A 72089-nucleotide genomic window follows, 5' to 3' on the forward strand; every position below is an offset into this window, starting at 1 on the left:
TACAGACGGCAAAGTATGTCTTTGCCGTCTGCTTTTTTTATTACAGACGGCAAATTTCATACTTTGCCGTCTGTAATAAAAAACGCAGATGGCAAAGACTTTGCTATCTGATATTTTATTTTATAGACGGCAAAGTATGAGATTAGCCGTCTGTAATAAAAAAATAGTCTTTGCCGTTTGTAATAAAAAATGCAGACGGCATTTTGTCGTTAGTCATTCTTTGCCGTCTATAGCTGACGATAAAACTGCTCTTTGCCGTTTGCCTCGACAAAAAACTGACGGCAAAGATGTCCACTGATGGCAAATTAGCTGTTTCCTGTAGTGTTGGTTGCCAATATGGCTTTTATTTCTTCCAGTCCGGCTGTGGCGGCATCCGTCCACTCGAAGTGTTCGGTGCACCGGAGGAGGCGATAAAGGGGTAATGCCTTTTCTCCCAGGCGGGAGATAAAGCGGCTTAGAGCCGCCACGCATCCAGTTAATTTTTGTATTTGTTTGAGGTCCTTTGGGATATCCAATTGTGACAGAGCTCAGATCTTGGCCGGATTTGCTTCAATTCCTCTGCTGGATACAATGAAGCCCAAGAGCTTTCCGGCTGGTACGCCGAAAACGCATTTTTCCGGGTTGAGCTTGATGTCATATGTTCGGAGGTTATCGAATGTGAGCCTCAAGTCGTCTACTAGAGATTCGACATGTTTGGTTTTGACGACCACGTCATCTACGTATGCCTCCACTGTTTTGCCGATCTGGTTTGCCAGACATGTCTGAATCATGCGCTGATATGTTGCGCCGGCGTTTTTGAGCCTGAAGGGCATTGTGTTGAAGCAGAAGGGGCTGTATGGTGTGATGAATGCCGTTGCGGCTTGGTCTGGTTCTGCCATCTTAATTTGATGGTAGCCGGAGTATGCGTCGAGGAAACACAATGAATCGTGTCCTGCGGTAGCGTCGATAATTTGATCGATGCGGGGGAGGGCGAAGGGAACCTTTGGGCAAGCCTTGTTGAGGTCCTTAAAATCGACGCACATGCGCCAGGATTTGTCCTTCTTTGGTACCATCACCAGGTTTGCTAGCCAGTCCGGATGTTTTATTTCTCTGATGAATCCGGCCTCCAATAACTTGGCTAGTTCCTCTCCCATGGCTTGTCTCTTAGGTTCGAAGAAACGCCGAAGAGCCTGCTTTGACTGGTTTGAATCCTTTTAGAATATTTAGGCTGTGCTCGGCCAACCTGTGTGGGATTCCTGGCATGTCTGATGGGTGGCAGGCAAAAATGTCCCAGTTCTCGCGTAGGAACTCTCGTAGTGCGGCGTCTACATCAGGGTTTAATTGTGCCCCGATGGAAGTTGTTTTTGTAGGGTCCGTTGGATGGACTTGGAATTTGACTATTTCGTCCGCTGGTTTAAAGGAGGTGGACTTGGATCTTTTATCGAGTATCACATCATCCCTGTTCACCGTGGAGCGCAGCGCAGTCAGTTCCTCAGCCGCTAGGGCTTCGGATAGTGCCTCGAGGGCTAGTGCGGCTGTCTTATTTTCAACGCGGAGTGCTATGTTCGGATCACTAGAAAGAGTGATGATTCCGTTGGGCCCGGGCATTTTAAGCTTCATGTACCCGTAATGGGGTATGGCTTGGAAGATTGTAAACGCCTCCCGCCCTAACAGAGCGTGGTATCTGCTACTGAACGGGGCCACTTGGAACGTAACTACTTCGGACCTATAATTATCCGACGTGCCGAACACCACATCTAGTGTGATTTTTCCTGTACAGCGTGCTTCCCGACTGGGGATTATTCCTCTAAAGGTTGTGCTGCTTCGCTGAATGCGGTTCCAGTCTATTTCTATTTTTTGAAGGGTTTCCTCATAAATGAGGTTCAATCCGCTGCCACCGTCCATGAGTACCTTGGTGAGTCGAAAGCCGTCCACTATTGGACTGAGGACCAATGCGGCTGGTGCTCGGGCTGTTCGGAATTTAGGTTCATCACTGGCATTAAAAGTAATAGCCGTGTCACTCCATGGGTTTATTGGTGCCATGTGGTAGACTTCGGCAAGGCTGCGGAGTGTTCGTTTTCGCATATTATTTGATGCGAAAGTCTCGAAGACTGTTAATACCGTACTGGTATCACTGGGATGGTGCTCTGTGGCTTCTGGAATTAGAAGATCTTCGCCACTTTTGGCCACCAGCCGGAGTATCCAACATGCTCTAAGGCTATGAGTTGGTATGGCGCCCTCTACTGTGAATTTTACAGGGTCCATTGAGCCATCCCTCCAGTACGGTTCCATGCCCTGTAGTGGGTTTTTGCCTTTTGGTGTTTAACCCGGGTGTCTGGTGATAATGCACCCTTTTATTTTGGACTGGGTTCGTATTCAGGGCCGGATTGTCCCAAAATTTATTTCGGTTTTCCAGGCCCTTTCCATTGCACAGTACTTTCGTACTATGGACGCCAAGTCGGCGAAGCGTGTAATTTCACGGCGACTTATGGCGTTGAGGATTCCCTTGTCTGTGCAATTATTGCAGAAGAATGAGATTGCGTCTTCCTCGCGGTAGTCCTTGATCCTGTTCATTACCAGGAGGAATCTCGCCCAATAATGGTGTACTGTTTCTTGGGGCTCTTGCCTAATTTGGGATAGATCACCCATGTTTGGGTGGGTGGGTGTAATTGAATCTGAAACCTCACCCAATCTGAGATTCAGGGGTCAGGGAGTTTCCGAACTCGGAAGTTTGGATTCTTGGATGTTGACCAATGGATCTGGCCCGTTGCCTGACTCTAGGTTCAGGGCTTGAGTGACGTCCTCCCCTCCACAGGTACCCGGCTTGGAGGGTTCGGGAATCCGGACATAGCTAGTCCTTAAGATAGGTGAAGGGTCGCCACATTGTTCCTCCACCACTGCAACGTGATGGGTGACCTAGGGAGAGTTAATCTCTCTCAGATCGGGTTTAGGCCCAATCTGATCGTAGTCTGTATCGACTCCCAGGGCGGCGATGCGATCCAAGAGCTCGTTTAGGGAAGAGAGCTCCATTGGATCTAACTGCTCGGCGAGTTCCGAGTTGACGTGAAGATTGCTTTTGATGACCCGAGAAGTCATCGTCGGCGCAGCGGCCGAACAGGCGGTCATAAGAAAAACACCTAGCCGGAGAGTTTGGCCGACAGCCAAAGCTCCCTTAGCAACAGTGTCGTCTTTAAAGACGGGACGAGGCATCCTTCCTGATGGCGACGACACAACGGAACTCTCAATGAAAGCAACAATGTCGATGTCAAAACCGGCGGATCTCGGGTAGGGGGTCCCGAACTGTGCGTCTAGGCGGATGGTAACAGGAGACAAGGGACACAATGTTTTTACCCAGGTTCGGGCCCTCTTGATGGAGGTAAAACCCTACTCCTGCTTGATTAATATTGATGATATGGGTAGTACAAGAGTAGATCTACCACGAGATCAGAGAGGCTAAACCCTAGAAGCTAGCCTATGGTATGATTGTTCTTATCCTATGGACTAAACCCTCCGGTTTATATAGACACCAGAGAGGGCTAGGGTTACACAGAGTCGGTTACAATGGGAGGAGATTTACATATCCGTATTGCCAAGCTTGCCTTCCACGCCAAGGAAAGTCCTATCCGGACACAGGACGAAGTCTTCAATCTTGTATCTTCATAGTCCATGAGTCCGGCCAAAGGTTATAGTCCGGCTATCCGGACACCCCCTAATCCAGGACTCCCTCAGGTGTCCACGGCTCCGATGTTGATCATTGATCGGAAGGGGTTCCGGGTCATGTCTATACTTCACCGAACCTATAGGGTCACACACTTAAGGGTCATCTATCTGCTGAATACTGGACAGTGAGTCTGAGAGAAAATCATCGAAAAAGTTTTGGACAACGGAAAAGTTCCGCAGAGAGAGGTCACCGGATGAGTTTCGGTGAAACCGAAATAGTTGTTTCGGGGTATGCCATTAAGTCAAAATGGTTTCGGCACATGCCTGATAATTCTTGGAGGGTGCCACAATCATTCTGGAAACTTTTTGGAATTTTCAGAAATAAAAAATGGAAATGTTCCGGAGCTGCAGGAACCGGTTCAGATGCTTTTCGCAGATGAAAATCACTAAACTAGAATTGTTCCAGAACGCGTTGAAAATTATTATGGTGGGTACTGGAGATGTTCTAAGCCCACATAAATATTTTCAGTTCGAACGGACGCTGAAAAATGTCGTCGTGAATAGTGAAAGTGCTTTTTGGGATATTTTATGGAAAGCCACCTTTTGGGGCTTTGCCCAAAAGATCTAGGGATGACATGGATGGATTGGGAGGCCCTCATGGGGGCCCCCAAGGGGTGTGGCCGGCCAAACTTGGGTCTCCACCTTGGAGCCCCTCTTGTTCCTTGGTTTCACTCTTATGCCCTTGAGGAAGGACTTCATTCATGTGCATTTTGGGTTTTTGTGTTAAACTACCCTACCCCTTGGGATTTCCTATAAATAGAGGTGGAGGGGCAGCTCTCCACACTCACTCTTTCTCACATACAAGTGCCATTGCAATGATCTGGCTTCTCTCTCCCTCCCCACGAAATAGTTTCATAAAGCCGAAAGGCTGTCTGGGTTCCGGTGGGAACTAGTTCTGGACGGCGAAGCCCTGCCGGATAGATGACACCGTATGTGTGCAACTCTGTAGAGAGGTCGTAGTTTTGATCTTAGTGCCCAAGGGGTTGTTCGAGAATTCCTCCCGAAGGGCTGTCCAAGTGACGGTCTGAGTTTTGCGAGTCCTCCCGAAGGGCTGTCCGAGTGACCGTCCGAGTTTCAAAGGTCCTCCCGAAGGGCTATCCGCAACACCGTCCGGGGGACTGTTCGACAGCCTCCTAGAGGGCTGTCTGAGGAGCAGATGATGGTATACATCCTCGCGGTTGGGAGGTTGTAAATCCTAGCTGCGGGATCTGCACCGCCGATCGTCATCGACTCTACTTCCCGCTGCGCTACGAGTCGGTAACGAAAAAGATCAAACCATTTATGCAGTCTCCATAGTGGTCCTGGGCTGGTGTGTAGGTCGGAAAATTTTTGTTTTCTGCTGCGTTACCCTACATTGCTCTCTCCGTCGGCGTCGATCTCTGGCACGCTCGTCTGGGTCATCCCAACCCCGTCACACTTCGTCATATTCATAGGAATTTTAGTTTCAGTTGTAATAAGATAGAGGATCACACCTGTCATGCATGTCGTGTCGGCAAACATGTTCGCCTCCCGTTTAATAACTTCACCACCATAGCTTCTTTTCCTTTTCAGTTGATTCATAGTGATGTGTGGACCTCTCCAGTTCCTAGTAACTTGGGCTATTTATATTATCTGGTTATCCTTGATGATTATTCTCACCAGCTGTGGATGTTTCCTTTACAACGAAAGTCGGATGCACTATCCACTTTCACGGCTTTTTACTCCTATGTTAGCACGCAGTTTGGGCGTCCCATCCTTGCCCTTCAGACTGACAATGGAAAAGAGTTCGACAACCTTGCTTTCCGCACTTTTCTGTCGCACCACGGTATAGTTTTTCGTCTCACATGCCCGTATACTTCATAGCAAAACGATCGAGCTGAACGCGTCCTTCGCACTCTAAACGACTGCGTTCGCACACTCCTGTTCCATGCTAATGTGCCGCCTTGTTTCTGGATAGACGCACTCGCTACTGCTTCACTTCTTCTTAACCTTCGCCCCTGCCACCCACGGTGGAACTATGCACCTCACCATCTTCTCTTCGGTACGCCACCATCTTATGATGGCTTGCGTATTTTCGGGTGCGTTTGCTATCCTAGCACTGCCGACTCCACTCCTCACAAATTCGCACCTTGTTCTGTCGCTTGCATCTTCATCGGCTAACCCTCCAACTCAAAGGGATATCGGTGCTATGATCCCATCTCCCACCATCTGTTCACTTCCCGGCATGTTTACTTTGATGAGCATGTGTTTCCGTTTCAGCAGGTAACCCCGGCTGTTCCTCCCGCCACTGGTGACGTGGGCTCCTCGACTCCTCTCCCAGGGCGCTCTCGCGCCACTCTTGGCCCGCCCCTGACTTTGAGGCGCGCCCCCAACGTTGGCGCCCGCGGCCCCCCTGGCGCCCCCGGCGCCCATGGCCAGTCCGGTCACCCGCGCTCGTACGGGCGTTTTTTTCCCGAGCTCGCGCTACGCCTCGGATGACTATGCCCTGGGGAGTCCACCTCTGAGCCGTCGCCGTTGCCGTCCTCCGTTCGAGCCACTCTTCGTGACCCGCTCTGGATGGCTGCGATGCAAGAGGAGTTTGACGCCCTGTTGTGCAATCGGATGTGGCAGCTTGTCCCCCGTCCCCGGCACGCCAACGTGATTACCGAGAAGTGGGTCTTTAAACACAAGTTCTGTCCTGATGGTACCCTTTATCGCTATAAAGCGTGTTGGGTCATCCGTGGCTTCCGAAAGCGTGCTGGCATCGACTTCACCCATACCTTCGCTCCGGTCGTCAAGCCCGGCACGATACGCACTGTTCTCCACCTTGCGGTCTCCCGTGCTTGGCCGGTGCACCAGATGGACGTCTCCGACGCCTTCCTCCATGGTCACCTCGAGGAGTAGGTCTTCTGCCAGCAGCCCACCAGGTTCGTTGGCCCGGCACTTCCCGACCATGCGTGCCTGCTTTCGCGGTCCTTGTACAGACTCAAGCAGTGTGACGCCCGGATAACTAAGCGACAGTAACCTTCTGCTAATGATGCCACGTCACTTGGATTACTGTTGCTAATCTCGCGTTAGTTTGAAACCAATTCAAATTCAAATTCAAAATCAAGCAAACAATAAAAGTTTTCAACTGTCAAATCTAAAATGTTCAAATTATAGCAAATAAATCATAGATGGTTATGGTGGTGAAACCACATTGTTATGAAATGTTTAAATACTCCAAATTAAATAGAACATCAGCCAAAACCAATAATTACATGCCTTTTATAAAGTATAAAATATTAAACTAATTCTTTTGGGTGCCCAAGATATAGTGGCATTAGAATAAGTAGTGATACTATTTTAGGAACTAAGATCATAATTATAAAAACTAACAGAGAGAGAAACTAAAAATAAAACAAAAAAGAAAAAATTAAGAAAAACAAAATGCAAAAAAAAAGATAAAAGGAACCCCCCCCCCCTTCACTGGGCTTCGGCCCAGCAAGCCGTCCCAGCCGCGCCAGCTCGTCGCCCGCGTCGCTACAGATGCGGCGGGGTGGATAAGAATGCCAGCGTCGACGCGTTGGATACTTTCGAGATATTTTTCCCCTCCCCCACGAGTTGTTCATCCTCTCCCGCCATGGACGCTTCTGCCGTCGTCGCCGCCATGCCGCACGCGTATAGAGCACCCCGCACCAAGCCACCGCGTCCGCCGGCTCCGCCGTTGACTGCTTCGTCATCCACATCAACCTATTGGAGCTGGGAGCCCCTACATCAAGCTCTGTGATGTCGTCTTCTTCCTCGGCCCCAACGAACTTCGTCATCGATTCCGGCAACATCGAGTCCTTCCTGAGCCCATCTTGCTCATCTACAGGCTCACTATGAGCCCTTCTTCCTTTCCCCTTTGCTTCCCCCTCGGATTCATGTCGAATCACCGCGTTCGCGAGCACCGAACTCCGCCGTCCGCCATGGCCGACGGGAGTCGAGCACCCCGTGCTCCTCTGCTCAAACCAGTGTTCGCGTGTGCTCTTGGCACTGTCAGGAGGCCGACGAGCCCATCCGCTCGCCTTGCCGCACCCTCTAGCCCCGGGTCCACCCTTGCCGTCACTCTGACCGTCGCCTCGCTCATCCCCTGCACATCGCCGCACGCATCCGTGCACGCCCCGACTGCCCCCTGCTCGCCGGCCCCTACCCGCGTTCGCGCGCCCCGCATCCGCTGTCGTGCGCCCGCCTCACCCCGCAGCTGTTGCTGCTCCTCCACCACCACGCTCGCCCACCTGCAGCACCACCGCTGTCGTCTCGCAAGCTCGCCGTCGCCGCATCCGGGGCTCTGCCCGACTACAGCTGCTCGCCGCCCCGCACCCCACCGCCTGACCGCGCGGCCGACGCCCTATCGTGCCTCCCCGCTCACGCCCCAGCCTGCTCCTCTACCGCGCTGCTCTGCTGCGCCGGGCCGCCCGCTCGCGCCCCACTCCCCCCCCGACGCTGCTGTTCCTCTCCTGCTTCGCCGCTCGCCCTCGCCGGCTCTGTCCGCCGCTGGCCGCGCTGCCGCCGCGCGCTCCTCCGCTGCCCATCGCGCACACCACCGTGGCCAGCAACCCCTCCTAGGCCGCTTCCGCCCTTCGCCGTGGCCTCTATCCAGAGGCCACCAGAAATAAACCGCCGGCCTAATTGGCCATTAAGGCCCTAACCCCCTCCTAAATATTCAATGACTACTGGGCTCCCTGGTAAATTAAATCTAGCTAAAGTAAATAAAACAGCAGGTTTAACAGATGTGCCAATGACACCTGGGCCCCACCGGCCACTTTGACCAGTCAACTCTGCTGACTGGGCAATCCTAGTCAGTGACAAGTGGGATCCCTTTGGGTCCCCTTTGACTTCGTTGACCAGCCAACTGGTCAACAGTTGACTGGGCTGACTCAGCCCTTGGACCCACATGTCATACACAGTGGGTGGCTACTGTTGTGTATTAAAAGTATTTACAGTTGTAATTCGAAATTAATAATTAATAATAAATTCTAGGAAATCATTTAAAACTTGAGAAAATCATATAAAATAATCCGTTACTCGGATGAAAATACTTTGTACATGAAAGTTGCTCAGAACGACGAGACGAATCCGGATACACAGCCCGTTCGTCCGCCACACATCCCTAGCATAGCAAACACGCAACTTTTTCCCCTCCGATTCGTCTGCCCGAAAACGCGAAACACCGGGGATACTTTCCCTGATGTTTCCCCCCTTCGCCGGTATCACCTCCTACCGCGTTAGGGCATACTTAGCATCGCGTATTGCCTCATTATGTTTTGTGATGCTTTTTTTGCATTATATTTATTGTTTCTCCCCCTTCTTCCCTCCGGTAGACTACGAGACTGACGTCGCTGCTGCCCTGATCGACTACGGTGTTGACGACCCCTCCTTCTTGCTAGAGCAACCAGGCAAGCCCCCCCCCCCTTGATCACCAGATATCGCCTATTCTCTTCTATACTGCTTGCATTAGAGTAGTGTAGCATGTTACTGCTTTCCGTTACCCTATCCTGATGCATAGCCTGTCCTTGTTACTACTATTGTTACCTTTACCTGCAATCCTACATGCTTAGTATAGGATGCTAGTTTTCCATCAGTGGCCCTACATTCTTGTCCATCTGCTGTGCTATACTATCAGGTCGTGATCACTTGGGAGGTGATCACGGGTATATACTATACTTTATACATGATACATGTGGTGACTAAAGTCGGGTCGGCTTGAGGAGTACCCGCGAGTGATTCACGGATTGGGGGCTGAAAGGACCTTTGTCCCGACAGCCCTCTGGGTGGATCTTTGTGGTGGAGCGACAGGGCAGGTTGAGACTACCTGGGTGAGAGGTGGGCTGGCCTTGTCGGCATTCGCGGTTACTTCAAAATAACACGCTTAACGAGATCTTGGTATTTGATCTGAGTCTGGCCATTTGGTCTATACGCACTAACCAACTACGTGGGAAAGTTATGGGCACTCGACGTCGTGGTATCAGCCGAAGCCTTCGTGACGTCAGCGACTAAGCGGCGCGTGCCAGGTTGGACCGCGTAATGTGACTTCCTTTGTAATGGAGGTTGCTAGGTCTGCTCTCCGACCGCGTACGCAACGTGCAGGTGTGCTATGGGCGATGGGCCCAGACCCCTGTGCGCTTAGGATTAGACCGGCATGCTGACCTCTCTGTTGTGCCTAGGTGGGGCTGCGACGTGTTGATCTTCTGTGGCCGGGCATGACCCCGAAAGGTGTGTCCGGCCAAATGGGATCAAGCGTGTTGGGTTATGTGGCGCACCCCTGCAGGGAAGTTAATCTATTCGAATAGCCGTGTCCCTCGGTAAAAGGACGACCCGGAGTTGTACCTTGACCTTATGACAACTAGAACCGGACACTTAATAAAACACACCCTTCCAAGTGCCAGATACAACCCGGTGATCGATCTCTAACAGGGCGACGAGGAGGGGATCGCCGGGTAGGATTATGCTATGCGATGCTACTTGGAGGACTTCAGTCTACTCTCTTCTATATGCTGCAAGACGGAGGCTGCCAGAAGCGTAGTCTTCGACAGGATTAGCTATCCCCCTCTTATTCTGGCATTCTGCAGTTCAGTCCGCTGATATGGCCCTTTACACATATATCCATGCATATGTAGTGTAGCTCCTTGCTTTCGAGTACTTTGGATGAGTACTCACGGTTTCCTTGTTCCCCCTTTTTCTCATTTCTCTACCCGATTGCTGCGATCAGACGATGGAGCCCAGGATCCAAACGCCACCTTTGACGATGACTCCTACTACTACGTGCAGCCCGCTGACGACGACCAGGAGTAGTTAGAAGGATCCCAGGCAGGAGGCCTGCGCCTCTTTCGATCTGTATACCAGTTTGTGCTAGCCATCTTATGGCAACTTGTTTAACTTATGTCTGTACTCAGATATTGTTGCTTCCGCTGACTCGTCTATGATCGAGCACTTGTATTCGAGCCCTCGAGGCCCCTGACTTGTATTATGATGCTTGTATGACTTATTTATGTTTTTAGAGTTGTGTTGTGATATCTTCCCGTGAGTCCCTGATATTGATCGTACACGTTTGCGTGCATGATTAGTGTACGATTGAATCGGGGGCGTCACAAGCAGGCTCCACGCACTTGGTACCAGCGCATCGCGGCGTTTCTTCACCAGCTTGGGTTCCGCTCTACCCGCTCGGACGCCTCGCTCTTCGTCTATCATCAGGGCTCTGACACGGCCTACTTGCTGCTCTATGTCGACGACATCATCCTGATGGCATGTACGGCTGGTCTCCTCAGTCAGCTCACGGCTCGTCTTCGCGCTGAGTTCGCCATCAAGGACTTGAGTCCTTTGCACTACTTCCTTGGTGTCGAGGTGGTGCGCCGTCCGGATGGCTTCTTCCTTCATCAGCGGAAGTATGCTCACGAGCTCCTGGAGCACGCCGGCATGCTTAAGTGTAAGCCCGCCGCTACGCCTGTTGATACGAAGGCCAAGCTTTCTGCCACGGATGGTTCTCCTGCTTTGGATGCTGCTTTCTATCGGTCTATCATTGGTGCTTCCAATACCTCACTCTGACTCGACCGGAGATCCAGTATGCCGTGCAGCAGGTGTGTCTTCATATGCATGCTCCTCGAGACGTTCACTGGGCTACTGTCAAGCGGATTCTCTGCTATATTTGTGGCACTATGGACCTTGGCATCACGCTTCACGCCTCCGCCGACACCGCCCTCATCGCCTACTCCGATGCAGACTGGGCGGGCTGCCCTAACACTCGTCGCTCCACCTCAGGCTATTGTGTCTACCATGGACCCTCACTTATCTCGTGGTCGTCCAAGCGGCAGCCTACGGTCTCTTGTTCCGGTGCTGATGCTGAGTATTGTGCGGTGGCCAACACCGTCGCCGAGTGTTCCTGGCTTCGCCAGCTACTTCAGGAGCTCTCCTGCCCCGTTGACCATGCCACGGTGGTCTACTGCGACAACGTCTCGGCGGTTTACCTCTCCGCTAACCCCGTGCATCATCGACGGACCAAGCATATTGAGTTGGATATTCATTTTGTTCGGGAACAGGTGGCCCTTGGTCATATTCGTGTTTTACACGTCCCTACTTCCCAACAATTTGCAGATATCATGACCAAGGGCTTGCCTATGGCGTCCGTTGAGGAGTTCCGATCCAGTCTTTGCGTCAGCCGCGGTGCCGCTTCGACTGCCGGGAGGGGTGGTGTTGAGTATATGTGTTATGTGCATATTGTGTACTGGTCCGGCCTCCTAATTATTTGTATAGTTGAGGTCTGTGGCCCACCGTTGTACATCATATATACGTGCCTATGAACGAGAGCAATACATCGTGCAATTCACATATTCTACATGAATAAACATCCCGGAAGGGCTAGTTTAATAAATCTAGAAAAATGTGAGCACCAACATCAAGTCCCGGATGAGTGGGGATATCACTATCCTCCTGTACCATCTAACCACATGTTGATTCGCCACTCTGTGTAACAACTCAAGGATTAATGATTGAGTCCCCTAAAAAAATTCACTATTCATCAAAAAAAAGTGCTGATACTGTTGGAAATATGCCCTAGAGGCAATAATAAAAGCATTATTATTATATTTCCTTGTTCATGATAATTGTCTTTATTCATGCTATAATTGTGTTATCCGGAAATCATAATACATGTGTGAAAAATAGACACCAACATGTCCCTAGTAAGCCTCTAGTTGACTAGCTCGTTGATCAACAGATAGTCATGGTTTCCTGACTATGGACATTGGATGTCATTGATAACGAGATCACATCATTAGGAGAATGATGTGATGGACAAGACCCAATCCTAAACATAGCATAAGATCGTATAGTTCGTTTGCTAGAGTTTTTCCAATGTCAAGTATCCTTTCCTTAGACCATGAGATCGTGTAACTCCCGGATACCGTAGGAGTGCTTTGGGTGTACCAAACGTCACAACGTAACTGTGTGACAATAAAGGTATACTACGGGTATCTCCGAAAGTGTCTGATGGGTTGACACGGATCAAGACTGGGATTTGTCACTCCGTATGACGGAGAGGTATCACTGGGCCCACTCGGTAATGCATCATCATTATGAGCTCAAAGTGACCAAGTGTCTGGTCACGGGATCATGCATTACGGTACGAGTAAAGTGACTTGCCGGTAACGAGATTGAACAAGGTATTGGGATACCGACGATCGAATCTCGGGCAAGTAACATACCGATTGACAAAGGGAGTTGTATACGGGGTTGCTTGAATCCTCGACATCGTGGTTCATCCGATGAGATCATCGAGGAGCATGTGGGAGCCAACATGGGTATCCAGATCCCGCTGTTGGTTATTGACCGGAGAGCAATCTCGGTCATGTCTACATGTCTCCCGAACCCGTAGGGTCTACACACTTAAGGTTCAGTGTCGCTAGGGTTGTAGGGATATGTATATGCAGTAACCCGAATGTTGTTCGGAGTCCCGGATGAGATCCAGGACGTCACGAGGAGTTCCGGAATGGTCCGGAGGTAAAGAATTATATATAGGAAGTGCTATTTCGGCCATCGGGACAAGTTTCGGGGTCACCGGTATTGTACCGGGACCACCGGAAGGGTCCCGGGGGTCCACCGGGTGGGGCCACCTATCCTGTAGGGCCCCATGGGCTGAAGTGGGAAGGGATCCTGCCCAAAGTGGGCTGGGGCGCCACCTCCCCTAGGGCCCATGCGCCTAGGGTGGGGAAACCCTAAAGGGGGGCGCCCCCTTGCTTGGGGGGCAAGCCCCCCACCCCTTGGCCGCCGCCCCCTAGGAGATTGCATCTCCTAGGACAGGCGCCCCCCCTAGGCCCCCCTATATATAGTGGGGGGATGGAGGACCTCTCACCTTTGCCTTTGGTGCCTCCCTCTCCTTCTCCAACACCTCCTCCTCCTCCATAGAGCTTGGCGAAGGCCTGCCGGAGTACTGCAGCTCCATCACCACCACGTCGTCGTGCTGCTGCTGGAGCCATCTTCCTCAACCTCTCCTCCCCCCTTGCTGGATCAAGAAGAAGGAGACGTCACGCTGACCGTACGTGTGTTGAACGCGGAGGTGCCGTCCGTTCGGCGCTAGGATCTCCGGTGATTTGGATCACGTCGAGTACGACTCCCTCATCCCCGTTCTTTGAACGCTTCCGCTCGCGATCTACAAAGGTATGTAGATGCATCCGATCACTCGTTGCTAGATGAACTCATAAATGGATCTTGGTGAAACCGTAGGAAAATTTTTGTTTTCTGCAACGTTCCCCAACAGTGGTATCAGAGCCAGGTTTATGCGTAGTTCTCTTTGCACGAGTAGAACACAATTTGTTGTGGGCGTAGATGTTGTCAAATTTCTTGCCGCTACTAGTCTTATCTTGCTTCAGCGGTATTGTGGGATGAAGCGGCCCAGACCAACCTTACACGTACGCTTACGTGAGACCGGTTCCACCGACTAACATGCACTAGTTGCATAAGGTGGCTGGCGGGTGTCTGTCTCTCCCACTTTAGTTGGAGCGGATTCGATGAAAAGGGTCCTTATGAAGGGTAAATAGAAGTTGACAAATCACGTTGTGGCTTTCACGTAGGTAAGAAAACGTTCTTGCTAGAACCCTATTGCAGCCACGTAAAACTTGCAACAACAATTAGAGGACGTCTAACTTGTTTTTGCAGCAAGTGTTCTGTGATGTGATATGGCCAAAGTTGTGATGAATGATGAATGATATATATATGTGATGTATGAGATCATGTTCTTGTAATAGGAATCACGACTTGCATGTCGATGAGTATGACAATCGGCAGGAGCCATAGGAGTTGTCTTTATTTTTTGTATGACCTGCGTGTCATTGAGAAACGCCATGTAAATTACTTTACTTTATTGCTAAACATGTTAGCCATAGTAGTAGAAGTAATAGTTGGCGAGCAACTTCATGGAGACACGATGATGGAGATCATGATGATGGAGATCATGGTGTCATGCCGGTGACAGGATGATCATGGAGCCCCAAGATGGAGATCAAAGGAGCTATGTGATATTGGCCATATCATGTCACTATTATTATTTGATTGCATGTGATGTTTATCATGTTTTGTACATCTTGTTTACTTAGAACGACGGTAGTAAATAAGATGATCCCTCATAATAATTTCAAGAAAGTGTTCCCCCTAACTGTGCACCGTTGCGACAGTTCGTTGTTTCGAAGCACCACGTGATGATCGGGTGTGATAGATTCCAACGTTCACATACAACGGGTGTAAGATAGATTTACACATGCAAACACTTAGTCTGACTTGACGAGCCTAGCATGTATAGACATGGCCTCGGAACACAGAAGACCGAAAGGTCGAGCATGAGTCGTATAGAAGATACGATCAACATGAAGATGTTCACCGATGTTGACTAGTTCGTCTCACATGATGATCGGACACGGCCTAGTTAACTCGGATCATGTTATACTTAGATGACTGGAGGGATGTCTATCTGAGTGGGAGTTCATTGAATAATTTGATTAGATGAACTTAATTATCATGAACTTAGTCTAAAATCTTTACAATATGTCTTGTAGGTCAAATGGCCAACGTTGTCCTCAACTTCAACGCGTTCCTTGAGAAAACCAAGCTGAAAGACGATGGCAACAACTATACGGACTGGGTCCGGAACCTGAGGATCATCCTCATAGCTGCCAAGAAAGATTATGTCCTACAAGCACCGCTAGGTGACACACCCGTCCCACAGAACCAAGACGTCATGAACGCTTGGCAGACACGTGCTGATGATTACTCCCTCGTCCAGTGCGGCATGCTTTACAGCTTAGAACCGGGGCTCCAAAAACGTTTTCAGAGACACGGAGCATATGAGATGTTCGAAGAGCTAAAAATGGTTTTCCAAGCTCATGCCCGGGTCGAGAGATATGAAGTCTCCGACAAGTTTTTCAGCTGTAAGATGGAGGAAAATAGTTCTGTCAGTGAGCACATACTCACAATGTCTGGGTTACATAACCGCTTGACTCAGCTGGGAGTTAATCTCCCGGATGACGCAGTCATTGACAGAATCCTTCAGTCGCTTCCACCAAGCTACAAGAGCTTTGTGATGAACTTCAATATGCAGGGGATGGAAAAGACCATTCCTGAATTATTTGCAATGCTGAAATCAGCAGAGGTAGAAGTCAAAAAGGAACATCAAGTGTTGATGGTGAATAAAACCACTAAGTTCAAGAAAGGCAAGGGTAAGAAGAACTTCAAGAAGGACGGCAAGGGAGTTGCCGCGCCCGGTAAGCAAGCTACCGGGAAGAAGCCAAAGAATGGACCCAAGCCCGAGACTGAGTGCTTTTATTGCAAGGGAAGTGGTCACTGGAAGCGGAACTGCCCCAAATACTTAGCGGACAAGAAGGCCAGCAAAACAAAAGGAGCTGCGGAATAAGCGGAGACTGGCGAAGGACGAGGTGACGATGCGCGTCGGGAATGGTTCCAGGGTCGATGTGATCGCCGTCGGCATGCTACCTCTGCATTTACCTACGGCATTAGTTTTAAACCTCAATAATTGTTATTTAGTGCCAGCTTTGAGCATGAACATTGTATCGGGGTCTTGTTTAATTCGAGATGGCTACTCATTTAAATCCGAGAATAATGGTTGTTCTATTTATATGAGAGATATGTTTTATGGTCATGCTCCGATGGTGAATGGTTTATTCTTAATGAATCTCGAGCGTAATGCTACACATGTTCATAGTGTGAATATCAAAAGATGTAAGGTTGATAATGATAGTCCCACATACTTGTGGCACTGCCACCTTGGTCACATAAGTTAGAGAATAATGGTTATTCTGTTTACATGAATGATACCTTTCATGGTCATGCACCCTATGCGAATGGTTCATTGAATCTCGGTCGTGGTGATACACATGTTCACGCCAAAAGATGTAGAGTTAATAATGATAGTACCACTTTCTCGTGGCACTGCCGCTTAAGTCATATTGGCGTAAGATGCATGAAGGAACTCTCCATGTCGATGGATGTTTGGAGTCACTTGATTTTGAATCACTTGACACATGCGAGCCATGCCTCATGGGCAGGATGACTAAGACCCCGTTTTCAGGTACAATGAAACGGGCAAGTGACTTGTTGGAAATCATGCATGCTGATGCGTGTGATCCAATGAGAATTGAAGAGTGCAGTGGATATCGCTATTTTCTCATCTTCACTGACGATTTGAGTAGATATAGGTATATCTACTTAATGAAGCACAAGTCTGAAACGTTTGAAAATTTCAAGCGATTTCAGAGTGAAGTTAAGAATCATCATAACAATAAGATCATGTTCCTACGATCTGATCAAAAGGGGATTTTCTGAGTTATGAGTTTGGCAATCACTTAAGACATTGTGGAATTGTTTCACAGTTGAAGCCACCTGGAACACCACAAGGTAATGGTGTATCCGGACGTCGTAATCGAACACTATGAGATATGGTGCGATCTATGATGTCTCTTACCAATCTACCGTTTTCATTTTGAGGTTATGCGTTAGAGACAGCTGCATTCACTTTAGATAGGACACCATCTAAGTCCGTTGAGACGACGTCGTATGAACATTGGTTTGGCAAGAAACCAAAGTTGTCGTTTCTTAATGTTTGGGGCTGCGATGCTTAAGGCTTCAGCCGGAGAAGCTCGAACCCAAAGCGGACAAACACATCTTCATAGGATACCCAAAGGTGACAGTAGGGTATACCTTCTATCTCAAATCTGAGGGCAAATTGTTTGTCACTAAGAACGGGTCCTTTCTCGAGAAGGAGTTTCTCTCAAAAGAATTGAGTGGGAGGAAGATAGAACTTGATGAGGTTGTCGAACCTTTACTTCAACCAGAGAGTGATGCAACATAGAAAGATGTTTTCTGTGGCGCCTACGTCTGTTGAAGAGGAAGTTAATGATAGTGATCATGAAGCTTCGGATCAAGTTGCTATCGAACCTCGTAGGTTGACAAGGATATGTACTACTCCTGAGTGGTACGGTAATCCTGTATTAGATATCATGTTGTTAGACAACAATGAACCTACAAGCTGTGGAGAAGCAATGGTGGGCCCGTATTCCGACAAATGGTTAGAAGCCATGAAATCCGAGATAGGATCCATATATCAGAACAAAGTATGGACTTTGGTGGACTTGCCCGATGATCGGCAAGCCATTGAGATAAATGGATCTTTAAGAAGAAGACGGACGTGGGCAGTAATGTTACCGTATATGAAGCTCGACTTGTGGTAAAGAGTCTTTTCACAAGTTCAAGGAGTTGACTACGATGAGAATTTCTCACCCGTAGCGATGCCTAAGTCCGTCGGAATCATGTTAGCATTAGCTGTATTTTTCGATTATGAAATCTTACATATGGATGTCAAAACAAGTTTTCTTACCAGTTTTCGTAAGAAAAGTTTTATGTGATACAATAAAAGGTTTTGTCGATCCTAAGGATGCTAAAAGGTATGCTTGCTCCAGCAATCCTTCTATGGACTAGAGCAAGCATCTCGGAGTCAGAATACATGCTTTGATGGAGTGATCAAAGCTTTTAGGTTTATACAATGTTTGCTAGAAACTTGTATTTACAAGAAAGTGAGTGGGAGCACTACAACATTTCTGATAAGTATATGTGGATGACATATTGTAAGATCCGAAATAATGTAGAATTTCTGGAAAGCATAAACGGTTGTTTGAAGAGTGTTTTTTAAAGGAAGACCTGGATAAAGCTGCTTACAAATTGGGCATCAAGATCTATAGAGATAGATCAAGATGCCTGATGATACTTTCAAAGAACGCACACCTTTACATGTTTCTGAAGGAGTTCAAAATAGATCAGTCAAAGAAGGGGTTCTTACCTGAGTTGTATGGTGTGAAGTTGAGTAAGACTCAAAGATTGACCACGGCAGAAGAAAGAGGAAGGACAAAGGTCGTCCCCTATGCTCTTGTCATAGGCCCTATACGGTATGCCATGCTGAGTACAGCACCTGATGTGTGCCTTGCCACATGTCTGGCAAGAGGGTACAAAGGTGATCTAGGACTGGATCACTAGATAGCGGTCAAAATTATCCTTAGAGGAATAAGGAAATGTTTCTCGGTTTTGGAGGTGATAAAGAGTTCGACGTAAGTGTTACGTCGATGCAAGCTTAACACCTATCTGGATAGCTCTGAGTAGAGATACCGGATACGTATAATGGAGCAACAATTTGGAATAGCTCCAAGTGGAACGTGGTAGAAGCATCTACGATATGACATAAAGTTTTGTGAAATACATAGGGATCTGAATATGGCAAGACCCGTTGACTACAACCTCTCTCACAAGCATAACATGATCAAACCCAGAATGCATTGAGTGTTAATCACATAGTGATGTGAACTAGGTTATTGACTCTAGTAAACTCTTTGGATGTTGGTCACATGGCGATGTGACCTGTGAGTGTTAATCACATGGCGATGTGAACTAGATTATTGACTCTAGTGCAAGTGGGAGACTGTTGGAAAGATGCCCTAGAGGCAATAATAAATTAGTTATTATTATATTATATTTCATTGTTCATGATAATTGTTTATTATCCATGCTAGAATTGTATTGATAGGAAACTCAGATACATGTGTGGATACATAGACAACACCATGTCCCTAGTAAGCCTCTAGTTGACTAGCTCGTTGATCAATAGATGGTTACGGTTTCCTAACCATGGACATTGGATGTCGTTGATAACGGGATCATATCATTAGGAGAATGATGTGATGGACAAGACCCAATCCTAAGCCTAGCACAAAGATCATGTAGTTCGTATCCTAAAGCTTTTCTAATGTCAAGTATCATTTCCTTAGACCATGAGATTGTGCAACTCCCGGATACCGTAGGAGTGCTTTGGGTGTGCCAAACGTCACAATGTAACTGGGTGGCTATAAAGGTACACTACAGGTATCTCCGAAAGTGTCTGTTGGGTTGGCACGAATCGAGACTGGGATTTGTCACTCCGTGTAAACGAAGAGGTATCTCTGGGCCCACTCGGTAGGACATCATCATAATGTGCACAATGTGACCAAGGAGTTGATCATGGGATGATGTGTTACGGAACGAGTAAAGAGACTTGCCGGTAACGAGATTGAACAAGGTATCGGGATACCGACGATCGAATCTCGGGCAAGTACAATACCGCTGGACAAAGGGAATTGTATACGGGATTGATTGAATCCTCGACATCGTGGTTCATCTGATGAGATCATCGTGGAACATGTGGGAGCCAACATGGGTATCCAAATCCCGCTGTTGGTTATTGGCCGGAGAGTTGTCTCGGTCATGTCTGCATGGTTCCCGAACCCGTAGGGTCTACACACTTAAGGTTCGGTGATGCTAGAGTTGTTATGGGAAATAGTATGTGGTTACCGAAGGTTGTTCGGAGTCCCGGATGAGATCCCGGACATGACGAGGAGCTCCGGAATGGTCCGGAGGTGAAGATCGGTATATTGGACGAAGGGTATTGGAGTCCGGAAGTGTTCCGGGGGTATCAGGCTATGGCCAGCATGACCGAAAGGTGTTTCGGGAGCCCCGGCAAGTGTGGGAGGGCCTCATGGGCCAAAGGGGAAGGGGCAAACCAGCCCACTAAGGGGTGGTGCGCCCCCCACACCCTTTCCCACGTTACTTGGGAGGCAAGCCTCCACCTGCTTGGCTTGGGGGGCAAGTCTCCCTAGGATTTTCCCTAGGGAGATCCAATCTGCCTAGCCGCCTCCCCCTAGGGGAAACCCTAGGGCGCCTCCCCCTCTCCCCTTTCCCCTATATATAGTGGAGGGGTGGGAGGGCAGCCATGACCTCTTCCCTGGCGCAGCCCTCCCTCCTCCAACTCTTCCTCCTCCTCCGTAGAGCTTGGCGAAGCCCTGCAGGAATACCACAAGCTCCACCACCACGCCGTCTTGATGCTGGAGTTCTCCCTCAACTTCTCCTCTCCCCTTGCTGGATCAAGAAGGAGGAGACGTCCCCGGGCTGTACGTGTGTTGAACGCGGAGGCGCCGTCCGTTCGGCGCTAGATCGGAATCAACCACGATCTGAATCACTGTGAGTACGACTCCTTCATCCGCGTTCTTGCAACGCTTCCGCTTAGCGATCTACAAGGGTATGTAGATGCACTCCCCTTCCCCTCGTTGCTAGATTACTCCATAGATTGATCTTGGTGATGCGTAGAAAATTTTAAATTTCTGCTACGATCCCCAACACCTTCTACCTCAGATCCGAAGGCAAGATCTTTGTTGCCAAGAATGGATCCTTTCTAGAGAAAGAGTTTCTCTCGAAAGAAGTAAGTGGGAGGAAAGTAGAACTTGATGAAGTACTACCGCTTGAACCGGAAAATGGCGCAACTCAAAGAAATGTTCCTGAGGTGCCTGCACCGACTAGAGAGGAAGTTAATGATGATGATCATGAAACTTCAGATCAAGTTGCTACTGAACTTCGTAGGTCCACAAGGACACGTTCCGCACCAGAGTGGTATGACAACCCTGTCTTGGAAATCATGTTGTTAGACAACGGTGAACCTTCGAACTATGAAGAAGCGATGGTGGGCCCAGATTCCAACAAATGGCTAGAAGCCATGAAATCCGAGATAGGATCCATTTATGAAAACAAAGTATGGACTTTGACTGACTTGCATGTTGAGCGGCGAGCCATAGAAAATAAATGGATCTTTAAGAAGAAGACAGACGCGGATGGTAATGTGACCATCTATAAAGCTCGGCTTGTCGCTAAGGGTTATCGACAAGTTCAAGGGGTTGACTACGATGAGACTTTCTCACCGGTAGCGAAGCTAAAGTCCGTCCGAATCATGTTAGCAATTGCCGCATTCTATGATTATGAGATATGGCAAATGGACGTCAAAACGGCATTCCTTAATGGTTTCCTTAAGGAAGAATTGTATATGATGCAGCCGGAAGGTTTTGTCGATCCTAGGAATGCTGACAAGGTGTGCAAGCTCCAACGCTCGATTTATGGGCTGGTGCAAGCATCTCGGAGTTGGAACATTCGCTTTGATGAGATGATCAAAGCGTTTGGGTTTACGCAGACTTATGGAGAAGCTTGCGTTTACAAGAAAGTGAGTGGGAGCTCTGTAGCATTTCTCATATTATATGTAGATGACATACTTTTGATGGGAAATGATATAGAACTCTTGGACATCATTAAGGCCTACTTGAATAAGAGTTTTTCAATGAAGGACCTTGGAGAAGCTGCATATATATTAGGCATCAAGATCTATAGAGATAGATCAAGACGCCTCATAGGTCTTTCACAAAGCACATACCTTGATAAGATATTGAAGAAATTCAATATGGATCAGTCTAAGAAGGGGTTCTTGCCTGTGTTACAAGGTGTGAAATTGAGCTCAGCTCAATGTCCGACCACGGCAGAAGATATAGAAGAGATGAGTGTCATCCCCTATGCCTCAGCCATAGGTTCTATTATGTATGCCATGCTGTGTACTAGACCTAATATAAACCTTGCCGTAAGTTTGGTAGGAAGGTACCAAAGTAATCCCGGCAAGGAACACTGGACAGCGGTCAAGAATATCCTGAAGTACCTGAAAAGGACTAAGGAAATGTTTCTCGTTTATGGAGGTGACGAAGAGCTCGTCGTAAAGGGTTACGTCGACGCTAGCTTCGACACAGATCTGGATGACTCAAAGTCACAAACCGGATACGTGTATATTTTGAATGGTGGGGCAGTAAGCTGGTGCAGTTGCAAGCAGAGCGTCGTGGCGGGATCTACATGTGAAGCGGAGTACATGGCAGCCTCGGAGGCAGCGCATGAAGCAATTTGAGTGAAGGAGTTCATCACCGACCTTGGAGTCATACCCAATGCGCCGGTGCCAATTGAACTCTTCTGTGACAATAGTGGAGCTATTGCACTTGCCAAGGAGCCCAGGTTTCACAAGAAGACCAGGCACATCAAGCGTGGCTTCAACTCCATTCGTGAAAATGTTCAAGATGGAGACATAGATATTTGTAAAGTACATACGGACCTGAATGTAGCAGATCCGTTGACTAAACCTCTCCCTAGAGCAAAACATGATCAACACCAGAATTCCATGGGTGTTCGATTCATCACAATGTAACTAGATTATTGACTCTAGTGCAAGTGGGAGACTGTTGGAAATATGCCCTAGAGGCAATAATAAAAGCATTATTATTATATTTCCTTGTTCATGATAATTGTCTTTATTCATGCTATAATTGTGTTATCCGGAAATCATAATACATGTGTGAATAATAGACACCAACATGTCCCTAGTAAGCCTCTAGTTGACTAGCTCGTTGATCAACAGATAGTCATGGTTTCCTGACTATGGACATTGGATGTCATTGATAACGAGATCACATCATTAGGAGAATGATGTGATGGACAAGACCCAATCCTAAACATAGCATAAGATCGTATAGTTCGTTTGCTAGAGTTTTTCCAATGTCAAGTATCCTTTCCTTAGACCATGAGATCGTGTAACTCCCGGATACCGTAGGAGTGCTTTGGGTGTACCAAATGTCACAACGTAACTGGGTGACAATAAAGGTATACTACGGGTATCTCCGAAAGTGTCTGTTGGGTTGACACGGATCAAGACTGGGATTTGTCACTCCGTATGATGGAGAGGTATCACTGGGCCCACTCGGTAATGCATCATCATTATGAGCTCAAAGTGACCAAGTGTCTGGTCACGGGATCATGCATTACAGTACGAGTAAAGTGACTTGCCGGTAACGAGATTGAACAAGGTATTGGAATACCGACGATCGAATCTCGGGCAAGTAACATACCGATTGACAAAGGGAATTGTATACGGGGTTGCTTGAATCCTCGACATCGTGGTTCATCCGATGAGATCATCGAGGAGCATGTGGGAGCCAACATGGGTATCCAGATCCCGCTGTTGGTTATTGACCGGAGAGCAATCTCGGTCATGTCTACATGTCTCCCGAACCCGTAGGGTCTACACACTTAAGGTTCAGTGTCGCTAGGGTTGTAGGGATATGTATATGCAGTAACCTGAATGTTGTTCGGAGTCCCGGATGAGATCCAGGACGTCACGAGGAGTTCCGGAATGGTCCGGAGGTAAAGAATTATATATAGGAAGTGCTATTTCGGCCATCAGGACAAGTTTCGGGGTCACCGGTATTGTACCGGGACCACCGGAAGGGTCCCGGGGGTCCACCGGGTGGGGCCACCTATCCTGTAGGGCCCCATGGGCTGAAGTGGGAAGGGATCCTGCCCAAAGTGGGCTGGGGCGCCACCTCCCCTAGGGCCCATGCGCCTAGGGTGGGGAAACCCTAAAGGGGGGGGGGCGCCCCCTTGCTTGGGGGGCAACCCCCCCACCCCTTGGCCGCTGCCCCCTAGGAGATTGCATCTCCTAGGGCCGCCGCCCCCCACTAGGCCCCCTTATATATAGTGGGGGGGAGGATGGAGGACCTCTCACCTTTGCCTTTGGTGCCTCCCTCTCCCTCTCCAACACCTCCTCCTCCTCCATGGAGCTTGGCGAAACCCTGCCGGAGTACTGCAGCTCCATCACCATCACGCCGTCGTGCTGCTGCTGGAGCCATCTTCCTCAACCTCTCCTCCCACCTTGCTGGATCAAGAAGAAGGAGACGTCACGCTGACCGTACGTGTGTTGAACGCGGAGGTGCCGTCCGTTCGGCGCTAGGATCTCCGGTGATTTGGATCACGTCGAGTACGACTCCCTCATCCCCGTTCTTTGAACGCTTCCGCTCGCGATCTACAAAGGTATGTAGATGCATCCGATCACTCGTTGCTAGATGAACTCATAGATAGATCTTGGTGAAACCGTAGGAAATTTTTTATTTTCTGCAACGTTCCCCAACAGATACTTCTGAATCTAATTTTTTTCTTGGCACTTCTTGCATGTGCGAAAAAACGAAAAACAAAATTATTTCAGCCATGTTTTTTTTTGACGGGTAATTATTTCAGCCATGTGGGCATGTGGCCTGGGCTGACGCGGCCTGGACTGACACGCAGCTCACGGTCGACGCAGGCCCATGTGAGCCCACAGAGCCAGCTGGTCGGCACCGCGAGAGAGACGGAAGACTCGGTCGCGGTCAGCCAGTCATTCTCCTCCTCGTCCACTCCACCCAAGTCTGAAAACAAGTGCACTCCCACTCCGCCGCCGTCGTCCACTGAATCGAGTGGCTCCTCCTTCCCCACTCCCCACTCTGCCGACTTATCTCCGGGCAGCGCCACCTGGAGCGGATCACACATTGGCGAGCGAGCAGGGGAGCGGAGCGCGCGCCGGTGCCCGGCGGCGACCTGCCGGAGAGGAGCACGCAGCTCGCGCGCCGGCGACGCCATCGTTCTTCCACTTCCGGAGGCGGAGGTACGAAATCACCAAGCCCCTATCTGCAGTCCCAAACCATAATTTAAGACGGCTTCTCTTGCAATGCAGAGCGTTGTGGTCTATAAGCCCCGATCCATAACCCACAAGCCCCTATCTGCAGTCCCAACCCATAATTCAGAGATTTTTTTTTTGCGGGGCTAAGATTCTTTTTTCTGCTTGAAGAGAAAACATTGAATTTTGCTCACGCTAAACAACATGTTGAATTGATAATTGTCCGGTGCCTGTCAAAATGAAGAGACACCAAGCGTGTTTTCACTTGGAGTATACCTCCTAAACTTCCAGCTTAATCCTGTTTTGACTTGGAATATACTTTCTGAACTCCCAGCTTAACCCTGTTTTGGACTTGGAGTAGACTTCCTCAACTTTCAGCTTTAATATCTGATATCTTGTGACATCTGAACTTTTAAATTAGAGCATTTTTTTCACCAATACGCAAGTTGCGTATCTTTTCATTGATAGAAGGAAAGTACAAGCAAGGGGTTACAACGCATACAAGGCCATGTGCACAAGAGGCATGGTAAGAAAGCGTGGGAGCAGACTAGATCAAAGGGGTTGCTCAGCCCCAAAAACTTATATATTTTTTTACTTCTTTGAGTATTTAGATCTCTTAATCAGAGCATTTAGTCTCTTAATTAATTAATTAATTGTCGAGCACACACTTCTTTAATGCTTACAAGATTTCAGTTTTGCAGCGTGATATCTACACATGGTCACCAGAGCTACGATGATGGTATTCCCTTCTCTGTGTATCTGATTACCAGCTCCTGACGGCCCGGTGCGGCAAACAGAGGAGCTTATTCTTCTAGCTCCACCGTTTCTGAATCCTGAGAATTCTTGCCAGCAATAGCATGCTGTCTTTGCAGTTCTGAGCAGGTTGGCGTTCCATCGCTTATCGATGATCCAGAGTTTATAACTTGGGGAGGTGGAGCTTCGATGTGTGCTGGTGTTTTCCAGTTCTCTACATTAATTATTTTTACTTTTTAGTTATTATGTTCCTGTTCTGACATAAGTTTTTTGTCTCCCTTGTTTTTAGAACCCTTCAGCTTCTACAAGTTCACTGGCTATCAGTTTTCTATCATCCATGGATCTGCCTTGTCATCGGTGGATGGCCATGGTTATCCTCCCCCTCCTGCTCCTCGTGCCTCTCACCGCTGCCCAAATGTGGCCATCCTGTGGCGAGAGCGGCGACTACAAATCAAATAGCACCTACGAAGCCAACCTCAAGCTCCTCTCAACCACCCTCCCGAAGAAAGCAGCGTCCAGCACCAACCTCTTCGCCACCGACACCGTTGGCAATGTTCCGAATGTCATCTTCGCCCTCGCACTCTGCCGCGGGGACTCCAACACCTCTGCCTGCGAGGGATGTTTGGTTACTGCCTTCCAGGACGGGCAGGAGCACTGCGCGAACTATAAGGACGCCGCTGTGTACTATGATAGCAATCCTTGCATGCTCAGGTTCTCCAACAAGAATTTTCTCTCCACCACCGTCAATGACCATATACTCATCATTGTTAGCATCGAGAGCTTGATGATGAACATCTCGACAAGAGCCGACTCCTTCAGGGTCTTGTTGTTCACGCTTCTGAACAACACGGCTCAAGCGGCCGCGAACAGCTTGAGGAGGTTCACCACCTCGCGCTTAGACGTCAACTCCTTCCCTACGCTCTACTGCCTTATGCAGTGCACGCCAGACCTGACCGCCGACGACTGCACCGCATGTTTGCAGCCTTACTTCCAGTATACAGTCAAGTACATGGATGGTAAGAAAGGTGGTCGATTACTGGGGACACGGTGTACCATGAGATACGAGATATTCCCATTCTTCCAAGGGGACCCCATGCTGCGTATTATCAACTTGGTATCTGAAGTTCCGGCGATCAACAACACCATTCCACGGATTACCGTGAACCCACCCCCACAGTCACAGTCACAGCCACAGTCGCCGGTTGCAGCACCACCACCTCCGGAGGCGCAAGCAGCCACCCAAGAACTTCATGGTATGTAAAATTCTCATCCTTGGCGGCAGATCCTTGGTTGGACATGGCACCCTGGCTTCAATTAGATTGATTAATTTAGGTAATATGCCACACATCTTGTGTGGAACAAAAAATTTATTGGAAAATTCTCGGAAAAAACTCTTCTTTTTAAAAAAAAGAGTGAACTCCCTCTGCCTTTCCGTCAAGTGATGCATGCAACTATTAAAAAGAACATAGACTGATCATTTTATATGCTACTAGAAGTAAACTAGAAAATTATAGTTGTATTCTACATCTATGTTTTTAAGGCGACGCTTCGCTTTAAGGCGCTGGGGGGCGCCTCGACGCCTAGGCGCCTAAAGCGGACGCCTAGGCGCCTAAAGCGGGCATATTTGCAAAGCGCTGGGGGGGGGGGGGGGGGCGCCTCGATGCCTAGGCGTCGCCTTACGGACGCCTTAAAAACATAGTTCTACATTAAATTATCTTTCATGGCAGTTGATTTAGTTTACGTAGTTGCAATGTCCACTTACAAGGAAAATCGATACTTAGATCTTTTCAGTATTATGATAATTAGCTTGTTACGTATGTGGTAGCATTTCTAGACAAGTAGACATGAGCTTAAGAATATATGAATAAAAAGAAATAAGTAGAAGAACTAAGTTAAGTCAATAACGAAGAAAAGGATATTTATTGATAAGGGGAAAGATGCTAGAGTCAGAATGGTTCAAAGGTCGAAGGGGTGCGACCCATGTTCAATTGATTAATTCTGGTTGAGTGAGATGATCCACAACCTACAACTGATTTGTCATTTCCTCTATCACTAAATAAATTAGTTTTTATACTTATATGAAAACTATATATGACTTTGTGTTTTTCTTAGGACGCAACTCACGCCAGAGGCCGCTCTGGATTATCGCTGTGGCAGCTCCATTACTGTCAATATTTCTGTGCGTTATCTGTTTTGTTGTATGGATGAGAAGGCGAAGAAAAGGTTTGTTGTTATCACTATTACAACATTCCTCTAAGAAAAACTACCACTTATTTATGTTGTCAGCCTTAACGTTCTATGTGTGTCCCCTTAATTTAGGAACGGAAATATTACATGATCAAGCTGCCATGAATAGGCCGGAAGAAGACGCATTGGTTTGGAGATTGGAAGAGAAGAGTTCAGAGTTCACTCTGTTTGACTTATCTGAGGTATTGCGTGCTACACACAACTTCTCCAAAGAAAACCTACTTGGGCAAGGTGGTTTTGGCCCTGTCTACAAGGTAAATGCATTGTCTTGAAAAGATTCAATCAAATGTTCATTCTGAAATATATATTAAATCACGGTTTCCTGAAAAACATCCTTATATACTTACAATAGCACTAATTACAGTAGTCCAATCTATAATGAATTGTGCTATGATTTTCCTAGTTTTGTAAACTACCTTGGAAAATAATATAAGTTCCAGTATCCACAATGGCAGTCATCATATCACTCATCCTGTACTAGCAACCTACAGTGAAAAATGCAAAGCTGCACGCTTTCCATTATATTATCGATGCCCTAGAATGAACTTTTTTTACATGCAATTGCTTGATCAACATATATTATATATAGCCTAAAATCCAGTTTTATAAATGTATCTCAACCAAATATGATTAGCATAAGAAACCTAACGTAGCCCTAAACTAGAAAGAAAAAAAATTAAGAAACTCTTGATAAAATGTTTATTTTGCACTATTCAGCAGTGGACTGAAACTCTGAAGGAAATAGATAATGCACTCAAATGGAATATTAAGGCCATGTATTGGATATTTTGATGTTGGCATGCTGTTTGCTGTATATAGCAAAATTCCTTTTCCCATGGATGGCATGTAATCCATTTTCTGTAATTTCAGTAAAATATAATGCCTCCAGTTTTGTACATACTTCCAGGGCCAGTTACCAAATGGAACAGAAATTGCAGTTAAAAGGCTTGCCTCACATTCAGGACAGGGTTTCACAGAATTCAAAAATGAAGTTGAACTTATTGCAAAACTACAACACAGTAATCTGGTCAAGCTCATGGGATGCTGCATTAAGGGAGAGGAAAAACTTTTGGTGTACGAATATTTGCCAAATAAGAGCTTGGACTTCTTCATCTTTGGTACGCACAATGTAGTTTAACCATATTTTGGACTGCGTTTCATCCGTACTATAAAATGCCCTCTCTCATGTGCAGATGTTAACCAAACAACTTTGGTTGATTGGAATAAAAGATGTGTGATAATCGAAGGGATAGCCCAAGGTCTACTATATCTCCACAAGCACTCCCGGTTGCGCATCATACACAGAGACCTTAAGGCCAGCAACATTCTCTTGGACCAGGACATGAATCCTAAAATTTCTGATTTTGGGCTAGCAAAAATTTTCAGCACCAATGATTCTCAGGGAAGCACAAAGAAGGTGGTGGGAACATAGTAAGTGTATGACACAATTAATTAGCTGATTCATCAACCTTTAAATTTTTTATATAATATTTTACTTGTGCCTCCAACTCATTTCAGTGGTTATATGGCTCCGGAGTATGCATCTGAAGGAATTTACTCTATCAAATCTGACGTGTTCAGTTTTGGTGTGTTGCTTCTCGAGATCCTTAGTGGAAAAAGGAATTCTGGTTTCCATCAGCATGAAGACTTTCTTAACCTCCTTGGATATGTGAGCATTTTGCGAACTCTCGCACACGTATATCCATTATTTTGTAGGCCGAAGTCACCTTTTTCATGTTGATAAATTCTCTGCAGTCATGGCATCTCTGGGAAGGAGGGAGATGTCTTGAGCTTCTAGAAGCATCGATTGTTGAGGAGATCCATGCAGCGGAGGCTAGTAGGTACATTAACATTGCGCTAATGTGCGTACAAGAGCGCGCAGACGATCGACCAACCATGTCGACTGTCGTCGCAATGTTAAACAGTGAGAATGTTAGTCTTCCAGGGCCTAAACATCCGGCATACTTCAACCTACGGGTATCCAAGGAAGATGAATCGGGTAGTGTTCCATACAGTAATAATGCCGACACCATCTGCAGTAATAATGACTTGACCATCACTGAGGAGCCAGATGGCAGATAGTTGATCACTTTGCTTCAGTTGTTGATGGAAGTACTAGCAATCAGACAGCAGGCAGGCGGACCAGGTCAAGTGAACTAGGGCAGACCAAGTAAGCCTATCATATTTTGGTTCTGAAGGATGGCGACCGGTGTATCTCTGTAGCGGTTGTTCGGTCCTCCGTTAATACTGTATTTAGCTTTTGTGCACCGCACCATCGTTTTACACCGATGGCGACCGGTGTATCTCTGTAGACTTGAAATCCAAAGGATTTCAATCTGACAACAGATGCATTAACTGAATCCTGCTGGGTAAAAGATGTGTTGCATCTGTATGCGCCTTCCATGTTTTCTTCCAAGTTATGAAAAGAAACATTTCTGTAGAGTTGTCATGATAAGACAAACATGAAGGAGATCTTTTTGGAATTTATCCTGCTAACGGTCCATAAGTTCATCAACTGTACTACTCATTGGTACTATGAATAGGAGTTCTTGATTTAAACTTTGAAGCAAAATTTACGTGGCAAGTTTGTACTTTGCATTAGTTAAGTAGTTATGTTTGTATTTTATATTATTTTGATCATATAATATAGAGTGTATACATATATATTTTGTATACTTACAACAGACCAAATATGATGACCTCGCAACCTGCTAGTTTTTCCAACAGCACATTGTATTTTTCTACTGCTTTTATCGTTTATAATAATGTGCTTGTCTTGATATGTGCAATTCTGAGGTATACCAAACAATAAGTTGAAATATATTAAAATAAAATGTATTGTAATTATTTAGGGTGCAATATAGCATCTCAACTGAGTACCAACATCGACCAAAACATCTATACGAGGATAGATACACTTTATAAACGTCTCAATGTCATCTGGACACGCTTGAGTTGCGCCTCTGAGTTTTTACACGGTGCATGAGGACGTGGCCGTAAGCACTTTACATAATTACTACACACATGTAGGGATGATATTAAGCGTCTTCAGCAGATAATGTAGCGATAACATCTAGAGTTTGGTGTGGATTAGTGTACAACTCAGATGTAACAACTGATACGAAGTTATCAACTATCTTCCATCTGGCTCTTCGGTGATGGTTACATCATTATTACTGCATGGAACAACAACACTAGCTGATTGGTGTACCTTAGATACTCTTACGTTGACGTATGCAGGAGGATTAGGCTCTGGAATAATAACACTCTCGCTGTTTAACATTGCAACAACATCTGACATGGTGGGTCGATCATCCGCACTCTCTTGTACGCACATCAGTGCAATGTTAATGTACCTTCTAGCCTCTGTTGTATGGACCTCCGTAACAATTGATACATCTAGAAGCTCAAGCCAACTTCCTCCTTCCCAGAGATGCCATGACTGCAAGAAGCAAATAAACTATTTTCATCACATACATGATAAAAGAAACTTCAGTCTAGAGAATAATACACTCGTATGCGAGAGTTTAGAAAATGCTCACATATCCAAGAAGGTTAAGAAAGTCTTCGCGTTGATGGAAACGAGAATTCCTTTTTCCACTGAGGATCTCAAGAAGCAACACACCAAAGCTGAACACGTCGGTTTTGATTGAGTAAATGCCTTCAGATGCATACTCCGGAGACATATAACCACTGAAATGAGTTAGAAGCACAAGACAATATTATATAACAAATTAAAGTGTGGTACATGACCTAAAAATTGTACTGTAGGCACTATATATGCTGTAATTTGTAAAACAAAGGTATGCTTACTATGTTCCCACTACCCTCTTTGTGCTTCCCTGAGTGTCATTGGAGCTGAAAATTTTTGCTAGACCAAAATCTGAAATTTTAGGATTCATGTCCTGGTCCAAGAGAATGTTGCTGGCCTTGAGATCTCTATGTATGATGCGCAATCGAGAGTGCTTGTGAAGATATAGAAGACCTTGGGCTATCCCTTCAATTATGACACGTCTTTTTTCCCAATCAACCAAAGTTGTTCTGTTTTCATCTACGCATTAGAAAGTGCATTTTAGAGTATGGATGAATCACAATCCAAAAATATGAATAAAAACTACAATGTGTGTACCAAATATAAAGAAGTCCAAGCTCTTATTTGGCAAATACTCATACACCAATAGTTTTTCCTCCCCCAGAATGCAACATCCCAAGAGCTTTACCAGATTATTGTGTTGTAGTTTTGCAATAAGTTCAACTTCATTCTTGAATTCTGTGAAACCCTGTCCTGAATGTGAGGCAAGCCTTTTAACAGCAATCTCCATTCCATCTGGTAATTGGCCCTGCAAGTATGTACAACAATAAACCGAGACAACATTCTTATGGAAATGACAGAAAGAGGATTAGCGGCCATCCATGTGAGGATATATATAGAGCATCACATATCCAATACACGTTCTTAATATTCTGTTTCATTGCATTACTTCTGTTTCCTTCTGAGATTTAGTCCACTGTCGAAATAGGATAAAATTATATAAACAAGTTTATCAGGATTTCCTTTTTTGGTTTCAGTACATTTATATATATATATTCGGCGTGCACACATGAATGTATTGGTTAGTAACCAGCCAACTCTTAGCTTTAAGCTGATCGTGATTTAATATATATTTTGGAATGAACATATGCTCGAATCTTTTCAAGGCAATGCATTTACCTTGTAGACAGGGCCAAAACCACCTTGCCCAAGTAGATTTTCTTTGGAAAAGTTGTGTGTAGCTTGTAATATCTCAGGAAAGTCAAAGAGTGTGAACTCTGAACTCCTCTCCTCCAATCTCCAAACCAGTGCATATTCTTCCGGCCTATTCGTGGCAGCTTGATTGTTTATGTTTACCTTTCCTAAATTGAGAGAAATATACAGTGTTAATTTGGGTCTCAAACCTGGCAAACTACATCAATAGGTGGTAGTTTTTTTTCTTTAGAGGAACGTTCTGGTGAATAAACCATCATGTCAACAAACCTTTTCTTCTCTTCCATACAATGAAACAGATAAAGCACATAAGTATTGACAGCAGTGTAGCCACCACAACAATAATCCACAGTGCCCTCTTGCGTGATTTGCGTCCTAAAAAGGTATAATTCATGTACAGTTGTCATATGTTAATAAAAACGAATTCATTTAGTGATGCAAGCAATGAAAAATAAGCTACACCAATCAAACATTGGTCTGCCCTATTTGACAAGGAAACTTCACCTATTTCAATGACCTTTGAACCGTTCTAACAGCTTTCTCCTTTTCTTTTTGTTTGAACTTCCTTTTCTTTTTCATTAACTTAACTTAGTTCTTCTACTTATTTATTTTTATCTATCTGTTCCTAGGCTCAGGTCTACTAGTCTAAGAGCATCTCCAACAGCAGAGCAAAAAATGACACCAAGACATAAAAAATGCAATTTTGGGCTTGCTGGCCCAAAAATGGTTCTTGGTAGTCCGGGGAACAAATTGTTTTTGGTAGCCACCTAAATTTTCCTACCCAGGACTATTATATGGGTCCTCCTTACCATCCTACCAAATAAACTCAAAAGCATGGCGCCGAGCTCAACCGCCGCTTGGTGAATTTTCGTCGCCGCCGCCGCGAACCTGCAATCCCCGACAAGTTCGCACCAATGCCGGTCGGTCCGACCAGATTTCAGCTGTCCCAAGCTCCCCACCGTCACCCCGAGCTCCCACCGCCGCCCCCAAGCACCGCGCCACCACCACCCCTGCCTTCCTCCCAAGCCCCACCGAAAAGCATCACCGCTCCGACGTCGCCATCCCGAGCTCCATCACCACCCCGAACTCCGGCCGCTGAGCCCGAATCCGGTCTTTGGCGCCGCCGGATCCACCTCCCGGCCCTCCGGCGTCTGATCTTTATGTTTCATTTTCTATAGAAAATTTGGGTATTCAGTTTTGGATATGTTGTAAAAACAGAAAAAAAAACATTGGCTACCTAAATCTTCTCTCTTCTCACAAAAAATGGATTTGGGGGGCCAAAATTTTGGTTTGACGTTGGAGATGCTCTAAAGGTGCTAGTACCACATATTTATAAAAAGCTAATGCTAATTTTCGTACTACTGAAAATATTCAAGTACCGGTTTTCCTTGTAAGTGGAGATTGCCACTATGTAGAATACAATTCTTAATTATTTCCAAGCTTCCTTCTGGTAGCATATAGTATATATCACTATAAGTCACTTCTGAGTAGAAGTTGCTTTTAAGGGCTGTATGTATCACTCCAAGTAAAGACCGAGGTAACTCCCTATTTTTTTAAAAAAAAATTCCTAGAAATTTCAAATATTTTTTCTGTTTATGTGAAGCCGTTGTGCGAATTTTACATACCGTTATGTTCTTGGACGGTCGCTTTTCCCTCCGGGGGTGGCGCCGCAGCTGGTGGCTGCGATTGTGGGTACACGGTAGCTGGTGTCGTAGTGTTGTTGATCGTCGGAACATGAGGGGCCAAGTTGATAATACGCAGCGTAGGGTCCCCTTGGAAGAAGGGGTACATCTCGTACCTCATGTAACACCGTGTCCCCAGAACTCGGCCACCTTGCTTACCGCCCAGGTACTCGAGCGTACTATTCAAGATATCCTGGAAGCAGGACTCGCAGTCGTGGGGAATCAGATCGGGCATGCACTGCATAAGACAGTACAACGTTGGGGAGGAACCAACATCTAAGCGCGAGGTAGTGAACCTCCTCAAGCTATTCGCGGCCAATTGAGCCGTGCTGTTGATAAGCGTGAACAATAATCGCTGGGTGATGTCGGCGTTTGTCATGAAGTTCTTAGTGTTCACGATGATGAGTGGATCATTGACGGTGGTGGTGGCGAGAAAATTCTTGTTGGAGAACTTGAGCATGCACGGATCGTAGTACACGGTGGCATTCTTTTTGTACGGGCAGAGCTGCCGGATGTCCTGAAACGCGGTGGTTACACAGCTCTCGCAGGCGGAGGCGTTAGAGTCCCCGCGGCAGAGCGTGAGGGCATAGACAATGTCCGGAACATTGCCCATGATGCTGGTTGCAAAGAGGGTGGTGCTGGACGCTGCTTTCTTCGGGAGGGTTGAAGAGAGGAGACTGAGGTTGGCTTCATAGGTGCTATTAGATTTATAGTCGTCGCTCTTGCTACAGGATGACCATTGAGCAGCGGCAAGTGGCACGAGGAGGAGGAGGAGAGGGAGGATAACCATGGTCATCCATGGGTGACAAGGCAGGTGCAGGGATGGTAGGAACTTCATCGCCATGAAACTTCTAAGAGAAACTGAGGACTCTAAAAAATTGAGACAACAAAATTATTTTAGAAAGGGAACATAATCAACTAACCAAAAACAATGTAGAGAACACGAAAACGCGGGGACATACCTTGAAGCTCCAGCTCCACAAGTTCTACTTAAGTCTGATAATGGCTGTGTACCTCAAGAGATGCAGAGGCCAGGGGTATTCCTTCTTTTCAAAAAAGAAAAAAAACTGAAGTCTGGATCATCAACAGGTGATGACACACCAACCTAAAAAACAGAGGGAAAATGTCCATCTTGTCACACCTGCAAAGACAGCACATGGTGGCCATATCCCGTGGTTTCTCTTTCTTAATGCTATTGCTGGCAAAAATTCACAGAATTTGAAACCTGTGGAGCTAGAAGAATATGCTCTTTTGTCTGCGGCATCGGGCCATCAAGATCACCACCAACCACTTGAGCAGCTCTAGTGATCAGGTTCTAAATATCATGCTGCAAAATTGTCGTGTAAGCATCAGAGAAGTGTGTGCTCGCCAATTAATAAGAGATCTAAGTGCTCTAAATTTCAAAGTTCAGATGTCATACGTAGCCATTCAGACATCAGGGATTAAGCTGGAAGTTTAGGAAGTCTACTCCAAGTCAAAACACGCTTGGATAGGTACCCGAAAATTCTCAACTCAATAAAGAATCTAGCCCCGCAAAAGAATTTTTTTAAGGGCTTACGCTTACCACTGGATTATGGATTGGGACTGTAGATAGTTCGTTGAGGCTTATGGATTATGGATCGGGGCCTATTCGACCACAGAGCTCTGCATTGCAAGAGAAGCTGTCTTAAACCATGAGAAAAAGGGGAGAGAAAAAAAGGTGATTTGGTACAGAGCTTACCACAGGAAGTGGAAGGACGATGGCATCGCCGGAACGTGACCTCCGCCCTCGTTCCCGGCACTTCGCCGCCGGCGCTCGCAAATGTATCCTCTGCAGTCTGCTCCAGGGGGCGCAGCCAGGAGATAAATCGTGAGCCTGGGAACGGAGGGAGGAGCAACTCGAATACTCGATTCAGTGGAGGATGTCGGCGGCAGTGGAGGACGAGGAGGGCAATGATTGGTTTACTGCGAGTCTCCGCCCGTCTCTCTCCCAGTGCCGACCAGCTAGCTCAGTAGGCTCACATGTGCGGTGCGGGTTCTCTTTCGTGTCAGCCTTGGCCGCGTCCGCCCTATCAATAGCCGCCGCAGCAGTGTAGTAGTACTCAGACCACATGGCTGAAAATGATTTTGGAGCTGTTTAGCTCCTAGCCATATCTTGCCACACTTTATCTTTGTTTTCTGACACATGCAAACTCCGTCTCGATTCTCTCAACATAGCTGATCCAAGCCCAAATAAAATCATCTGGTACTACTTTTAGGGGCTGTTTGGATTGCGTTTATTTTTATCATATATTGCCATGTTATTTTTGCCACACTTGTCTTACTTGAGTTGCTTAAATTGTTAGTCACATTTTGGCTTGCCTAAAAAAATCTTGCCACACTTTTCGACGGGTCAAATTTGCCCATTGTGGTTGTAAATGCCCTAAAGGCATTGAACTTTGAAATTCAATCAAATGATTTCAGGCTGGCTTTGCCCGTCATAGTACATTAAATAGTTAAAACTCAGCCAATATTATGGAGATCAAACAAAAGGGCTTTGTTGGCAGCGCTACGCGTCGTCCAGCTGAACTCGCATCGGAACGACCGCCTCCAGAGCTGTTGGACCCCGCATGCAATAGCTGTTTTGATTTGAGCGGCGTCAGTTGCGGTTTAGGGTTTGCAGCATAAGTCATGTTGCGCTTGGTTTACAACATGATCCATGTTGAACCCTCTTTGCAAACACCTGACAGGTTTGAACGGGTTTGCAAAATGAGTCATGCTGCGCTTAGGGGTTTGCAACATGACCCATGTTGAGATTGCTTTCCAAACACCTGCAACATTTGGGCAGTTTTGCAACATGAGCCATGTCGTGCTCGAGGTATGCAACATGACCCATGTTGTGCTCGCTTGTTGCAACAGTGATGGTGTTAGCGCAGGTCCTTTCTGTAACTGGCATCCGCTTCCATTCTTTGTAGTAGCGAGGCGCGTCGATGAGCGGCAACAGAACACCTAGCAAGCGCATGCGCCACAGCCTGGCTAGAAGTAACGTAGCAACATCACGACGACTAGGCAACAACATCACGGCGAGCGGCCATGCATTAGCACGGCACTCTCCTTTGGATCAGGCCCGCAACTGACCGGCAGTGATGGTTGTTGCGTGTGGGTAATTCATTGCATGGCGACAACAAGGAAAAAACATGGCGATATGAGAGAGATGAACGAGGGAGAGAAAGATAGGGAGAGTAGAGGAAGGGCATAAGATGCATCGAGGCGATTCTGGAGAAAGAAAGGGAGATTAGAGAAAGGCTTGTAACTTGCCCTCTCCCTCTAGAATGTTTGAGTAGTTGTATTAGTTCTTGAGGATTTGGATGAATCGTTGCATGATTAGCACTTGATTGAATAAGTGATCCGATCATTCTCGATATATCTGTTATGTTGATTGTCTCATGGTGTTGAGCGTTATCCCCTTGTGGACTAGAGGTAATTAATATTGGTGTGACGAGTGGTTGAGGAGTAGGTATAGTGACACGGCCTTACTCCCTTCGTCCACGATCATCGCAAGAGGGATTAGTGGAGAACCCTAGAACTTAATGTCGTGTCCACGGGGGGAACCCTTAATCATTGTTGTGGTAACCAGAGTGTGGGCACGCGGTGGTAGCACGAGTGTACTCAATAACCGGACTGGGGATGCGTACTTTATTGGCTCCGCCCACGCGAGATCATATCAAGTGGATTAGTGATACCAATGTAGAGCCACGTTTTTGCATGTGTTGTTAGTGTCATACTTGTGGTGATGACTCCGGATCCCTCGAGAACGTTTACTACTCAGACACTTTTGCTATAGTTTAGTCTCTTCAATTTTCTGTCTTTTATTTTTCCATTTGTAGTTTAGTTAAAACCTCCTTTTTATTTATCTTCCTAGCAACTGACCAAAGGAGAGTGTCTTCAAACTCCGGTTTGGGCGCGTACGTAGAAATGATAATGTAGTTGTGAAGTTTGTGATGCTTTCCTATTCGTTCCCTGTGGGTTCGACACTTTCCTTATCGCAAAAGTGCTACAACAGCCCTGTGCACTTGTAGGACATCATCAGTCCCGTCTAAATTTTGAACACAGATGTGTGACCATGCTGCAAAAATACGGGTCAAGCACACACCAGTTTGTTCATGTACCGGCCGTCGGCACTCGTGTATATACGTCCAGCCTCTCCAACACTTGCGCAAACTATGCAATGTACATTGAGAGGCAACGCCCTGCTGGCCAGGGTGGTGGTATGTTGTCACATACGCAGGAACGGAGCAATGTATCAAGAGGCAACAGAAGGTTGCAGGGGTGGGGTACGCAGCAATGGAGAACCTGGAACGTGGCACTATACATCGAGAGGCCATAGCTTCGGGATGGGGTATCGTGCTATGACTGAAATGGCTTTTGGTGCATCAAGAGGCAGCCGACTACGGCCACAATGGGTCCTATTCACCGAGAGACAACGACTTTGGGGTGGGGGTAACGCGCTATGGCCGCAACGGGATTCTGTGTTGGATTATGGATGGGTTTAGGCCCATATAAGACACTAATCCCTGTTTAATCTTGAGGTCCATGTATGAGATGGCAGGTGATGGGAAATTTAGTCTCACCTTGCTAGTTGAGTATAGTTGAGACCCTTTTATAAGGGCTGCTCTACTACTTGCCATTGAGAGCTTGGGAAGAGGAGTGGTACACGCGCGCTCCTCCTCCGCCGCCCGCCTCGTCACGATGCGCGCGCGCCGCGGGTTGCGGAAATGAGCCTCGGAATGAGCCCAGGCCCATCTACCTGACGGCCTATATAAGAAGGCACTGGCTAGTGGAGTGAACCCTAACTCAGTTCACTCACTCCCTCTCGTACAACCCTAGAGAGCTTACTGTTCATCCCTCGTTATGCTAGCCGCTATGAGATGCATACCTTTTATGCCATGCTTACTGTTTACTCGTGGATAAGTCTAATCGGAAAAGTGCTAATCCAAAAACCTTATTTTAGGCATTTTTCGATTCAAGGCTTTGCTGCTACTCTGAAACCAGAAGAGTTTACCGGGACGCATTTTAAGCATTGGCAGACTAGGACCACCTTGTGGCTCACAGCGATGAACGTGTTCTGGGTTGGTGGTGTGTTCCTCACAGAAACGATTGCTCCTGAACAGGAGAAGGCGTTTAGGAAGGCAACCAGAATCTTTCTGGGAGCAGTTCTGTGTGTGATTGGAGACAAGTTGGTTGACGCCTATATTCATATGGGCGTTGCCAAAAACTTGTGGGATGCGCTCGAAGTCAAATTCGGCGCAACTGATGCTGGTAGTGAGCTGTATGCCATGGAGCAATTCCATGATTACAGGATGGTTGATAACCGTAATGTATTGGACCAGGCTCATGAGATACAGTGCATTGCTAAGGAGCTGGAGCTCCTGAAGTGTGAGTTACCGAACAAGTTTGTCGCGGGTTGCATTATTGCAAAACTCCCTCCTAGTTGGAGGAACTTTGCTACTTCTCTCAAGCACTTGAGACATGAATTCTCTGTTGAGGATGTCATTGGTCATCTCAGTGTTGAGCAGAACTCGAGAGCAAAGGACTCACACGTGAAAGGGGCAGAGGATTCTTGTAGCGCCAATGTAGTGCAGAAGAACTTCCACAAGTTCAAGGGAAGGAACTCTGTCCAGCAGAATACTACCTTTAAGAAGAAGGGTAAGAAGAAAGACAAAAAAAGAGATGACTGCTTTATTTGTGGTTCAGATGAACATTGGCCGAACAAGTGCCCAAACAAGTATAAAAAGCCAGCACAGGACTCCAAGTCTGTGAATGTCACTCTGAGCAACAATGATGCGGCATCTGGGTATGGTAATTTGTTTACCATACTTTCAGTCTATCAGTCCACCGATTGGTGGATTGACACTGGGGACAATATTCATGTGTGTGCTGATGTGTCTTTGTTTTCTTCCTACCAGGTCGCACGAGATTGTTCCGTCCTGATGGGGAATGGCTCGCATGCTTCTGTTCATGGTGTTGGCACGGTAGATCTGAAGTTTACTTCGGGAAAGATCGTGCAACTGAAGAATGTGCAGTATGTCCCCGCCATGAAGAAGAATCTTGTTAGTGGCTCCCTTCTATGTAAAGAAGGGTTTAAGTTAGTATTTGAGTCTAACAAAGTAGTCGTATCTCGGTATGGACTATTTATTGGAAAAGGATATGATTGTGGTGGTTTGTTCCGCCTTTCCCTGGAGGATTTCTGTAATAAAGTCGTGAACCAACACTACTAGGGAAAACCTTATACATAGAATATTACCAGCAGCGCTCTTCAAAATACGACGCTAATGCTATTTAGCAACAACGCGTGCCGGAAAAACGCGCTGCTGAAAGAAAAATAGCAGTAGTGTGTCATCTCTAAACCGTGCTACTGCTCTAATTGCCATGACCTCGCCGTCCAGCTAGTTATAGCAGTAGCGCCTTACACCGTACCGCGCTACCGCTATTCTCCTTACCTGTAGCGCTTTTTCATACCCACGCTACTACTAACCCTACCTTATCACCACGCGGCCGACCCTCTCTCTCACTCACTCTCCCTGTCACTCACTCTCCCTCTCAGTCACTCTCGCCCGCGCCGATAACCATTGTCGTTCGTCGTCGCCGCCGCCGCCGTCCGTCCGCCACCGAGGTACTCCCTCCTTCCGTCCCTCCTCCTCCCACCGTGCCCTCCACCCTCCTCCTCCCACCGCGCCCTCCTCCCTCCGCCTGCGGCCTCCCCCTCCTCCCTCCTCCGCCGGCAGCCCTCCTCCCACCGCCCCTCCCTCCTCCTCCTCCGGCCGGCCCCTCCCCCTCCTCCTCCGGCCGCCCCTCCCCCTCCTCTCTCCTCCCTCCCTCCCTTGTCTCTGTTTTTGCAAATCGTAGGTAACTAGTTTATTTAGCAAGTGATTAATATAACTAGCTTATTTATATTAAGTGCTTAATGGACCTATTTTATTTAGTAAGTGCTTAATAGAACTAGTTTATTTAGTAAGTAGTTAATAAAACTAGTTTAATTAGTGTTAGGATTATATATAAGATATTTTCAGATTTTTTTTCATATTTTGAACCATTGAAATGCAATGACCATCGATAAGTGGCCTATGTTTTGCCGGAGTGTTGATTAATTTCCGTTCCGGCAAATTTCAGGCGCTCGATGTGTCCTTTTTTAGCAAAGGTCGTGCCGGATTTTTTGGGTTTTGCTGTCGAGTTATAATCTCTGAATTTTGAACACAGGAGATGTCTGATGACGATGGGATCCCGGAGTGCGGGTACTGCTATGATGACCGGGGTGTGTGCGACAGGTTTCCTCACCTGCAAAATGATAGGGTTTTCACCGTGAAGATGGAAGAGACCTTCGATGTTTGTACGGTATGCAACGACAAGAATTTCATCATAATTAATATCATCACTTGTGCTTCTTTTGTTCAACCTGTAATTTATGGATTTTTTCAATTCGATTAGTACATCCTGTGCCATGCTAGACCATATGTATTGGAGAAGCTTGGTTTTGGTTTAGATGACTTTGAGAATGTGGAGACGAGGAGGGCTCACTTAAGAACTAAACATGGTTACGAGTTTCTGGTTAAGTTCTACAATGCGGTCGATCGCTCCCATTTCGGTTGCTCTAATTGGGAAGCTCTCTGCAAGGCATATGGATTTGAGGAGGGAATGCAAATAAGATTTTATATTCGTCCCGAAGATTATGATGATGATGATAATATCGACATCTGGGTGGATGTGGATATGCCTCCAGTTTTGCCTAGATGTGAGTTTGTCAAACTATATTTGTTAAGTTCAGTAATTTATGTTGTTAATTTAAAAATATTTGGTGTTCGTTCATACTAAACTTATTTATTTATAATTTTCAGCTTATTTCTTATCTTCAAGAAATACTCGGAAGGTAGTAGACAACACATACTACAGCTATGACTCCAAGCTTAATTGTGAGGAGAAAGGTTATCTTGTCTCATTTATAGAAGATGTTGAGGCCTTCAAAACAGTCACTCTATCAGCCAAAATTATACTAGATACGTGCCACTAGTCCATACATTGCTTGATGATAACTTCATTGCCAAAAACTTGGTAAGATTTTGTTAATGATGGTAACTTCATTGCATACATTATTCTTAAGTAAACCATTGCTAACTATATATGTTACTATTTCGTTTTTGAATAGAGGCTCCCGAAGCAGGTTGTGCCTAACATGCTATTTACCGAAGGTGATATGCATATGGTTAGCTTACGACCAACTCCTTCGGAGGCTTACCATACTGCATACTCGATTTCTTCAAACGATGGAAGGCTCAAAATCAAAGAATGGAGCAAAGTGATGAATGCGCACACACAAATAATTGGAGACAAAATAAATGTGCACAAGCCACAAGTTGGAGATAGGTTTATGTCCATTATTCATTATGGTGAAGGACCGGTTTATCTATTTTATGGTATTTTAGCTAGGAGAGAGGAGTAGGTCCTAAGTATTAAGAACAATTAGTTAGTGTTGAGTATATATGACTACAATGTCTTAGACTTGATGGTGATGCTGAGTAGGAGTAGTGACTATGAGTACTATGATGATGATGATGAGGACGAGTAGTTGTTATTATAACTAGTGATGAAGTTGTTATATGATGTCCCATCATGGACGAAAATGATGATTATGAGGAGTTATATGACAATGATATATTATGATGATAAGTTGTTAATGATATTACGATGATGATGAGAAGTTATTATGTCATTGGGTGAAAGAACCGCCGATTAGTTTCAAATGGATGGATCCAAAGTGACCATTGGTTACTTTGGATCCATGCACTTGAAACTAATCCAAGGTTCTTTCACCTAGTGATTTAATAACTCATTACGATGTAAAAACAATCTCTAAATTGCTACTGTATGAAAAATTGTACACAGGTATATGAATACGACCTAAAATTCAAAAGAAATGGAATAGGGAATAATAGTAGTAGTGGTTGTTTTCGAAAGCGCTACTAATAATTAGTAGTAGCGATTGACTTGGAAAGCGCTACTACTAAGTAGATATAGCAGTAGCGAGTGCCAGTAGGCGCTACTGCTAAGCATTAGCTGTAGCGCCTTATCAGTAGCACGCTTACCCGGGCTACTTATAGGCCAAAAACCAGCGCTACTGCTAGGATTTTCCCTAGTAGTGCAAATTCATTCTAATGTGAACGAATCTGAGGTTTGGCATTCACGTCTTTGTCACATAAATTTTGGTTGTATGACGCGGCTAGCTAAGATGGATTTAATCTCGAGTTTCACTTTAGCCAAAGGCTCTAAGTGCCATGCGTGTGTGCAAGCTAAGCAACCTCGTAAGCCTCACAAGCTTGCGAAGGAGAGACACCTGGCACCTCTAGAGCTTATACATCCAGATCTCTGTGAGATGAATGGTGTGTTGACTAAAGGTGGAAAGAAATACTTCATGACTCTGATTGATGATTCCACTAGATTCTGCTATGTCTATTTGTTAAATACTAATGATGAGGCTCTATACTACTTTAAAGTCAATAAGGCTGAAGTTGAGAACCAACTTGAGAAGAAAATAAAACGAGTCCGGTCTGATCGTGGTGGAGAGTACTTTTCTAATGAGTTCGATTTATTTTGTGCGGAACATGGTATTATTCATGAGAGGACGCCTCCATACTCACCCCAGTCAAACGGGGTTGCCGAACGGAAAAACCGTACTCTAACTGATTTTGTTAACGCCATGTTAGATACATCGGGTTTATCCAAGGCATGGTGGGGGAGGCTGTATTGACATCTTGTCATGTCCTGAATAAAGTTCGCACAAAGGATAATGAAACTACTCCCTATGAGCAATGAGAAAAGAAAAGAACTACACTCTCTTACTTGCGCACTTGGGGCTGTTTGGCGAAAGTCAATGTGCCGATAATCAAAAAGCGCAAGTTGGGACCAAAGACCGTGGACTATGTTTCTCTTGGCTATGCCAAGCATAGCGTTGGCTATAGATTTCTAGTGGTGAAATCTGAGGTACCTGACCAGAAGGTCGGTACAATTATAGTCTAGGGATGCTACATTCTTTGAGGATATTTTCCCCATGAGAGATATGCAAAGCGTTTCTAGACTGGAATCTGATGAGACTCCTGAACCTGCTATTCTGATGGAATACTATGAACATAAAAGTGATGAGAGTTCCACGGAGGATGACGAGGAAGTTCCTGTTAGGGGCAAGAGACAGAGGACTGCAAAATCCTTTGGTGATGATTTCCTTGTGTACCTCGTGGATGATGATACTCCCAGTACCATTTCAGAAGCTTATGCATCTCCGGATGCTGACTACTGGAAGGATGCAGTCCGTAGTGAGATGGATTCCATCTTGGCTAATGGGACATGGGAGATCACTGATCGTCCCTATGGTTGTCAACCATTAGGATGTAAGTGGGTGTTCAAGAAGAAGCTTAGGCCTGATTGTACTGTTGAGAAGTACAAGGCTAGGCTTGTGGCCAAGGGTTATACCCAGAAAGAAGAAGAGGATTTCTTTGACACTTATTTACCTGTGGCTAGACTGACAACCATTCGAGTGTTACTCGATTTGGATGCCTCACATGGTCTTCTCGTTCATCAGATGGACGTTAAGATGGCTTTCCTTAATGGAGAGCTAGACGAGGAAATTTACATGCAACAGCCGGATGGCTTTGTAGTAAATGGTCAGGAAAGAAAGGTGTGTAAGCTAGTGAAATCTTTGTATGGCCTGAAACAAGCGCCTAAGCAATGGCATGAGAAGTTCAACACTACTCTGACATCTGCTGGCTTTGTTGTGAACGAAGCTGACAAATGTGTATACTATCGCTATGGTGGGGGCGAAGGAGTTATACTGTGTCTGTATGTCGATGACATACTGATATTTCGGACCCACCTCAAGGTCATTGAGGAGGTCAAGTCTTTTCTATCTCACAACTTTGAGATGAAGGACCCGGGTGTGGCTGATGTTATCCTGAACATCAAGCTACTGAGAAATTCTGAGGGTGGAATTACACTCTTGCAATCCCACTATGTTGAGAAGATTTTGAGCCGTTTTGCATATTCGGACTGCAAACCTTCTGCAACACCATATGATCCTAGCGTGCGGATTCGAAAGTTAGAAGGCACGGCTGTAGATCAAATGAGATATTCTCAAGTGGTTGGTTTACTGATGTACCTAGCATGTGCTACTCGTCCTGACATCTCATTTGCTGTGTGCAAACTGAGCCGGTTTGTTTCCAATCCGGGAGATGTGCATTGGCATGTTGTTGAACGAGTGATGCGTTATTTGCAAGGTACTGCGAACTATGGAATTAACTATGCTGGGTACCCGACGGTACTTGAGGGGTATAGTGATTCGAATTGGATATCTGATGCTGATGAGATGAAAGCCACAAGTGGACATGTCTTCACACTTGGTGGTGGTGCTGTTTCCTGGAAGTCTTGCAAGCAGACGATCTTAACCAGATCGACTATGGAAGCAGAACTCACAGCATTAGACACATCATGCGTCGAAGCAGAATGGCTTCGAGAGCTTTTGATGGATTTGCCGGTGGTTGATAAACCAGTGTCGGCTGTCCTTATGAACTGTGACAATCAAACAGTGATTGCCAAGGCTAAGAGTTCAAAGGACAACATGAAATCCACAAAGCACATAAGAAGAAGATTGAAATCTGTCAGAAAATCAAGAAACTCCGGAGTAATAGCGTTGGATTACATCCAGACGGCTAAAAATCTGGCAGACCCTTTTACGAAAGGGCTATCATGGATTGTGATAGAAAATGCATCGAGGGAGATGGGTATGAGACCCACGTAAGTTGCCATGGGGGTAACCCAACCTATGTGATCGGAGATCCCGTGAATTAGGACCTGGGAAAACAATCCAGCGGTCAACTCAGGAGAGTATCCTTAATTAAACCACTTCGCTGGAGATGCACAATACTCTCAATTCTGTAAGGCAGGCTGACTTTTGTCTTAATGTCTTCCAAAGCTTGTGTAGGCAAGATGCTAACCTACAGAGCATTCTTTGGAGGAACACACCTATGTGAGCCCGATTGCTGGTCACAGTCTATGAGATTGGGTAATCTCTATTAAGCTCATGAGAAGGTACGTAGTATGACTAATAAGCTCCACCCGTGGGGTTTAGCCTTCGGCAGCCATGTATCAGCTGACAACAGGCGAAACGTCTGCACGCCAAACTAACAATTCAAGGCATAGTCCATTGTTTAGTTGTGAAGAAGTCTAATCATGTTGCTCTAGGTGGAAGTTCAACCTAACAGTCTCCACTGAAAATTCTGGTATATCAAACATTGTTTGGAACAGTTGACAAACTTATGTGCCTCGAGATCTGGTGGGGGATTGTTGGATTATGGATGGGCTTAGGCCCATATAAGACACTAATCCTTGGTTAATCTTGAGGCCCATGTATGAGATGGCAGGTGGTGGAAAGTTTAGTCCCACCTTGCTAGTTGAGGAGAGTTGAGACCCCTTTATAAGGGCTGCTCTACCACTTGCCATTGGGAGCTTGGGAAGAGGAGTGGTACACGCGCGCTCCTCCTCCTCCGCCACCCGCCTTGCCTTGCCACACCACGCCTCACCTCGTCATGATGCGCGCGTGCCGCGGGTTGTGGGAATGAGCCGAGCCAAAGCTTATTTTTGCCGCTCAGGAATTGTTAATTAATTAACGAGTCGCTTACAGAAGCGCCATTGTCCGAGATGTTTGACCATGGGCTGTTCGCAGACTCGGTCGTGGGTCTGGCCCAGGCCCATCTACCTGACGGCCTATATAAGAAGGCACTGGCCAGTGGAGTGAACCCTAACTTAGTTCACTCACTCCCTCTCGTACAACCCTAGCCGGCAGCTACTGTTCCTCTCTCTGTGCTGCTTCCGGTGACCCCATCCCGATGACCGCGTGCACGGTTGGTCGGGAGAGCAGGTGCCTCCGGAACCCTGTCGTTCGAGATCCTGCCCGGGAGAACGGCAATAAGGTTTTTGGGGAGCGTCTCGACGCGACTGCTCCCGATCCATCCCCAACTTCGTCCACCTCTGCTTCCACTACTTCCCCTGCATCGACACCATGGCCGACGCCGCCGCCTCCAAGAAGAAGGCCACGAACGACGCTGAGGCTACTGATGCCGCCGCCGCGTTGGCCTGGCCAACCGGAGGGTATGCTCTGTTCATCCCTCGTTTACTCGTACTTATGCTAGCCGTATATGTGCTGCTCATAGATGGTTCGTTTCTATGTTCTGTATGTACTACTATGCTTAGGTATCGCTATGAGATGCATACCTTTTATGCCATGCTTATTGTTTACTCGTGGATAAGTCTAATCGGAAAAGTGCTAATATTTCCAACAATCCAAAAACCTTATTTTAGGCACTTTTCAATTCAATGCTTTGCTGCTACTTTGAAACCGAAAAAGTTTACCGGGACGCATTTTAAGCATTGGCAGACTAGGACCACCTTGTGGCTCACAGCGATGAACGTGTTCTGGGTTGGTGGTGTGTCCCTCACAGAAACGATTGCTCCTGAACAGGAGAAGGCGTTTAGGGAGGCAACCACAATCTTTCTGGGAGCAGATCTGAGTGTGATTGGAGACAAGTTGGTTGACGCCTATATTCATATGGGTGTTGCCAAAAACTTGTGGGATGCGCTCGAAGTCAAATTCGGTGCAACTGATGCTGGCAGTGAGCTGTATGCCAGGGAGCACTTCCATGATTACAGGATGGTTGATAATCGTTATGTATTGGACCAGGCTCATGAGGTACAGTGAATTGCTAAGGAGCTGGAGCTCCTGAAGTGTGAGTTATCGGACAAGTTTGTCGCGGGTTGCATTATTGCAAAATTCCCTCCTAGTTGGAGAAACTTTGCTACTTCTCTCAAGCACTTGAGACATGAATTCTCTGTTGAGGATGTTATTGGTCATCTCAGTGTTGAGCAGAATTCGAGAGCAAAGGACTCGCACGTGAAAGGGGCAGAGGGTTCTTCTAGCGCCAATGTGGTGCAGAAGAACTTCCACAAGTTCAAGGGAAAGAACTCTGTCCAGCAGAATACTACCTTTAAGAAGAAGGGTAAGAAGAAAGACAAAAGAGAGATGGCTGCTTTACTTGTGGTTCAGATGAACATTGGGCAAACAAGTGCCCAAACAAGTACAAGAAGCCAGCACAGGACTCCAAGTCTGTGAATGTCACTCTGAGCAACAATGATGCGGCATCTGGGTATGGTAATCTGTTTACCATACTTTCAGTTTGTCAGTCCACCGATTGGTGGATTGACACTGGGGCCAATATTCATGTGTGTGCTGATGTGTCTTTGTTTTCTTCCTACCAGGTCGCACGAGATTGTTCCGTCCTGATGGGGAATGGCTCGCATGCTTCTGTTCATGGTGTTGGCACGGTAGATCTGAAGTTTACTTCGGGAAAGATCGTGCAACTGAAGAACGTGCAGCATGTCCCCGCCATAAGAAGAATCTCGTTAGTGGCTCCCTTCTATGTAAAGAAGGGTTTAAGTTAGTATTTGAGTCTAACAAAGTAGTCGTATCTCGGTATGGACTATTTGTTGGAAAAGGATATGATTGTGGTGGTTTGTTCCGCCTTTCCCTGGAGGATTTCTGTAATAAAGTCGTGAACCAAATTCATTCTAATGTGAACGAATCTGAGGTTTGGCATTCACGTCTTTGTCACATAAATTTTGGTTGTATGACGCGGCTAGCTAAGATGGATTTAATCCCGAGTTTCACTTTAGCCAAAGGCTCTAAGTGCTATGCGTGTGTGCAAGCTAAGCAACCTCGCAAGCCTCACAAGCTTGCGAAGGAGAGACACCTGGCACCTCTAGAGCTCATACATTCAGATCTCTGTGAGATGAATGGTGTGTTGACTAAAGGTGGAAAAAAATACTTCATGACTCTGATTGATGATTCCACTAGATTCTGCTATGTGTATTTGTTAAATACTAATGATGAGGCTCTATACTACTTTAAAGTCTATAAGGCTGAAGTTGAGAACCAACTTGAGAAGAAAATAAAACGAGTCCGGTCTGATCGTGGTGGAGAGTACTTTTCTAATGAGTTCGATTTATTCTGTGCGGAACATGGTATTATTCATGAGAGGACGCCTCCCTACTCACCCCAGTCAAACGGGATTGCCGAACGGAAAAACCGTACTCTAACTGATTTCGTTAACACCATGTTAGATACATCGGGTTTATCCAAGGCATGGTGGGGGAGGCTGTATTGACATCTTGTCATGTCCTGAATAAAGTTCCCACAAAGGATAATGAGACTACTCCCTATGAGCAATGGAAAAAGAAAAGAACTACACTCTCTTACTTGCGCACTTGGGGCTATTTGGCGAAAGTCAATGTGCCGATAATCAAAAAGCGTAAGTTGGGACCAAAGACCGTGGATTGTGTTTCTCTTGGATATGCTAAGCATAGCGTTGGCTATAAATTTCTAGTGGTGAAATCTGAGGTACCTGACCAGAAGGTCGGTACAATTATAGAGTCTAGGGATGCTACATTCTTTGAGGATATTTTTCCCATGAGAGATATGTAAAGCGTTTCTAGACTGGAATCTGATGAGACTCCTGAACCTGCTATTCCGATGGAATACTATGAACATAAAAGTGATGAGAGTTCCACGGAGGATGACGAGGAAGTTCATGTTAGGAGCAAGAGACAGAGGACTGCAAAGTCCTTTGGTGATGATTTCCTCGTGTACCTCGTGGATGATGATACTCCCGATACCATTTCAGAAGCTTATGCATCTCCGGATGCTGACTACTGGAAGGATGCGATCCGTAGTGAGATGGATTCCATCTTGGCTAATGGGACATGGGAGATCACTGATCGTCCCTATGGTTGACAACCATTAGGATGTAAGTGGGTGTTCAAGAAGAAGCATAGGACCGATGGTACTGTTGAGAAGTACAAGGCTAGGCTTGTGGCCAAGGGTTATACCCAGAAAGAAGAAGAGGATTTCTTTGACACTTATTCACCTGTGGCTAGACTGACAACCATTCGAGTGTTACTCGCTTTGGTTTCCTCGCATGGTCTTCTCGTTCATCAGATGGACGTTAAGACGGCTTTCCTTAACAGAGAGCTAGACGAGGAAATTTACATGCAACAGGCGGATGTCTTTGTAGTAAATGGTCAGGAAAGAAAGGTGTGTAAGCTAGTGAAATCTTTGTATGGCCTGAAACAAGCGCCTAAGCAATGGCATGAGAAGTTCAACACTACTCTGACATCTGCTGGCTTTCTTGTGAACGAAGCTGACAAATGTGTGTACTATCACTATGGTGGGGGAGAAGGAGTTATACTGTGTCTGTATGTCGATGACATACTGATATTTGGGACCCACCTCAAGGTCATTGAGGAGGTCAAGTCTTTTCTATCTCACAACTTTGAGATGAAGGACCTGGGTGTGGCTGATGTTATCCTGAACATCAAGCTACTGAGAAATTCTGAGGGTGGAATTACACTCTTGCAATCCCACTATGTTGAGAAGATTTTGAGCCGTTTTGGATATTCGGACTGCAAACCTTCTGCAACACCATATGATCCTAGCATGCGGATTTGAAAGTTCGAATGCACGGCTGTAGATCAATTGAGATATTCTCAAGTTGTTGGTTCACTGATGTACCTAGCATGTGCTACTCGTCCTGACATCTCATTTGATGTGTGCAAACTGAGCCTGTTTGTTTCCAATCCGGGAGATGTGCATTGGCATGCTGTTGAGTGAGTGATGTGTTATTTGAAAGGTACTGCGAACTATGGAATTCATTATTCTGTGTACCCGACGGTACTTGAGGGGTATAGTGATTCGAATTGAATATCTGATGCTGATGAGATGAAAGCCACAAGTGGACATGTCTTCACACTTGGTGGTGGTGTTGTTTCCTGGAAGTCTTGCAAGCAGACGATCTTAACCAGATCGACTATGGAAGCAGAACTCACAACATTAGACACATCATGCGTCGAAGCAGAATGGCTTCGAGAGCTTTTGATGGATTTGCCGGTGGTTGATAAACCAGTGCCGGCTGTCCTTATGAACTGTGACAATCAAACAGTGATCGCCAAGGCTAAGAGTTCAAAGGACAACATGAAATCCACAAAGCACATAAGAAGAAGATTGAAATCTGTCAGAAAATCAAGACACTCCGGAGTAATAGTGTTGGATTACATCCAGACGGCTAAGAATCTGCCAGACCCTTTTATGAAAGGGCTATCACAGATTGTGATAGAAAATGCATCGAGGGAGATGCGTATGAGACCCACGTAAGTTGCCATGGGGGTAACCCAACCTATGTGATTGGAGATCCCGTGAATTAGGACCTGGGAAAACAATCCAGTGGTCAACTAAGGAGAGTATCCTTAATTAACCCACTCCGTTGGAGATGCACAATACTCTCAATTCTGTAAGGCAGGCTGACTTTTGTCTTAATGTGTTCCAAAGCTTGTGTAAGCAAGATGCTAACCTACAGAGCATTCTTTGGAGGAACACACCTATGTGAGCCCGACTGCAGGTCACAGTCTATGAGATTGGGTAATCTCTATTAAGCTCATGAGAAGGTACAGAGTATGACTAATAAGCTCCACCCGTGGGGTTTAGCCTTCGGCAGCCATGTATCAGCTGACAATAGGCAAAACTTCTGCACGCCAAACTAACAATTCAAGGTATAGTCCATTGCTTAGTTGTGAAGAAGTCTAATCCTGTTGCTCTAGGTGGAAGTTCAACTTAACAGTCTCCACTGAAAATTCTGGTATATCAAACATTGTTTGAAACAGTTGACAAACTTATGTGCCTCGAGATCTGGTGGGGGATTGTTGGATTGTGGATTGGCTTAGGCCCATATAAGACACTAATCCCTGGTTAATCCTGAGGCCCATGTATGAGATGACAGGTGGTGGGAAGTTTAGTCCCACCTTGCTAGTTGAGGAGTGTTGAGACCCCTTTATAAGGGTTGCTCTACCACTTGCCATTGGGAGCTTGGGAAGAGGAGTGGTACACGCGCGCTCCTCCTCCACCGCCGCTCGCCTCGCCTCGCCACGCCACGCCACGCCTCGCCTCGCCTCGTCACGACGCGCGCGCGCGCCGCGTGTTGCGGTAATGAGCCGAAGCTTATTTTTGTCGCTCAGGAATTGTTAATTAATTGTTAATTAATTAACGAGTCGCTTACGGAAACGCCACTGTCCGAGACGTTGGACCATGGGCTGTTCATAGACTCGGTCGTGGGCCTGGCCCAGGCCCATCTACCTGACGGCCTATATAAGAAGGCACTGGCCAGTAGAGTGAACCCTAGCTCAGTTCACTCACTCCCTCTCGTACAACCCTAGGCGTCAGCTACTGTTCCTCTCTCTATGCTGCTTTCGGCGATCCCATCCCAACGATCGCGTGCATGGTTGGTCGGGAGAGCAGGTGCCTCCGGAACCCTATCGTTCGAGATCCTACCCGGGAGAACGGCAATAAGGTTTTTGGGGAGCGTCTCGACGCGACTGCTCCCGATCCGTCCCCAACTTCGTCCGCCTCTGCTTCCACTACTTCCCCTACATCGACACCATGGCCGACGACTCCGCCTCCAAGAAGAAGGCCACAGACGACGCCGAGGTTGCTGCTGCCGCCGCCGCGTTGGCCTGACCAACCGGAGGGTATGATCTGTTCATCCCTCGTTTACTTGTACTTATGCTAGCCGTATATGTGCTGCACATAGATGGTTCGTTTCTATGTTCCGTACGTGCTAGTATGCTTAGGTATCGCTATGAGATGCATACCTTTTATGCCATGCTTACTGTTTACTCGTGGATAAGTCTAATCGGAAAAGTGCTAATATTTCCAACATTCTATGCATTGTGAGTTTGCCAGCAACGGCCGCAACAGGGCCTTGTGCATCGCAAGGCAACCGGCTGGGGTACCGGCACCACACAATGGTCATAATAGAATCGTATTCATCAAGCGTCAGTCGGGAGGGGCGGTACCACACTATGGCACTAGTAGAAAAAGGGTCAAATGTGAAGCACATTAGTGCTGGTTTGAATTTGAGCTGGCACTAATGTGACCATTAGTGCCGGTTCCAACGGCTAGGCGGGCGGGCATCATTAGTACCGGTTCGTGGGCAACCTTTAGTACCGGTTCATGCCACAAACCGATACTAATGAGGCTGTGTCAGGCTATGGTCAGGCTGGGGCCCCACGAAGACCTTTAGTACCGGTTCATGCCATGAACCGGTACTAGAGTTTCTTTGTAAGCTGATTTTTAGTCCCACCTCGCCAAAAGAGAGGCAATATGAGCGGTTTATAAGCCGTGAGTGCACAGACAATGACGAAGAGTTGCAATGCTCAACTGCATGTTGATTAGCTTCAAGCCTTGCGGAATAGCATAGATTGCACTAAGCTATGTGCAGTGCAGTCTACACTATTCCGAATGGCTTGAAGCAAATTAACCAGTATTGCACCTCTTTTTTATTTTTAATAACTTATTTGAACTCCGGACTTCTTTTGTGTTCAGTATGCAGCATTCAAAGCGACGTCATCAATTTCCAACATGTTCTGACATCATTTGTTATTTATTGGTCATTTACCTAATTGTTTAGAGAGCTAAATGACCGTGAAATTGAAAATCACTACAAAATGAATCCTGAAAATGTTGAAACTTGGCATGGTATCATCATATCACCCGCATAGCATGCGCGAAAGAGTAGAGAGGGTCACGGCAAAAACTGGACGCACTTCGTGTACAAACTGGACAAACTCTTTCGGAGTATCAGGGTTTCGGACGAGAACTCATCTGTTACACGGCCACTTCAATGTTTTTTAAACTTATTTGAACTCCGGACTTCTTTTGTGTTCAGTATGCAGCATTCAAAGCGACGTCATCAATTTCCAACATGTTCTGACATCATTTGTTGTTTTTCGGTCATTTACCTAATTGTTTAGAGAGCTAAATGACCGTGAAATTGAAAAATCACTACAAAATGAATCCTGAAAATGTTGAAACTTGGCATGGTATCATCATATCACCCGCATAGCATGCGCGAAAGAGTAGAGAGGGTCACGGCAAAAACTGGACGCACTTCGTGTACAAACTGGACAAACTCTTTCGGAGTATCAGGGTTTCGGACGAGAACTCATCTGTTACACGGCCACTTCAATGTTTTTTAAACTTATTTGAACTCCGGACTTCTTTTGTGTTCAGTATGCAGCATTCAAAGCGACGTCATCAATTTCCAACATGTTCTGACATCATTTGTTGTTTTTCGGTCATTTACCTAATTGTTTAGAGAGCTAAATGACCGTGAAATTGAAAATCACTACAAAATGAATCCTGAAAATGTTGAAACTTGGCATGGTATCATCATATCACCCGCATAGCATGCGCGAAAGAGTAGAGAGGGTCACGGCAAAAACTAGACGCACTTCGTGTACAAACTGGACAAACTCTTTCGGAGTATCAGGGTTTCGGACGAGAACTCATCTGTTACACGGCCACTTCAATGTTTTTTAAACTTATTTGAACTCCGGACTTCTTTTGTGTTCAGTATGCAGCATTCAAAGCGACGTCATCAATTTCCAACATGTTCTGACATCATTTGTTGTTTTTCGGTCATTTACCTAATTGTTTAGAGAGCTAAATGACCGTGAAATTGAAAATCACTACAAAATGAATCCTGAAAATGTTGAAACTTGGCATGGTATCATCATATCACCCGCATAGCATGCGCGAAAGAGTAGAGAGGGTCACGGCAAAAACTGGACGCACTTCGTGTACAAACTGGACAAACTCTTTCGTAGTATCAGGGTTTCGGACGAGAACTCATCTGTTACACGGCCACTTCAATGTTTTTTAAACTTATTTGAACTCCGGACTTTTTTGTGTTCAGTATGCAGCATTCAAAACGACGTCATCAATATCCAACATGTTCTGACATCATTTGTTGTTTTTCGGTCATTTACCTAATTGTTTAGAGAGCTAAATGACCGTGAAATTGAAAATCACTACAAAATGAATCCTGAAAATGTTGAAACTTGGCATGGTATCATCATATCACCCGCATAGCATGCGCGAAAGAGTAGAGAGGGTCACGGCAAAAACTGGACGCACTTCGTGTACAAACTGGACAAACTCTTTCGGAGTATCAGGGTTTCGGACGAGAACTCATCTGTTACACGGCCACTTCAATGTTTTTTAAACTTATTTGAACTCCGGACTTCTTTTGTGTTCAGTATGCAGCATTCAATTTCCAGAAGACAATAAATAGAAGAAAATAAATAATGCAGAAAATAAAAAACTATCAAAAAAATTACTCAAAAATAAATAGAAGAAAATAAATAATGCAGAAAAGAAAAAAATTATACAAAAAAATTACTCAAAAATAAATAGAAGAAAACAAATAATGCAGAAAAAAAACTATATAAAAAACTACTAAAAAATAAATAATGCAGGAAAGAAAAACTATATAAAAAGTTTGTTGGCGCGCTGCCCAATGGGCCTGCCAGACCTAGGGTGTGCAAATGCACGCCCAGAAGGGCCAGTAGGCTCACAGGGCAGCGTGCCCTAGTTAATTAGGCCCAGAAGCCTGCTATATAGAGAAGCTCGAAGGAGCAGCCGCGGCTGGGTTTATAAACCAGTGCGGCTGTCCTTCGCTCGGCGAGGTGGGACTAAACATTGTACACCGCCGGTGGCAGCGCACAACCTTTAGTACCGGTTGGTGGCTCCAACCGGTACTAAAGGGGGGTCTTTAGTACCGGTCCGTGGCACGAAACGGTACTAAAGGGGCCGTTTCCCGCCCCTTGGCCTGGCGAAAATTGGCCTTTAATACCGGTTGGTGGCTCCAACCGGCACTAAAGACCCCTCCTATATATATGGAACCTACGAAAAAATCAGTTTCGCCCACCAGTAGTTCTTCTCGATCCAAACTTCTTCGCCGCGCCCGTCGCCCCATCGCGTGCCGCCCTCGCCGCCCCCGCCTCCCATCGTCGCCGTCACCGCCGTCGCCCACGCCACCCGTCGTCGCCATCACCGCCGTCGCCCCCGCCACCCGTCGTCGCCGTCACCGCCCGGCCCGTCGCCCCCGCCGCGCCCATACGTCGCCGCCGCCTCTCGCCCGCCACGCCCGTCCCTCCGTCGTCGCCCGCCGCCGCCCGTACGCCGCCGCCCCCCGGTCTTACACACACACAGAGAGAGAGAGATACACACACACACAGACACACACACACACCACACACACATTATTTTTACTTATTCTATTTTCTGTTGTTTAGATTAATGTTAGATAAATTACGTAGATAATAATGTTAGAATGTTAATGCTAGATAAATTATATGGAAAAGATGTTAAATATTAATGTCAAATATATTTTACATGAATTAGAACAAGTTGAACTAGTTGAATTAGTATAGCTAGATATTAATTAGGTATATATATGAGATTTGAACTAGTTGAATTAATATAGCTAGTTTATTTTTAGTATGAAAATTAATAGAACAAGTTTATTTTTAGTAAGAAAATTTAGGTATATGAGATTTGACGATCTAATCAAAATATTACTATATAGAACTACCTACTTTATTTTAGTAAGAAATTAATAGAACTAGTTTATTTTTAGTAAATACTTAGTTGAATTAATAGAACTAGTTTATTTAGTTGAATTAATAGAACTAGTAAGTGTTTAATATTTCACCTATATATGAACATATATGTTAGATATTAGATATAAATTATATGTTAGATATATATTTAATTTAGTTATATGAGATTTCATTATCTAATTAACAGAACTAGTTTAGTTAAATTAATTAGTTGAACTAGTTAGTTGAATTAGTTCAATTAATTAGGTATATTCTTCGTAAGTGCTTAGTTGAATTAGTTGAATTAACAGAATTAGTTGAATTAATAGAACTAATAAGTGTTTAATGTTTCACCTATGAACATAGGAATGTCGTCTGACGACGAACACGATTTCATTATGTGCGAATATTGCGAAGACCAGCGCGGCCTGTGCGGCAGAAATTTTCTAGTTGATGATAGACGCTTCAGCATCAAGCTGGATGAGAACTTCGAAGTGGATACAGTAAGTCACAACGACAAGTCTTTTTTCGTAATTAAGCATGACTTATGCTTCATTTGCTTCACCTTTTAATTTTAATTTTTCACTATTCTACTAGCGTATCCCCTACCATGCAAGAATTTTTGTCTTGGATAAGATAGGTTTCAGTCCTAACGAAACTATGGAGGTAAAAAGAGTTTACTTGAAGACCGAACATGGTTATACCTTCAACGTCAAATTATACAATGCAGACACATACACCTATTTTGAATGCAAAACTTGGCAAGCACTATGCAAGGCTTATGCATTTGAGCCTGATATGGTTATCACCTTTGATATTCGTCCGGAAGATGATATTGAAGGTAATAGAGACATCTGGGTCGATGTGCAGACGCCTCCAGTTCTACCATTATGTGAGTTTCTCAACCATATTTATGTCTTCGATATGAGATTATTTGAACCAGTTAAATAATTAATAGATCTCAATTTATATTGACAGCTTACTTCCAATCAAGCAAACATGTCCGGCGCTTGGTAGACAGGACCGTTCACTGTCCCGGGGCTGAACTAAACTGCGAGGAGACAAGTCATTATGTTTCATGGCTTGAGGATCTTGATGCTGTCAAGACAAATTTCTTTCCTGCACTTAGAAATGTTAGTACTCAAAACGTGCGACCAATAGTGTTCGTACTGAACTACGGTCACATATATTTAGGAAAGATGGTAAGATTTCTACTATTTCTCCTCAGTGCATCTTTTGCATACATTATTTTTTAAGCTAAACTTCATTGCTAAGTATGTTACTATACGATGTTCTTCAACAGGGACTCCCGATGAATGTTGTGCCTGATTGGATCGAGACTAAAGGTACCATGAATATTGTTAGCTTACGGCCAAGATATCCTACAATGCACTTTAGTGCATTCAGGATTTCTAATAGCGAGGAATGCTTAATAGTAAAAGACTGGAGCAAAATTGTGAACGATCACAGAGAAGTACTAGGGGGCAGCAATCAGAAGCGCAACCCACGATTAGGAGACAGGTTCATCTGCATGCTCCAATATGATGAATCAGCAAAGCTATACATGTTCTATGCTATTTTACCTGAGAGAGAGCAGCAGGAGTGATTAATTAGCTAGTTCATGCTCTTAGTACTTGTCCTCTTATGTCCGTGTTCTTCGTCCTGAACTTAATCTCAACGATTGATTTGCTTTTGTGGTGTTATGAACGCTTATAATATCATTACCATGTTGAACTCGATGATATCTTTGCTATGAAAACCGTTGGTGATGATATATATGATGCAAGAGTTTTTATATTAATTAATATGATGATGATGATGATGAGTTATTATGTCATTTATGAAAGAAATTGCATATTAGTTTTAACTGGATGGATTCTAGCTAAGTGATCAAGTATATGCCATATCCATATTACCTCGATCACTTAAGTAGGTGATCAAGTATATATAATATGGATATGACATATACTTGATGACCTAGCTAGGATCCACACGCATCCAGTCAAACTAATCACCTAATGATTTAACAACTCATTATAATGTAAAACAATCACTAAATTAAATTGAAAACACAAAATTAAAATAAAAATAAAAAATAAAACCAAAACACATCAAAATATTTAGTACCGGTTGGTGTTACCAACCGGTACTAATGTCCTACGCGCGCCACGGAGCTGGCTCGTGCCACGTATTTGCCCTTTTGCACCGATTCGTGATGAACCGGTACTAAGGGGGGGGGGGGCTTTAGTGCCTACAATTTAGTGCCGGTTACTGAACCGGCACTAAATTCCCTTACGAACCGGTGCTATTGCCCGGTTCTGCACTAGTGTGACCACATGCAGCAGGGTCTTGTTTATCCAGCACCAATTGACTGGAAGAGGGGGAGGGGGGGGGTACCACGCGAGTTCTGGACCAGTCCTCTCTCTCCTCATTTAACTCCTCTTCTTTAACACACGCAAGTTCTGGATTGGATGGTTTGGAGGATAATAAATACTCATTAAATTGATTTTAGCCTTTTTAGTATTTGGATCCAAACATGGGTGAGGCTAGTAAGTTTTAGTCTCACTACTTTTAGTCATGAGACTAAAACGTATCCAAGCACCCTCTTAGTAGGGGTACCCCTGACTAAAAAGTTTTAGTCTTAAGACTAGTTTTAGCCCCTCTTTAGTCACAGATGCTTAGAACTTTAGCCTCTTAAAGAGACTATTTTTAATCAGACTAAAATAAGTCCCTTGAATCTAAGCACCCTCTATATATCGCACGCGAGGGACGCAACAACGCCCTAGGCTCCTCGAAACGCACCCAGCAAGTACGATTGTGCATACATCAAGGCCTCCAACTACCACGCAGGATGCAACAGGAGGTCTACTTGCACATACGGCTTTCGTGGATGCACCACCGCCAAGTACACACAACATCAATAACGAGATAGAGAGTCTGGTATGCCAATTGGGACATCTTGATCAGAACGACTCGCACATATGCATACAGCTTCTCAACTACCGTGCACCACACAGCAGCTAGCTAGTGACTCTCGCGCATGTCGTCGAACAATCGGGTTCTCTCTATAATGTGAAGTCTCGCTCATGCAACAGGGGCCTGCAAGTACCGCACATGAGAATCGTTTGATCAGGGTCCTACAACTACCGCCCACGTACGATCGATCACTTAAGTTCAGTTATGTGAAGGCTCGCACCCACATAGAGTGATTGCACAAAACTCCTGCATCTCCCTCGAGCCAACCGCCCACCTTCTACCATGCAAAGTGCTGAAATCACCATAAAAATCTCGCCCTCACTTAATTACCACGATTTTTTACGTCGTGGAAAGCCCAAAGAAGTCATATAGGTGTGCCGCCGGCCTTCTTAGGATGAAAATTAATTTTTTTATCATAATAATAATTTTATAGAAGTAGGTGCCCAACACATTCATAATAATACACGTTTTCGTCAGTTTTACCATCTTGTAATGCCACTTCCATGACAGAAAATATTTTTGTTTAGGAAAAAATGTCACATATGTGTCTTTTTCTTTAATGTATGTCATCTATGCTCGTTCAATGTGAGTAGTACACCCCATTAGTTCCCTTCGTCTCTCCTCCAAGGAAAAGCGGCTAGGGTTTCTGCCTCCCGTCGGTGGCGGCGTCGACCTGCCACATCTCCTGTGGCCTTAGGGCCATGGGTGCACGGCGGATCCCGGCCTTTGTCGACGGGAGGGGTCCGTTTTTAGCTACTTCTTCAAATTTCGTTAGGGCTTGTGTCTTGCTCAGAAAGACGAGACAGCGGCAGCTTCTTGAAGATGGAATAAAGTTTTTCCCGTCTAGCCCCCATCTCAATGATGTGTATAGCATCATTAGAGGGCGTGTGAAGGTGTGTCTCCGGCGGATCTCGTGGGAACTCGGCCGATCACTGGTGGAAAAAAGGCCTTTGGTCGCGGTTCGCAACTGCCATTAGTCGCGGTTGCGCAACCGCGACCGACCGGGCGCGACTAAAGGCCCCCCCCCTTTAGTCGCGGTTGCTTAAGAACCGCGACTAATGGCCCGTCCACGTGGGCGCCAGGTGGCCGTCGGGGCGGAGGACCTTTAGTCGCGGTTCTTCTGGCCAACCGCGACTAAAGGCCGCCGCAGGTTTAGGGTTTTAGCCCCCCCTAAACCTCCCCCCCTTAAACCTGTTTTCTGTTTAATTTGTATTGTTTTATTTCTTTTGTGCTTTATTTTAATTTTGAAGGAGTTTCATATATTCTACGGTACTACATACATGCATATGAATGTACAATTTCAAATAAATTTGAAATTAGAACCAAAAAGAATTCAAGAGGAATATACAATATATATTCAATATCATCGGATGACCATATACAATTTTGAACAAGTTTCCATACATGATTTAATGCATATAAAGTTCTACGTCCTCGTAATAGTGTTCTCCTTTAGGATGGAGGACTTCCCTGCTGAACCATCCAGCTAGTTCCTCTTGAAGTGGTCGGAAGCGAGCTTCTGGACTAAGCATCCACCGGAGGTTATTCCTCTTAGCATTGGTATCACTCGGAACCCGCTCAGAGGTGTATCTCCGGATCATCTCACAGACATAGTATCCACATAGATTGGTCTCCGGTGGCTGAATATCCCCAGCATTCTTAGCCTTTAACATTTTGAATTCTAGCTCTTTTTTGAATTCACCGACCTTTGTATCTACGAACCGTCTCCAAACCCTACGAGGCAAAGAAAATTAAATGAACAAGAGAGTTATTAATTAGTTACTTGATATTAGGAAATGAACGAAATAGGCCGATCGATATAGAGCGCAAATGAATGAAAATAATTACTTCTGCAGCATTCTTCTCATGCCGCCCCAAAGCTTTGGATCCATATTCACAGAGTCGTGGACGAGACATTCTGAGGTGTTAACTTTAATTACTAGCAGAATCCAGTGGAACCTGCGGACACGATACATGCACAGTACGTCATGCATAACTCATCGATTAGCCGGCCACATACCATGCATGGAGTAAACAAAAGAGAATGTGCTCAAGACAGAAACACTCACTCAAAATGGTAAGGAAATAGAATATCACTTTTGAGTTCCTGCTTTGTAAGAAACTGCCACAGGTCTGCCTCCACGTCGGCGGGGTAACGCTCCAACACATGTCCATTAACGATGTGTGGGTCAATGAACCCAACATTATGGATGTTCCTTACTCTGCATTCCTTAATCTTCATTCTGCATGTATAATAGCGGACACAACAATATAGTTAGGACATATATATAGTGCAGGCAATATGAACGAGATGGGGTAGAAATTAATAAATCACTTACAGAACGTAGCAACTGATGATAGATTTATCGAGCTCGCGCAGATTGAAAAGCTGGAACAATTCACTCAGTTCAATTTGTACATAGTAATGTTTGAAGTGATGCTCATGTCTAACTTCCGCATAAATATGTTCTTTGGCGTTTTTATTTTTTATGTAACCCTTGTACCATTTCAGCGGACCTTTCATTTGTGGAGGTAGATCCTTTTCCTCCGCAGGCTCGACGAGAGGCCCATTCTTGACATATGTAATTACTACCTCCTTCACTGGCGCCTCATCAAGGCCTAACAGTTCACGAAGAGTAATACCTAAGTTGGCCGCTTGTTCTCTGGCACTCGTTACAGTCAATCCCTGTGCTGCCGCAGCTTGTATGATCTCGGGGGCATCAGGACAGAAGGCTTCCACTATAAGCGGGGCAATCGATTGTTTACTTTGTTCCCCGAGCTGGGCAACTTGTTTCCCGCTTTTTTTACTTTCGGCCTTCTCCCGCTCTTTGTTCTCCTTGAACATGAGTGCCTGCCTGCGAAGTTCACGTGCATAGTCGTTAGGCAGATTCTTCGCGGCTTGGGACGGTGTGCTCAAAAATGACTTAGCCCACTTCTTTTGCTCATCAGAAAATACTGGCTTGGGCTCGGGCTCTGTTTTCTTCTTGCAGTCCGCCTTCCATTTCTCCAAATCAGCAGCCGCGGCCGCGTCGACTTCCTCGGCACTACGTTCCCAAGGCCTTGTGGGGAGAGGCTTCAGTGATGGCTCCGGTACCTTTGTGGTCTTAGGTACATAAGGGTCCGGGTTAATAATCCAGGACTGCTTCTGCTTCTTTGCCGGAGGTGGATTGGGGGGCGGCGTCTGATCACCCGCCGGACGAGGACTGGGGGCGGCGGCTGATCACCCGCCGGATGTTGTGGACTGGGGGGCGGCGTCGGCTGACGTGACGGAGGTGTAGGTGAACCGCCACCACCACCACCACCACCACCACCACCGCCACCGCCACCACCACCACCGTAGGGGGGTGGACTTGTTGTCCTTGGCGCCTCGCCTGGAAACTTGATAAACTTCTTTTGCCATAGAATGAAATGGCGCTTGACATCTCCAAGTCTTTTCTCCCCTTCAGGTGTAGCAATGTCAATCTCCAGGTCCTCAAACCCTTGGACTATGTCCTCCACCGTGACACGAGCATAGCCATCTTGAATGGGGTTGTTGTGGTGGAGTGCTCCAGGTAAACATGGTAAAGCACTGCCGATGGCTACCTTCATGGACATGTTCCCGATAGGATAATACAGATGACATTCTTTCATCTCCTTTATATCGTCCACGGGGTAGCGAGGAGGCTCCGGTGAAGTAATTTCGACCACCAGAGGCTCCGGTGCAGTAATTTGGACCACCAGAGGCTCCGGTGCAGTAATTTCGATCGTCGGTGCATCTGCACCAGCCGGTGGGGCCTCCGTGGAAGCCACGCTGCTTCTCCGCTGCTGGCTTCCGAGATCCGCTGGATGATCTTCATGCTGCACCCGAGCTGCATCTCTTTCGGCTACTAGTACACTCATGGTTTTCTTCATCACATCCATTTCCGATACCAACCGCGCCACAACATCTGCTTCCTGATCCATCTTTCTCTTACGGCTTCTGTAACCGTACGGGTCATCGTTCTGGGGGAACCCTATTTTCCACGGAATGTGCCCCATGCCTCGTACACGTCCTCCGTGTTCAGGATTCCCGAGGGCTTTTGTCAGCGCGTCGTTCTCTCTGTTGAACTTGATCTTCCCCTGTTGAGCATCCCTCATTGCGTTAATAAGGGCTTGGGTGGGTTTAATTAATTTGCCCCGGTAAACACACTCCCCTGTCTCCGGGTTCAGCGTTCCCCCATGCCCGTACCACCAGCTTTTGGCCCTTGGATCCCATCCCTCCGTACCTGGACGGATTCCTCGCGCCCTCAGCTCGTTCTCCATCTTCTCCCACCTAGGCTCCCAAAGGCGATACCCTCCTGGCCCCATAACATGATTGTACTCCTTCTTAGCCGCATTTTCCTTATTTTTTTCGATATTTGAATGAACTGCTCCGATTTCTTTTGCTTCACAAATTCTGGTGCCATCGCAACAACTTGGCATGCTCTTTGTTCCTGAACAGACGTTTCAACCGTGGTATTATAGGAGCATACCACATCACCTTGGCGGGAACCCTCTTCCTGGGTTTCTGGCCCTCAACATTGTCACCAGGGTCATCGCCTCTGATCTTATAACGCAATGCAGTGCATACCGGGCATTCATTCAAATTCTCGTATTCACCGCGGTAGAGGATGCAGTCGTTGATGCATGCATGTATCTTCAGAACCTCTAAACCTAGAGGGCAGACAACCTTCTTTGCTTCGTACGTACTGGCGGGCAACTCGTTATCCTTTGGAAACATATTCTTCAACATTTTCAGCAAGTTTTCAAATGCCGAGTCAGCTACACCTGCCTCTGCCTTCCATTTCAGCAAATCCAGTATGCAGCCCAGCTTTTTCAGACCATCATCGCATCCGGGGTACAGCGCCTTTCTGTGATCCTCTAACATGCGATCCAAATTCTCCCTCTCCTTTTCAGTTTCGCAGCGTCTCCGTGCATCAGCAATGGTCCGACCAAGATCATCAACGGGATCATCACGTGCCTCTTCTTCACCTTCCCCTTCACCTTCAGCATCCTCCATGAAAGTATCACCGAAATGAGCAAGATAGCTTTCATCGATGAAATCATCCCCTTCTTCATCTTCTTCCATTATAACCCCTCTTTCTCCATGCTTGGTCCAACAATTATAGCTTGGCATGAAACCGTGCCGAAGCAGATGCATGTGAACATCTCTTGAGGAAGAGTAACCCTTCTGATTCTTACAGATAACACATGGACAGATAACAAAACCCCCCTGCTTGTTCGCATTAGCCACTACGAGGAAATCTTTCAAACCCGTAGTGAACTCGCCGGAGAGTCGGTTACCGTACATCCATTGCCGATTCATCTGCATTATTATAATATAAAATATATAATTAACCATCATGCATTTGTTAAACTAACTAGCTACAAACAATATAAATTAAACAATGAACTGCACACATGCATATTTTATCAATGACACACATGCATGAAAGGTTCAAGTTGCTAACCGCGATCGAGGAGGAAAAAATAAATGAGGAACCTCAAGTGTGGCTCCAACACTTCATATCATGTTTGTTTCACCCTCTTAGGGCATTTCATCAAACACCTTGTGTGCATAAGAGGAACCAAAAGCAAACCTACACCCCCTTGTGAAGCTTGTGAAGAGAAGTGGCACCAAATGGCTAAGTGAGCGTGCTGAACTGGTATATATAGGGGAGGAGCTTTAGTCGCGGTTGGCCTGGCCAACCGCGACTAAAGGCCTTTGCGCACCTTTAGTCGCGGTTGGCCTGGCCAACCGCGACTAAAGCCCCTCACGTGCACCAGCTGGCCACCGAGCGCCCTGGGCCTAGGCCTTTGGTCGCGGTTCGTCTGCCGAACCGCGACTAAAGACTTCATTAGTCGCGATTCCTACAGTTTCGCGACTAATGGGGCTGGACGGAAGCCTCTTTTTCTACCAGTGGATGGTTGTCATTGGTGGATCTGCTCGGATCCGTTCGTTTTTATTCATCATGTGTCTTTAGGTTTGATCCTTCCGATCTAAGCTTTTCTTCATCGACAACGGTTGCTATTCTGGTGCATTAGTCCTGTAAAGTCTTAGCACAGCGACTTTATTTTCAGCAATGTGGCATGCCGAGACTATTAAATGAGCTACACGCAACCAAATCCCATTTGGCGCTTCATGCGCCTACGCGACGCACACCCTCCCCTTCGATCTTTTTCTCTATGGGCTGGCCCATTAAGAGGTATTCGAGTGCTTCGGTCGCCGGTTTTGGGCTCTCAGCCATTTTTTTCCTTTTTTATAATTTTCTTGGTTGTCTGAACTGGTTTTTTTTACTTTGTTTTATCTTTTTCTGAAAATGCACAAACTTCTTTATATTTTATGAATTCTCTTTCAAATTTGTGAACTTTTTTCTCAAAACCATAATTCTTTTAAATATATAATCTTCTCAATTCATGAACTTTTTTCAAACTAATTATTTTTATAAATGGTAACGGTCAATGGTCAAGTGAACAGTCAACGGGTGAAATCAAAGGACAACATGTCTGCTGTCAAACAGAATCAAACCATGTTATTTAGGGCTCGCCCTGGTTGGCCAGCCCAGGAACACAGTGCTTAGAGCATCTTCAGCCGTGGTCCCAACAGACCCTTCCCAGATGTTTTTGCCGCGCTGACGTCCAAAATTCGGCCCAGTTACGCCCATAGTAGCCCGTTTTTCGCCGGCGGACTCAGGCCGAACCCGGCGCGCTGGGGCGTGCCTGGGGGCGCCGGCATAAGCGAAAAGGGGCGTGGGGCCGCTCTGTCGGCGAGTCGAGAGCCTCTTCGCGCCCTCGCCCCCACTTCCCTCTCATTCTCTCATTTCCTCCCGCCAATCTCCCTCCCGCTCGTCTCCCAACCGCCGCCATGCCGCCGAAGAAGTACGTGACCCCCCGCGCTGCGACCACCGCGACCGCCTCCGTCGCCCAGCCGAAGCAGAGGAAGCCGAAGGCGTCGCCGTCCAAGCCACCGGACATGACAAACGGCGAGTGGAGGGCAGAAGTTCAGCGACGGGAGGCCGTCACCTCCGACTGGCGGAACAGGGCAATCGCCAAGAAGGCCCGTGACAACGCGGCGCCTGCCGCTGCGGCTGCGGCGGACCAAGCCGAGGCCAAGGCGACTCGCTTGGGGATGATGAATCCACCAGGCAGCCACGCCCAGTACTTACCCTAGAGCCAGCAAAGCGTCTGCGCTCTCTGTCCGGCTTCTCGTCGTCGCCGCAGCCTTGGGATTGCACGCCGTCGCCGGGCTACGCCGACGGGGATGTGCACGGTGGGTTCAACCCCAACGTCACCTTCCCCCATGGACACCCGATCCAGCGCACGCCCTCTGTGACGCCCGGGTAATTAAGCTACAGTGATCCTCTGCTAATGGTGCCACGTCACGTCGTTTATAGTTGCTAATCTCGAGTTAGTTCGAAACCGATTCAAATTCAAATTCAAAAAGAAGCAAACAACAAAAGTTTTCAAAAAAAAATTAAAACTAAAATGTTCGGGTTGTTTCAAATAAATCGTAAGCAATTATGGTGGAGAAACCAAGCTTTTATAAAATGCTTAAATGAGCAATAAGGATTTAAACAGTAGCAAAAACAATTAATTAAATGCCTTTTACAATTAATAAATTACTAAACTATTTTATTTTGTCACCAAACTTTTTGTGGCATTGGGGTATTTTGTAACACTAATTTAGGTACTACTTGTATATTTTATAAAACAAAATTATATAGAAAATAAAATAGAAAGCTAATAAAAAGAAAACAAATAAATACAAAAAAAAAGAAACAGAACCTCCCCCTGGACCATTCGGCCCAGCTAGCCAGGCCGGCCACAGGCCCAACTGGGCTTCGGCCCACCAGGCCGCTACCCGGCCGGCCCATCCCACAACCCCCCTGGCCTATATGGCCTCACCCCTGAAACCCTAGCCCCCACGCACCACTCCCCCCCCCCCGTCGCCCCACGTTCCCCCACTCCCCACTCCCCCTTCCCCAGATCCAGAATTGGATCGGGGCGCTCGACGCCGCCGCCGCTCGGAGGCGCCCGAACCCCGCGCCCCGCTGCGCCTCCGTCCGTCCCTGCCGGCTCCCGTCGCTCATCCTCGCCCCCTCTCTCACCGGACGCCGTCCACGCACGTCGCCGCCGTCCTCTTCGCTCGACGCCGTCGCCAAAGACCAACACGCCGGCCTGCTTCCTCCTCCCCATCGGACTGCCTCCTCGTCGCCGGCCGTCCCCGTCTCCCTCCTCACGCCCGCTGCCATGACCCTGCAACCCCTTGTGAGGACCCCCTCCTTCTCCTCTTCCCCGCGCTCCAGCAGCGCACCTGCACGCCCGCGTCGTCCGCGCCGGCGCATGGCTCCCTGCCATGCTCCGACCCCCTCCCATCGCCGCCGTTCTCCGCCACTGACGCCGTCTCTCGGACCCCCCCTTGCCGGACCGCCACCTCGACCCCACCCCGGCCCTTCCCCTCGCCCCAGTACTTCGCCGATGCTCACCGAGGCCCCGGCTGGCCCCGCTTGGAGCCGGCGCCCGCGCTCACCCCCGCTCTCCCCTGCCGCACTACCGCCGCCGCCTCCCTCCTCCACTGGTCCATCCGGCGGCTCCCCTCGTCGTCGGCGACCACGCCCCGGGCGGCGCCCGGCGCCAGCGTCCCGCCTCGCTCGGGTTCGCCCCCTCCTCAGGTACGGGCGCCCAGCTCCACGCCCCTGCGCCCGAACGCCCATCGCCCGTTAAGGCCCTGGGCCACTTACATGCGGGCCCCAGCGCCCAAAACGTTTTATAAAATAAAAGAGTTAAAAATAATAATAATAATAATAAAATCAATATTAAATAATAAAAATAATTAATTAATTAATTAACTTAATTAATTCTGATTAACTTAGCTAATTAAGATTAATTAATCAGATGACTAATTAACCTAATTAACTACTGTTAATTAGCTAACAGAGTATGACAGTGGGGCCCACCCCCTATTATTACTAATTAGGTTAATTAAAATGTTTAATTAAATATGTTTCACTGACCAGTGGGACCCACTGGTCAAGTTGACCAGTCAACTCTGTTGACTGCTGACGTCGGCATGACATCATGCTGATGTCATAAATACATTTTTTCGAATTAATTAAATAAATAATTAAATTCCAAAATTGTTAAAATCTTTTAAAAATCATATCTTTTAATCCGTAACTCGGATTAAAATATTTTCAACATGAAAGTTGCTGAGAACGACGAGACGAATCCGGATACGCAGTCCGTTCGTCCGCCACACACCCCTAACCTATCGAACTCGCAACTTTCCCCCTCCGGCTCCTCTGCCCGAAAACACGAAACACCGGGAATACTTTCCCGGATGTTTTCCCCCCTTCACCGGTATCACCTACTACCGCGTTAGGGCACACCGAACATCGCGTATTGCCTTGTTATATTTTGTGATGCCTTGTTTGCTCTGTATTCATTATTTCTTCCCCCTCTTCTCTCCGGTAGACTACGAGACCGACGCTGCTGCTGCCCAGTTCGACTACGGAGTTGACGACCCCTCTCTCTTGCCAGAGCAACCAGGCAAGCCCCCCCTTTGATCACCAGATATCGCCTATTCTACTCTATACTGCTTGCATTAGAGTAGTGTAGCATGTTACTGCTTTCTGTTATACCTATCCTGATGCATAGCCTGTCCTTGTTACTACTGTTGATACCTTTAACCGCAATCCTAAATACTTAGTATAGGATGCTAGTTTATCATCATTGGCCCTACATTCTTGTCAGTCTGCCTTGCTATACTATCGGGCCGTGATCACTTGGGAGGTGATCACGGGTATATACTATACTATACATACATACTATACAGATGGTGACTAAAGTCGGGTCAGCTCATTGAGTACCCGCAAGTGATTTTGACGAGGGGGCTGAAAGGACAGGTGGCTCCATCCCGGTAGAGGTGGGCCTGGGTTCCCGACGGCCCTCGACTGTTACTTTTTGGCGGAGCGGCAGGGCAGGTTGAGACCACCTAGGAGACAGGTGGGCCTGGCCCTGTTCGGCGTTCGCGGATACTTAACACGCTTAACGAGATCTTGGTATTTGATCTGAGTCTGGCTACGAGCCTATACGCACTAACCATCTACGTGGGAGTAGTTATGGGTATCCCGACGTCGTGGTATCAGCCGAAGCACTTCAGACGTCAGCGACGGAGCGGCGCGCGCCGGATTGGAACGTAAGCCTGCTCTTGTATTAAGGGGGCTAGTTCCGCTTTCGGCCGCGTACGCAACGTGCAGGTGTGCTATGGGCGATGGGCCCAGACCCCTGTGCGCTTAGGTTTAGACCGGCGTGCTGGCCTCTCTGTTGAGCCTAGGTGGGGCTGCGACGTGTTGATCTTCTGAGGCCGGGCATGACCCAGGAAAGTGTGTCCGGCCAAATTGGGATCGAGCGTGTTGGGCTATGTGGTGCACCCCTGCAGGGAAGTTAATCTATTCGAATAGCCGTGATCTTCGGTAACAGGACGACTTGGAGTTGTACCTTGACCTTATGACAACTAGAACCGGATACTTAATAAAACACACCCTTCCAAGTTCCACAGACAACCCGGTGATCGCTTTTCCGCAGGGCGACGAGGAGAGGATCGCCGGGTAGGATTATGCTATGCGATGCTACTGGAGATGCTACTTGGAGATGCTACTTGGAGGACTTCAATCTGCTCTCTTCTACATGCTGCAAGACGGAGGCTGCCAGAAGCGTAGTCTTCGACAGGATTAGCTATCCCCCTCTTATTCTGGCATTCTGCAGTTCAGTCCACTGATATGGCCTCCTTACACATATACCCATGCATATGTAGTTTAGTTCCTTGCTTGCGAGTACTTTGGATGAGTACTCACGGTTGCTTTCTCCCTCCTTTTTCCCCCTTTCCTTTCTTTCTGGTTGTCGCAACCAGATGCTGGAGTCCAGGAGCCAGGAGCCAGCGTCGACGACGACTACTACATTGGAGGTGCCTACTTCTACGTGCAGCCCGCTGACGACGACCTGGAGTAGTTTAGGAGGATCCCAGGCAGGAGGCCTGCGCCTCTTTCGATATGTATCCCAGTTTGTGCTAGCCTTCTTAAGGCAAACTTGTTTAACTTATGTCTGTACTCAGATATTGTTGCTTCCGCTGACTCGTCTATGATCGAGCACTTGTATTCGAGCCCTCGAGGCCCCTGGCTTGTATTATGATGCTTGTATGACTTATTTATGTTTTAGAGTTGTGTTGTGATATCTTTCCGTGAGTCCCTGATCTTGATCGTACACGTTTGCGTGCATGATTAGTGTACGATTGAATCGGGGGCGTCACAAGTTGGTATCAGAGCCGACTGCCTGTAGGAATTCCCCTTTCCAACTCCTTGGCCGAAGTCGAGTCTAGTCGTTGAAAAACTTTTACTAACATGGCTGTGTGGCCCATGGGCCCACGTCGCCATTGGGTGGTACTAGGATCTTTTACTCCTCGACCTTTACTCTGGGATTCTGAACTCTCTTCTATTCGGGTTAAACGATTTTTACAAAAATCTAACTTTAGGTTCTCGAAAATACTTTCTCCCGGAGAGGCCCTTCAGTCCAGATGATCACCGACTGCACCAGAAGATTTCGAAGATACTCTCCGATTTTCTCTTGAGACCTTGTGCCCGTTGCCTTTGCAATTCCCTACCACTGAAATATCCCTATGGATAAATACTTACACCTGTCGTGCTACTTTTATTCTCAGTCGATCTTGTTATTACAAGATACCCTGAGAATATTTTGTGCCTACTGCCTTGCAGTTCTTTGCCACCTGAATACCCCTAAGAATAACTTCTCGCACCTTTCGAGTATCCGCTCATCCCCAGTTGTTCTTGTGTTTCACAAAAGTCTTCAAAATAATATTCGATCTTCCGAAAATCCTCTGGAGCCTTTGGCTCTTGAAATTCTTGCTTGCTTGCATTATGGTTAGTCCCATAACTCTCGTAGTCTTATTGACATTCCTTGTCATTATCATTTTGAGTCTGTTGACTCAATATGTTTGCGAATACACGCAATCATCTTTGATCCTTATAAGTTACTTTTCCGGCTGAGCTGCCATTCTTTTAACTGGAATTGGTTCTCGACCAATCCAATTGTCGTT

At 46.4% G+C, this 72089-nt stretch overlaps 2 protein-coding genes across 10 annotated transcripts; one reads left to right on the forward strand and one right to left on the reverse strand.

The window, feature by feature from the left end:
* Positions 1 to 24792: 24792 nt before the first annotated feature.
* Positions 24793 to 30522, forward strand: LOC123063481 (cysteine-rich receptor-like protein kinase 10). Of its 5 annotated transcripts, none has more exons than XM_044487271.1 (9): positions 24793 to 25027; positions 25741 to 25991; positions 26082 to 27045; positions 27905 to 28015; positions 28112 to 28293; positions 28929 to 29157; positions 29233 to 29470; positions 29558 to 29708; positions 29795 to 30522. In XM_044487271.1, the coding sequence occupies exons 3-9, from the start codon at positions 26130 to 26132 to the stop codon at positions 30119 to 30121; spliced, it is 2154 nt and encodes a 717-aa protein (XP_044343206.1). In that variant the 5' UTR covers positions 24793 to 25027; positions 25741 to 25991; positions 26082 to 26129; the 3' UTR covers positions 30122 to 30522. The 5 variants fall into 5 exon arrangements, with proteins under 5 accessions (XP_044343206.1, XP_044343209.1, XP_044343208.1 ...); XM_044487274.1 differs by having other exon boundaries at positions 28947 to 29157; XM_044487273.1 differs by having other exon boundaries at positions 25741 to 25921.
* A 484-nt stretch (positions 30523 to 31006) lies between these two features.
* LOC123063483 (cysteine-rich receptor-like protein kinase 10) lies at positions 31007 to 36471 on the reverse strand. Of its 5 annotated transcripts, none has more exons than XM_044487281.1 (11): positions 36186 to 36471; positions 36030 to 36109; positions 35691 to 35792; positions 35428 to 35570; positions 34409 to 35326; positions 33054 to 33158; positions 32751 to 32932; positions 32169 to 32379; positions 31853 to 32090; positions 31582 to 31732; positions 31007 to 31481 (listed from the first exon to the last, which is right to left on the reverse strand). In XM_044487281.1, the coding sequence occupies exons 5-11, from the start codon at positions 35307 to 35309 to the stop codon at positions 31173 to 31175; spliced, it is 2097 nt and encodes a 698-aa protein (XP_044343216.1). In that variant the 5' UTR covers positions 35310 to 35326; positions 35428 to 35570; positions 35691 to 35792; positions 36030 to 36109; positions 36186 to 36471; the 3' UTR covers positions 31007 to 31172. The 5 variants fall into 5 exon arrangements, with proteins under 5 accessions (XP_044343216.1, XP_044343211.1, XP_044343215.1 ...); XM_044487276.1 differs by having other exon boundaries at positions 34409 to 35335; XM_044487280.1 differs by having other exon boundaries at positions 34409 to 35335; positions 35428 to 35511; positions 35607 to 35792.
* Between the last annotated feature and the right edge of the window lie 35618 nt (positions 36472 to 72089).

This window comes from Triticum aestivum, chromosome 3A (genome assembly GCF_018294505.1).
Source record: "Triticum aestivum cultivar Chinese Spring chromosome 3A, IWGSC CS RefSeq v2.1, whole genome shotgun sequence".
Taxonomy (NCBI): Eukaryota; Viridiplantae; Streptophyta; class Magnoliopsida; order Poales; family Poaceae; genus Triticum; species Triticum aestivum.

Coding starts and splice junctions, on each gene's coding strand:
- LOC123063481 (XM_044487271.1), top strand. CDS start 26,130: ATGGATCTGCCTTGTCATCGGTGGATGGCCATGGTTATCCTCCCCCTC. Junction 29,158..29,232: donor CTTGGACTTCTTCATCTTTG/GTACGCACAATG, acceptor TCTCATGTGCAG/ATGTTAACCAAACAACTTTG. Junction 29,709..29,794: donor TTCTTAACCTCCTTGGATAT/GTGAGCATTTTG, acceptor AATTCTCTGCAG/TCATGGCATCTCTGGGAAGG.
- LOC123063483 (XM_044487281.1), bottom strand. CDS start 35,309: ATGGCGATGAAGTTCCTACCATCCCTGCACCTGCCTTGTCACCCATGG. Junction 33,159..34,408: donor GACCGTCCAAGAACATAACG/GTATGTAAAATT, acceptor ATACCTTTTTAG/GACGCAAATCACGCAAGAGG. Junction 31,733..31,852: donor AAGAGGGTAGTGGGAACATA/GTAAGCATACCT, acceptor AACTCATTTCAG/TGGTTATATGTCTCCGGAGT.